This window comes from Nicotiana sylvestris, chromosome 2 (assembly GCF_000393655.2).
Source record: "Nicotiana sylvestris chromosome 2, ASM39365v2, whole genome shotgun sequence".
Lineage (NCBI taxonomy): Eukaryota > Viridiplantae > Streptophyta > Magnoliopsida > Solanales > Solanaceae > Nicotiana > Nicotiana sylvestris.
Genome location: NC_091058.1, coordinates 169,541,723 through 169,613,811, shown reverse-complemented (window position 1 = coordinate 169,613,811; position 72,089 = coordinate 169,541,723). Strand labels below are relative to the sequence as shown.

The 72,089-nt window shown below is 36.6% G+C and overlaps 2 protein-coding genes across 6 annotated transcripts; one reads left to right on the top strand and one right to left on the bottom strand.

Annotated features, from left to right (window-relative positions):
* The first annotated feature begins 17,739 nt into the window (after positions 1–17,739).
* LOC104216923 (potassium transporter 11-like) lies at positions 17,740–24,771 on the top strand. Its single transcript, XM_009767059.2, has 9 exons — positions 17,740–18,251; positions 18,373–18,508; positions 19,250–19,475; positions 19,756–20,001; positions 20,132–20,182; positions 20,302–20,562; positions 20,691–20,858; positions 23,080–23,334; positions 23,702–24,771. Exons 2-9 carry the CDS (start codon positions 18,374–18,376, stop codon positions 24,727–24,729), a joined length of 2,370 nt encoding a protein of 789 aa, XP_009765361.1. The 5' UTR covers positions 17,740–18,251; position 18,373; the 3' UTR covers positions 24,730–24,771.
* Positions 24,772–27,284: 2,513 nt separating this feature from the next.
* Positions 27,285–38,239, bottom strand: LOC104216935 (uncharacterized). 5 transcript variants are annotated; one of them, XM_009767067.2, is made up of 9 exons: positions 38,033–38,234; positions 33,528–36,832; positions 33,342–33,422; positions 30,938–31,090; positions 30,299–30,462; positions 30,051–30,198; positions 29,139–29,261; positions 28,662–28,749; positions 27,285–27,743 (listed from the first exon to the last, which is right to left on the bottom strand). In XM_009767067.2, the coding sequence occupies exons 2-9, from the start codon at positions 36,498–36,500 to the stop codon at positions 27,541–27,543; spliced, it is 3,933 nt and encodes a 1,310-aa protein (XP_009765369.1). In that variant the 5' UTR covers positions 36,501–36,832; positions 38,033–38,234; the 3' UTR covers positions 27,285–27,540. The 5 variants fall into 5 exon arrangements, with proteins under 5 accessions (XP_009765369.1, XP_009765377.1, XP_009765387.1 ...); XM_009767075.2 differs by having other exon boundaries at positions 38,041–38,234; XM_009767085.2 differs by having other exon boundaries at positions 38,047–38,234.
* Positions 38,240–72,089: the final 33,850 nt, after the last annotated feature.

The window sequence follows — 72,089 nt, the reverse complement described above, 5'->3', positions numbered from 1 at the left end:
TAAGTTCTTATGATGTTGTGGGATATTTTGGTATGTTTGGTTGAGGTCCCTAGGGCCTCGGGTTGATTTCAGGTGATTAACGTAACAAGTTTGGAATTTGGAAGGCTGGTAAAGTTGAACTCAACTGTCATAAATGCACCTGCAGATGTCTCATCGCAGGTGCGAGCCCGCAGAAATGGGGATATGGCCGCAGAAGCAAAAGGAAGAATGACTGGCTGAGTTCGTAGGTACAAGAGGTTTGCCGCACCTGTGATGGTCGCAGAAGCGGGATGTGGGCGCATGTGCGTGTGTTGGTCCGTAGATGCAGTGTTAATTCCGCACCTGCGATGAGTGCTGATGCGGTTCCTTGATCACAGGAGTGGGGGCTAGGTTTAAGTGATTCTCTGCAGAAGTGGAGCTTGGTCCGCAAATGCAGCATTGTAGAAGCGACTAAGTGACCGCATATGCAGTTTTGTTGGACAGAAGGTATAAATAGGACACTTCAGGATTTTTCCCCATTTTCACATATTTGAGCTCAAATTTTGGGGATGTTTTAGAGGGATTTCAAAGCAATTACTGAGGTGAGTTCCTTATGCTTATGTATTTTGGGGATGTGTTGATACTGTTGGGTCCCTCAGAGGCCGCATTACATGTTGAATTTCCTGCTAAATGCTATTTGTACTGAGTCGCAGTTTTACTTGCATATCATATCTTAGTATCTGTTATTCTATTTGATGCATCATGCTATTGCTATTGGGCTGATTTTCCTGATTTCTGAGAGCCCGAGAGATTGGAGAGATTGATGACTAAGCGAGGCCAAGGGCCTAATTGTAAGGATATTTATGGATCGGGTTGCACGCCGCAACATGTTTCATTGATTTTTTCCATGATTTGGCTTGATATAGCGCTTGGGCTGAAGGAGCCCCTCCAGAGTCTGTACACACCCTCAGTGAGCGCAGGTACTTATTGAGTGCGAGTTCAGAGTGCCGAGCTATTGTGAGGAATGAGTGACTGAGAGGAATGAGTGATTGTGAGGTTAGAGTGATTAGGAGGACTGAGAGATGACTGCCTGAGAGGCAGTATATGATTTCATTATTGATGCACACAGTTGCCTTACATCCACATTTTAAAAATTGTTGAAAGATATTCTTATCTGGTTTATCTTGAACTTGACCTAATCAAACTGATTTGACTTAAACTTCTGGATTTAAAGCATGCTTATTCCTTACTGAATTCTTTGAGATGAACTGTAATTATTTAGCCCGTCACTTCTTCTCAGTTCCTTATTTATTTCTGTTACTTACTAAGTTGGTATACTCACGTTACTTCCCACGTCTTGCATACAGATCCAGGAGTGGTTGGTCACAGAGGGTGCTGATAGTCCTCGTAGCTGATTATTGGAGATAGCAAAGTAGTTGCCTGGCGTTCGCAACCTTGCTTTCTTCTTCCCTATCTTTCCGTTAGTTGTATTTGGATTTCAGACTTTGTTAGTCGTGTTATGTTCGGATCAGTTAAGTTTGGACGCTCATGACTTAGTGACACCCCGATGTCGGGCTATCTTTTCCGCATTTTTTATTCTAAGTTTAACTCTTTATTAGATTTCTATTATGAAAACGACTTTTGGTTTATCTTTTTATAAAATATCGAAATATTTTTAAAAGTTGGTTGGCCTAGTACCATTGATAAGTGCTATCACAACAGGTTGGTGTTTTGGGTCGTGACAGGTTCTAACATAAAACCACACGCCCTAAAGCCCATAACCGGTGTATTCTCTCTTAAGCACCCCCAAAAGTGCCACAATCGAGATACCCATTTTGAAGAAACCTCTGTGAGTTTACAGTCGTTTCCTTCACCTTCCTAATACCGAAATGTAAAATCCATAATGACCCAGAAATACCGCGAGTCTCAACACCACCCAATGTAAATCTCAAGTTTTAGCTATATACATATCCGAAAAGACTCTAAATTACTGCATATAAATCTTGAACCCGTTAGAACCTTCTCGAGAGCCTCCCACTCTATTCAAATCTCAATTACACCGACCAAACTGACCGAACGATCTATGCCCCATTACCACACCAACACCCAAGGAAGTAACCCCACCTTAATGCAACCATACAAATTCCTACTCCTTGCATACTACATTCTTTACGAATATCCACTCAATCATTTCATGATTTCCATATACCCATAGAGTGTAATACAACCCGTATCTAGAAAATTCCTTTACTCAAGTCATCCTCAATGTCAACCTCTACAAGTCATAACTAATTCATAAGTATACCTCAAACCAAAACCAATACAACACATAACCGTGCAATCAATTCGTCGATAGCAGACTCCCCCATTTGGCTCAAAGACAAGGAATAAAGCATCTGATAACTTACAATAACCACACCCAATACTGCCATAATACCGCAGTGAGATTCAACTAAATCCTTCATAAGCTCATGTAACACAAACCATCTAATACCTCAAATCATCTACAAATCTTGCATTCGCCCTAGCAATGGTCAAGCCAACTCCCATAAGCGATAACTTAAATTGCAACATATATAATTCACTGGTAAAAGAGAATTCCCTACAAAACAACATAGGGATCATGCAACTTCAGGCCCCCGCAGGAGATAACCAACTTGCTTTGTCTCAAACTGACATCTCTCTATACCCTTCCATAGTTGCAACTACAATGCAATCACTTAGCTAGAGTTTAGCCATAGATTCCCAAATTTATTTTGAAAAATCTGATTTGGATGAAGTTTGGTTTGAAGATGAAAATGTGTTTGAACATACGTTTTCAAAACATATTTCCCAATTTTATATTGGAAAACATGTATATAATTCCCAAGTTTTGGGATTTTGGCCCAAGATCCGCAATTGGGATGATTTTGGGATTTGGGGTTTGGGATTTTGCCAAAATGTGGGCAAAATTTATGGCCAAACTTGAGTTTGCCAAATAAATCCCAAATTTATTTAGGCAAAACTCATGGCCAAACGGTCCTTAATCTTCCTGATTCTAAACTCATCAACAATACATGAGAATCTAATTTGTTCCACAATTGAACAACATGAAAGATCCTCCAATACACTCATAACTCGAGACTATACGTCACATCAAGACAGAAATCAGGCACCCCATATTCCTTTTTGCATCACAAGAAAACTCTTCTTATCAAATTCAATCTATCTGAACACATCCCGCAGTCACATCATACTCATCATATAGCCATGCAACCACTCATCTAGTCATAGATTCCTCTCATAGGGGCGCTACCGGACATATAAGTCCAAAAACACATGTTCACACAACCGAAAGTGCTCAAGCTACAGTCAAAACCTGGCCTCAAGTCTTCCAGAATGGCCCATCATCAGCACATAGAAATCACATCTCACACACCATCCATTGAGTCACAAGTCGTCGATGCACAACGAATATCGAGCGCTCATGTGCGCATACGAATGTGTGGAAGGAATTCAAAGAGTTACGCTTCAAGCTGAATCAATGTCACACGATAAGGAATAAAGATGGGAAGTATATCCTAAATATCCTATAGCCTCTCGAAGATGGGTATGGACATCATCATACCGATCTGCAAGACTCTACTAGACACTTGCTCATGACTTGTAGAACCTATGAACCTAGAGCTCTGATACCAATCTATCACAATCCAAATTCCAACTAGTCGTGAAGACACATAACCCAACCCGCTAAGTAAGCCAAATAACAACTATCCAATCCCAATGAAATTAATAAAATAATTAAATATAAAAGTTAACTGAATCTTATACTTTTTTCAAGAACTGGTAGTACAAATCATGAGCTTCTAAGAGTAGAGTTTACAAAGCTGAGTTGAAGCAAATACATCATCTGTTTGAAAATTACATAAATAGGGTTGTATGAATCTAATTGTACCATGAAAAAGAGGCATCTAGAACCAAAATGTAGGTACGTCTTCAAATCCAGCTCTCGTCGAACTCAGCAACATCAGCAGTCAACATTTACACGCAAGGTAAATAAGTGTAGTATGAGTACAAGCGACCCTATGTAATCAATAAGTAACAAACCTAATCTTAGGATGAAAGTAGTGACGAGTTGGAATAAAGGTCGGGTCCAACACCAATAGCCAACAACAGTTCATAACAATGTAAAGCAAGTAAATAAAGAAGTATCTCGAAATTTAAAATGCTCAGCTTATTCACAATTCCCCAAAATAGTTCTGTTTTTCAAGTATATCAGTGAAAACCCAAATCCTTTACCGAAATCGTCGAAAAATATGAAATAGTTTTATAACTGTAATTTTTCCCAAAAACCTTTTCAACAGGTAAATATTTCCTTTTCAGATAGCATAAGGAAAGTACATCTCTATGCCTATATGTCAATATACAGGTAAAAATATCAATGTCACCAAACTGGGTAGTAGAAGGAAATTCATCTCTATACATGTATCTTAAGTACGCATGTCAAATGCAATGTCTCTTAATGATGAACTCATGTACTCACACTCTCAGAGTACTTAATCATATTGTCTCGCACTTCTCTCTTACCGTGCTCAATTCTTAGCACACTCAATCACTTAGCACTGTACAATACTCGTTGCAACGTGCAACCCGATCCACATATATATAGCCATAAGGTTCGTTGCGGCATGCAACCCGATCCATATACATATAGCCATAAGGCTCGTTGCGGCGTGCAACACAACCCATATATACATACATATACATACACACACACACATACACATAATCAACTAAGCTCATTGGGGGTGTGTAGACTCTGGAGGGACACCTAAGCCCAAGCGCTATAATCCGCACGGACAACTGACGTGCTGTACAGACAACTCACGTTCTAATATATCAATATCTGGATCTGCACGGACAACTGACGTGCTGTACAGACAACTCACGTTCTAATATATCAATATCTGGATCTGCACGGACAACTCATGTGCTATAGTAGCAATATCCTCACAATCAGGCCTTCGGCCTCACCCAGTCATCAATCTCTCCAGTCTCTCTCTCTCACGATCTCACAATGTCATGAAACTAGCCCAAAAATGATGATATGATGCATCAATAAATAATAATAATAGAGACTTAGATATGATATGTAATGAATGAATATGACTGAGTACGAAATTTCAATGAAATCAATAAGTCAATAGCAAGAAACGACCACTATGGGTCCCAACAGTACCAGCATATAGCCTAAACATGATCTCTAGCATGATTGGCAGCTCAATTACTTTAGTACGTAGAGATTTCATGGTTACAGATAAGATTAGGTAACTACACAATACCACAGGAATAACAGAGTCACAACTTACACAGTGCACGCTCACACGCCCCTCACCTAGCATGTACGTCACCTCAATACTAATCAGATAACACGTAATTTGGGGTTTCATACCCTCAGAACTAAGTTTAGAAGTGTTACTTACCTCGAACAAGCCAATTCCAATAACGAGAAAACTAAGCGATGCTCCAAAAATGCCATATCGCGTGTGCCGACCTCCGAACGGGTCAAAACTAGCCAAGAGCAAATCAAATACATCAAATAATGCCAAAGGGAACAAACCCAATCAATAAATGTTGAATCTTTAATCAAAACCTAAAAATCGACCAAAAAGTCCAACATGGGCCCATACCTCGGAACCCGACCAAACAAAAAAATCCGACAACACGTTCAATTACGAGTCCAACCATACTAGTTTTACTCAAATTTGACTTCGAATCGATGTTCAAAACTCAAAAATTTACATTATGAAACTTTCGCCTAAAACCCCCAATTTCTCTTTAAAATTCATCAACAAATTGCCAAAAATGAAGATAGATTCATGGAATAAGATCAAAACCAAGTGTAGAATACTTATCCCAATCCTTGTGATGAAAATTGCTCCAAAAATTGCCTCAATCCGAGTCTCACATCTCAAAATATGAAGAAATAACAAAAACCCTCGATTTATAGCTTCTGCCAGTATTTTCGCACCTGCGGCACATTAGCCGCTTCTGTGACATAACCTCCAATTCTGCGGAATCAGCTGAGAACCCGACCCTCGTACTTACGGACAAAATATATGCTTATGCGGCATCGCAGGTGCGAGCCACCATCCGCACTTGCAAAATGCCTCACTCCTACGCTCTATCACTCCGCACCTACGCATCTGCATATGCGCCCAAATATTCGCTTTTGCGGTCTTCCTCACCCAGCACTCACCTCGCTTATGTGACTCCTTCGTTGCTTATGTGGCCATTGCACCTACATAAAACCATCCCCAAGTGCGATCACACCAGAACCAGCAGCCTTTAGCAATGCACTATGAAATGAAAGTGATCCAAACCTCGTCCAAAACTCTCTCGGGCCACTCGGGACCCTGTCCAAATATCCCAACAAGTCCAATAACATAACACAGACCTACTCGAGGCCTCAAACCACACATAACAACATCGAAAATGACGAATCGCACATTAAATCAAACTTAAATGAATTTTGAACTTTGAACTTCCATAACTCGTGCCGAAACATAGCAAATCAACCCGGAATGAACCCAAAATTTACACACAAGTCCAAATGACATAATGAAGCTATTCCAATTCCCGGAACCATAATACGAATCTGATATAAAAAGTCCACTCCCGATCAAACTTTTCAAAAATCCAACTTTTTGCCATTTCAAGAAAAATTCAACTAGGGCTGCATATCGGGCGGATCGGGCGGTTATTTACGCTTAACGGTTCGGCTTATCCGTTATCAGCTTTTAAATGTATTAATTCGCTAGCCACCCGATAAGATATCGGGCGGATTGGTATCGATTTAGTTATTATCGGGCGGTTTATCGGCCTATGTAATCTCTATTACAGAGGCCTATTTTGGCAACACACTGATAGAGTGATAGGGTGATACCATAGCTGCACAACAGGATATATTAAACTTTTTCAACATACTGATAGTATCATAAGACACAACTAATAATGGACAAACATACTTGAACCTTCACACATTGAGGAGCAAGGCAGTAGGCTCCTCAAAATTAGCTAAAATGCAGCCAAGCTTATGGCTCTACAGTTTGTACATTCTTTAGCTAACATAGCACTTCCTAACGTGGCAATTACATTCGTCAAAATGAGTCCAAACTTGGATTGCCTCTCACCTTTATATAAGCAAATGATTTCTTCTCCAATCATACACATAATACACACCACAAAATTTATTCTTAAACTTCTATCAAAGAGATAAACACAAAAACATTCAATATCTTATCCAATATCAGTAGGAGCAAGCTCAGGCTATGGCCGTATAGAGGAAACGAGGAGGTGACTTGATTCTTAGAGACAACAATGGGAGGCGAGAGCGGCTGGGTTGTTGTGTTTCCTCAACCTTCAGAGAATAGAGAGTAGAGAGTGAGCGGCGACACGAGAGGGTTGTGTTTTGAGATCTGAGTTCACTTCTAACTAGTGACTACTGGTGAGGGAAATTAGAAACTAAATTTTAGGGTTTCTAATAGTGGATAAATGGAAGGGATATTTAATATACGTATAATATAAAAATATATAAATATAAAAATTCTTAACTGGTTAACGATTTATCCGATAAGAAAATTGATTAATCCACCCCCAAACCGATAAGCAGTTACTAATAAAATTAGAAATTAGATTTTAGGGTTTCTAATAGTGGATAAATGGAAGGATATTAAATATACATATAAGATAAAAATATATAAATATAAAAATTCTTAATGGGTTAACGGTTTATCCGATAAAAAATTGATTAATCCGCCCCCAAACCGATAAGCCGTTACAAATAAAATTTTAATCCGTTCTCTACCTGTTAATCCGATAACCCAATATCAATAAGCCATTAAGCTACTTTTACGGTTCGGTTTTCGGTTCGGTTTTGAACACCCCTAAATTCAAGTACGGATCTCCAAATCACAATCCGGACGCGCTCCTAAGTCCAAAATCACCCAACGGAGCTAATGGAACCATCAAAATTCCAATCCAAGGTCAAATACTAAAAGTCAAACTTGGTCAACTCTTCCAATTTAAAGCTTCTTAGTTGAGAATCTTTCTTTCAAATCAATTCCGAATAACCTGAAAACCAAAACCGACGATTCACATAAGTCAAAATACATCATACGGAGCTACACATGCCCGTAAAATACCGAGAAAAGTGCAAATTCTCAAAATGACCGGTCGGGTCGTTACACAGCCATACAATTTACATCCAATCCTGACCTCAAATCGACCTTCAAATCCACCCAAAAATGGTCTCAAACACACCCAAACCCCTCAGAACTCCGTCTGAATATGCCAACAAGTCCAAAAACATAACACAAACTTACTCGAGGTCTCAAATACACCAAACAATGCCAAAACTACGAATCATACCTAAATTCAAGCCTAATGAACTATGAACTTCCAAAACTCATGCCGAATCACATCAAATCAACTCGGAAAGACCTCAAATTTTTCATGCAAGTCCCAAATGACACAACAGACTTTTACCAACTCCCGAAACCACAATCTGAACTCAATATCAACAAAGTCAACTCTCGGTCAAGCCTATCAACCTTCCAAACCTTCAATTATCCAACTTTTGCCAATTAAAGCCAAAACAACCTATAAGTCTCCAAATCCACATCCAGATATAGCCTAAGTCCAAAATCACATCCGGACCTAACTGAATCATCAAAACTAAATGATCAAAACAACGAGTTGAGTTGTTACAGATAACAAAAAAAATACATAACATGTAATAACAAAGATCTAGAGATAAGAAATACAATAATAATGCTAATAGTACTGGTAAGTGGTAAGAATGATACAATGTATAATAAAAAGAATCTAGGAGCAAGAAAATATAAGAATATTACTAATACTACTGGTAAGACTAGGAGAAATCCTAGACTACTTATCAACCTCCGACCCTAATTCTTGACATCCACACCTTCCTATCGAGGGTCATGTATGTGGTGTGTTAAAGCAACGTTATGTCCTGCCTATCACCTCTTCCCAGTACTTCGGTGGCCTACCTTTACCCTTCCTCGGACCTGCCATGGTCAACCTCTCATACCTCATAACCGGAGCGTCTATGTCTCTTCTTATCACGTGCTCGAACCATCACAGCCTCAATTCCCGCAGTTTGTTTTCACACGAGTCATTCCTACCTTGTCCCTAATAACTTCATTCCTAATCTTATCTTTCCTGGTATGCCCACACATCCATCTCAACATCCTCATTTCTGCTACTTTCATCTTCAGGACATGGGATTTCTTGACTGGCTAATACTCAATACCGTACAATATAGTCCGGCTAACTACCACTCTTGCCCTTTAAGTCTTGGTGGCATATTCTTATCACACAAAACACCAGATGCGAGCCTCCATTTTATCAACCTCACTCCAGTATGATGTATAGTATCCTCGTCAATCTCCCTATTGCCTTGAATGACAGACCCAAGATATTTGAAACTATCACTTTTGGGGATGACTTGTGTAACAAGCTTTATGTCCACTGTTTCATGTGTTCCACCACTGAACCTGCAATCCAAGTATTTTGTTTTCGTTCTATTCAACTTAAAAATTTTAGACTTTAGAGTCTGTCACCAAACCTCCAGCATAGCGTTGACCCCGTTATGCGTCTCATGAATCAACATTATTTCATCTGTAAATAACATACACCATGATACCTCCCTTTGATAAGTTGCATTAGCATATTTATGGGCGGAGCAAATAAAAATGAGCTAGATCTGTGATGTAACCCTATCATCATTGAAAATGTTCTGCGTCCCCCCCCCCCCCCCGGTCCTCACCTACCTGAATTTTAGCACCAACATATGTAACCACATTATAACACATCTCTTCAATCATTAAAACTTTTTGCAGTGATAAATGAATGATTTCTCGTTGAAGGTGTAATGTAAGAGCAAACCTGTGGAATGGATGATATCACCCGCTGACAATGTTGGGTTACACGTACATCCGTTAATTGTCAATTAATGTTTCCCTTTTTCCACATGTACACCTCACCTGACAAGTTCTTACACCACACGATGGCTGCAAATATCTAATCTCCAGCGTTTTGACTTAAAAGAAAATTTTTATTTTGTGTTACAGCCGTACGAGGTAACTTTTTTGTCTTATAATTTTATGGACTCAGATTTCTGTGGATCCAATAGTGTAAGATTGGGGTCCACAAATTTGTAAGACAAAAAGAAATCTCATACAACTAGTGTCAATTGTATGAGATACAAAATAAAACTTCTCGCTATATAATCTATTTTTTATTTATAAGTGAAGTATAACTCCACTAGTTGTTTATGTTATTTGGGTTCATCTTGGACTTTGGTGGATTAGTACGACTGTATTTTAATTTCTGCACTATATAATTTATTGTACTTCACTTTTATCCAGCACATATATGACTTCTTTTTCTTTTTTAAGTATTGAAGTTGACATTTTTCCCCACGTAGGGTATAAAAGGAAATTATTATGGGATATGAAGGGCCAATTGAAATAATGTGCCTCCACCAGATGAAGACAATAAGACATGAATTAATAATATTGTGCTCTGCTAGATGACATGAATTCTGTAATATGGTGGGCTATCTAGATTAAACACTCAAAAATAATTAATGGTCCCACATTTTTTTGCTAAAGACAACAAACAAATTGTTACGATAAATATCACATTATGGTGGATGTCTACTCTTTTTCCATGATCTTAATCTCAAATGCTTAAACATATTTAATGACATATTTTGTATGTTCAATGACATATTCCATGACATATTTTCTTCACTTTTTATGCCTATATAAAGGCCTTGTAATAGATAGGAAAATACACACAATTGAAGAAGAAAATCTCTTCCTTCTCTCTATCTCTATTTCTTGTTCATGTTTTACTAAATTGCTTTTATTTCTTGTTCATGTTTTACTAAATTGTTTTTATCTCATAACACGTTATCAGCACGAGTCTCTAACCAATTGTATATATATCTACAAAATATTTCCTACATCCGGAAAGATTGCAATTAGAAATCATACATATCATCTCATGGTTAGATGTAAAGAGAAACTACATATGGTAAGTAATGGAACGTAAGAAGGTATAATTATGTTATACTTGTCATCCTTTAATATCTCATATGCACACAACTTCGTACCATACATGTATTGCATAAGCACATATTAATATTACATCATTCATATCACATGAATGGAATAATATTTTCAAAGTTCTATATGTGAAAATTATAGTAACAGTTAATTGTTGATATGAGGCATGTCATGGTAACCAAGGATATGTTATATAAGTTGTCTTATGCATATTTGTGTGTTAACTATCTTAAATCTGTCCTACCGCTTTTAACATTTTCTTTTACTTGGATGAATATTTTTTCCTTTTGGATTTTTGCACTTGCATATAGTAAAAAAAAAGGGAGAATAAAAAAAATTGTCATACTGATTAGAAGAATAAACATCGTGAAGAAAACAAGAAATACTTCACATCTTTATCTAGGTTGATTAATTACTTTTTTGAAATTTGGAAAACAAATCAGCTACTGACAAAGTATACTTCATAATTTATGGTTGTATCATTTAAAAGCAAACAGTGATTAGTATGACTAGTAGAAGAGGTATTTTCGAGTATCCATGACCTACTTGATGTTTGCTACTGACTTACCATTTTCAAGTATTTTATATGAATGATGCACAAGCTACAACTGGTAAGTTGTTACCTATAATGTCACTTTTCAGGTAATATAAATGCTGAATTTATGTATTAGTACTATATATGTGTTGTTACCTATATGATATACTTTTGATAAATTTATTCACTAATTGCTTGGTTGAATTGAGTGAAGGAAAGTCATGGCGTTAAATCAAATCCAATAGGTAGGGTATACCCCGAAAACAACAATATTTTTGAGAGAGACTCAATAAATATTATGACAATGATTTTATGATCCTTTTAAACTCTAATAGAATTTAGAAGAAATATTCTGACTACAAAAGGTTGTATTTCATATAGATGCTACAAATAATTAATAAAGCTTTACACTAATTTGAGATTTGTACATTTATTTAAGAAAACAAATTTGATTTGCTAAGTTGCAAATTAGTTGTGTATAACTTTCTTGGCATGTGTTTGAAATTAAGGCTTGAGAATTAATCTCAATATTGTTTAGCCTATTATGCTATTGATTGAGGGTAAGACATTGGGATGCTCCATAATGATAAGAGTTGGGTTCTAGTCCCAATTTATTATGGTCTAACATGTCTTTATATTGGTAAGACATTGGGTTTGAGTCCCACTATACCATATTGATGATATAATGATGACTAAAGAAAAATAATATATTTTTCATTAAAGGCATGAAGATTGTCCCACTTGATTTGCTCCATTCTTGAAGTGAATGTGGTAGCAGTGCATAATAAGTTTAAATAAAGACAAGTGGTTGAACAACGAACGTGGGCATTCCAAAGATCAAAATAATAATAAGCATCGCTATGATTATAAAAGTAGAACAATAAGGGTTCTCAAAATAGTCCTTCAAAATATGAAGGCAATGTTTACCATCAAATTGGTATGAAAATAATAAAGCACGTTCCTGATTATGATCCATTCCTTGAAAAGAATGTGACTTGTGATAAGCATTGAGAATGCAAACCCATTCCTAAAGTTGAATGTGACAATATATGATAAAAGTAATGAATAAAGACATGCAATTCATGATTATATGAATACCACACAACTCACCTCTAAGGGAGGTTTGAGTGAAATAAAGAGAATAAATATTATTGTGTGGTTACATGAATATGTCATTGGTCGCGTACATGTGATACGCCAAATATTATTTTGTCATGCCTTATAAAAGTTATTAAAGGCAAAATTAAAGCAAGAAATGATTTTGCTTATGATGATTTTGACCATGACAATTTATTATGATATAAGTTTCTCCGTGAAGGAGACATTTACCATATGAATGGTATGATAAAAGATCTTGTAGTACAAAAGTTGTTAAGAGCTCCGGAAAAACTAATTTGTTACTATCCGGATGAATAAAATTATTCATGACATTGATATTGTAAAGTCTCAAAAGAAACTTTTTGAATTTCGAATGTATAAGTCAAAGTGATTGGCATATTGAGACTATAAATGAAAGGAAGATTGAATATCTTCATATTTCTATAATCATACCGGGTAAATATGAAAGATTACCCGATTTTCTTTCTATTTGTACTACACAAATATAAGCATGATGCTGGAATCATATGCCACAAGTAAACTAGAGGTTTACTAAAATAAATACTAGTTGGCATGACCGGTTGACCATCCCGGTTTAATTATGATGCGAAAAATTAATTAAGAATTATATTGACATATATTGAAGAATAGAAGATTCTTCAAGAATTCTCTTGTGCTGCTTATTCTCATGATATACTAGTTAAGGTTGGGATTGAATCCCTTGATTTCTGGAATGAATAAAAGGTGATAAATATATGGGCCCAGTCACCTGCCATGTGGACCGTTTACTAATATATGATTTTTAATAGATGCATCTATTTTATGGTCACATGTGCATTTGTTATTAACTTGCAGTTTGGCTTTTGCAAGATTGCTTGCTCAAATTATTAGAGCACAGTTCCAGAATATAAATTATGATGATTTATCTTGATAATACTGGTTTAAATCCAAGTTGGTTTAGCAGAAATTGTATGCCTCCAATTATAGCTAAATCATTGGTTATGAGAACAAAACTCCCAAAAAAACGAATTTTGGTATGAGATGTATTATTTAATATACAGCAGCACTTGTACGCATCTAGCCAAGTTATGAAAATTTCTCCCTATCACAATCGGTTCAGGGTCAGGAACCAAATAATTTCTATATAGAAATATGGATGTGCTATATGATTTAATTATGCCACCATAATGCAAAGAGATGGATTCCCAAAGAAGGTTGGGAAATGTGTTGGTGATCCCAATATTAGGGGAGAAAATGGGCAGCTGAGAAAGTGATACGTGAAATGAATTATTATGAATACATATAAATCCTCGTACAAGAAAATATGAACTTGAAGTTCAAGTGATAATTCATTTATAAATTATTGCCAGACGCATTTGCTGACCCTAAGCTAAATGTCATATTTCAACTGCTAATGCTCCAAATAGAATAAAGTCCATGAGATACAGAGCCTATGGCACGCATGAAGCGTAACAGACCAATCGGTTCCAAAGATAAAACTCCTTGAAGAAGGAGAGGGGCAAATGTTCAAGATGGCCATAATAAGGAGGCAAGTGCTCTAGAAGAGCACCACGACATAACACTTCGTAAGACCTCATGTGAGAGGTTAAGGTACCTGAAAATAATGAGATAAAGAGATCTCACTAAGTTATGTCTTTATTAGGTAATAATGGAACCAACGTAAAATGATCATCGATGATATTGTTAACATAATGTTGCGCTCAATATTATTAACATTGACGAGGATCTTGAGCTCAAATCTGTCATGAAATTTGGACCGATAAATGATTGGCCAAATGAAAAATACACAATGAAAATTGACTTCACTTGAAAAAATGTGAAGTTGGGCGGATAGTCCCAACACCTGAAAGTATAAACCCAATGGAGGTATAAATGTGTTCTTGTGCAAAAAGTTCAAGTCGATAGACATAAAGACGACTTGTGACACAAGAAAATTAGTAAATATCCTCACATTGATTATATGGAGACATGTGTCTCTTATGGTGGATGTAATCATTTCAGGTTTTAATTTGGCAATACATGAAAACTTGATATGCGTATAATGGAAATCATTGAAGGATTAAAATTGTTCTGAAGTATGTTAATGTTTCCAAGAAATTTATTAAATAAAGCTTCAAAAATCCTTATACGGATTGAAACAATTAGGGTGCATGTGGTGTAAACGCCTGTGTGAGTACCTATTGAAAGAAGGGTACAAGAATGATTCATTTTGTCCTTGTATCTTTATAAAAAGATCTGGATTTGAATTTGTTATATTCTCTCTGTATGTTGATGATTCAAATATCATTACAACTGTCAGACAGCTTCCTAAAGCAGTAGACTGTTTAAAGAAAGAATTTGAAACAAAAGATCTTGGAAAGACTTTTTGTCTTGGTCTACAAATTGAGTATATGAAAGATAAAAATTTTATTAATCAATCAGCATACACTAAAAAGATTTTAAAAAGCTTCTATGTGGATAAAGCACATCCATTAAGTACCCCGATGGTTGTAAGATTACTCGATATAAATAAAGATCCACTCCGACCTCATGAAAATAATGAAGAGATTGTTGGTCCTAAAGTATCATATCTTAATGCAATTGGTGCGCTAATATATCTTGCTAACACTACAAGGCCTGACATAACTTTTTCAGTTAATGTCTTAGCAAGATATAGCTCCGCTCAAGGAAACATTGGAATGAAATCAAGCACATACTGCGTTATCTAAGGGGGATTACCGATGTGGACTTATTTTATGGAAATGATTGCAATACCGATCTTGTTGGTTATGCCGATGTGGGGTATTTATCTGACACACACACAAGGCTTGATCTCAAACATGCTATGTGTTTACATGTGGAGGCACTGTCATATCTTGGCGATCGACTAAGCAATCAATCATGGCTACTTCTTCTAATCATGCTGAGATAATTGCTATTCATGAAGCAAGTCGAGAATGTATTTGGTTGAGGTCTATAACATTTCACCAAAGTTATTTTTCACACATGATCTTCAAAAGAATGGTGATATCAATGTGCAAAAGATTCGTTCAAGTGATAATATGGTTGATTTGTTCACCAAATCTCTACCGACGTCAACCTTCAAGAAACTAGTGTACAAGATTGGGATGTGAATGATCAAGGATGTGAATTGATGCTCTTATCAGGGGGAGTTAATACGCGTTGTACTCTTTTTCCCTTACAAGGTTTTGTCCCACTAGATTTTTTCTTGCAAGGTTTTTAACGAGGCAACCAAAAGGCTATTTCTAAACATATGTACTCTTTTTCCTTCACTAGGATTTTTTTCTAGTAAGGTTTTAACGAGGCACATTATCTATGGACATCCAAGGGAGAGTGTTATGATAAATATCACATTATGGTGGATGTCTACTCTTCTTCCATGATCTTGATCTCAAATGCTTAATGATATATTCAATGACATATTTTGTATGTTCAATGACATATTCCATGACATATTTTCTTCACTTTTTATGCCTATATAAAGGCCTTGTAATAGATAGGAAAATACACATAATTGAAGAAGAAAATCTCTTCCTTCTCTCTATCTCTATTTCTTGTTCATGTTTTACTAAATTGCTTTGATTTCATAATACAAATAATGATTTTAACATTATGTTAAACCTTCCCCGTATAATGTCATTAATAAGTAATGCTCTCAAAACCTAGTAACTATTTTACTGATAATTTATCCTTTAAATACCATTATTTTCTCTTGGCATGGTTAGAGTAATATATTTATAATTATTGTTCAATCAAGAATCGACTTTTCCCCCTTTGTACCTGCCAATGTCTAGATCCTATCACCCAATAAAAAAATATCACAATAAATACAGCATTATGTAATCAGAGGCAGATGCAATCTTGTAGCAGATTTATTTGAATTCAATAAATAAATTATGTTTGACTAAATAGATTTTTGGTTATTAATTGTAATTCAAATTTATTTCCTTATGGTTTATATCGGTATACAACATTAGTCTTCCTTCACATACATATGAAAAGAAAGTCATTGTATGATTCATCAACTTGTTTAACGTACAGTACTCACAATATATTTATGAACAATTAACTCAAATAGTCGCACACTCTACTGCTTAAATTAAAAATAGCTAATAAATATATAATATATACATAATTTATGTATTATGTGTGTATAATTATGTATAATCAATATATAATTTATGTATAACTAGAAAAAGTAAATAATTAATATGAGTGACTATTTGTGTAAAAACCGCTATATTTATGCAACCGTTTCACTTGATCAAGAGCTAGGAATTTGCTAATTCAATTTTATATATTAGTAAAACTAAGAAAAATGTTAAAAGAATAATTAAAATGTTAATTTGATAGATAAAATATATACCATTATAAAAATTATATAGAATAGTATTCTCTTTGTCTCAATTTATATGAAATGGTTCAGATTACAAGGATCAAAACACCTACAGTAATTTTGTATGTGAATTCAGGCATAAATTTTTAAAACTATTAATTTAAAAATTACATAAAAATACTAGTGTATGTTAACATGGTTATTTATTCAAAATATTTTAAAAGAAGAGAGAAATTGTAGTCAAAGAAAAAATTATTTTTCTATAACAGTATTTTCACACTTTTTCATTCCTCTTAGTATCGGATTTTATCTACTAGTTATTGTTTTGCTTTTCGTTTATATTTGTGTGATGGTATTATTTCTTTCTAAGGTTTATTGATGGTACTTATATACTGTCTCTTTTCGTCTTATTCAGCCGTCTATCAGAAATAATCTATCTATCCCTCGGGCTAGGAGTAAGGTCTCCATACACAGTACCCGAATTTTACCGGGTTGTTGTTGTAATAGTATTTTCAGATAAATTAAGACTGAGGGAATATTATTAGTGAAATCAAACATAATGCTATCTATAAATTAAAAAAACTGGTGGATCATCAAGCAATATTTGGTCAGTAGAATCTACATTCTTTATAAGATTAATACTTACTAATCTAACCATTGTAGTAACATCTTAACTAACTTACTTCCAAAACTGCCGGCTTTGCATGAAATAGTACTCATCAAATCTCTCTCTCTCTCTATATATCTGACACACACACACACACAGAGCAGTGTAGCAAGAGATGAAAAGTGATTTTGAGTTTTTTGTTTTGTTTGCTCTGTAAATGCTTCTTCAGGAAAGAGAAACAGTGAAGGAAAAAAGTTAGTTTTTCTGAAGCAGCAATGACTGCAAAAATACAAAAAAAGCCACAACAGACTCTTCTTTTTGCAGCCACAATTTCTCCCCCTCTCTCTCTCTCTTTCCTTTTCAAGAATTGGGTTTTAGTCACTTTTTTCAAATATTGAATTCTCTTGAGCTCTTTTACTGAAGAGAAGTAAAAAAAGAGAATCTTTCTTTAAATTCAGCATATTCAGTATATAACTAATGGTGGTTTTCTACTGAAAGGGGTTGAAGTTACCAAATTGGTTTGCTGTTTCCTGTGGCTGATATTGATTGGGGGTAGTGGTATGAGCTGACCCCACTTGAGAATTCTTGCACTAGCTTTTGTATATTTAAGAATAAATATTACTCCATCTTGTTTTTGGATATATACAGTGTTCTTGAACTGTTTCATTTCCAATTTTAGGATGACTTCAGGAATGGAAATTGATGAAGAGAATAATAATAATGAAAGTAAAGGAGGGATGTGGGATTTAGAGCAAAAGCTTGATCAGCCTATGGATGAGGAAGCTGGAAGGCTAAGGAATATGTATAGAGAAAAGGTATAATTAGATGTACCTTTTTTTTTATTGATTCCTCAGAAATAGGTTAATGTCAAAGATACCTTTCTTTTTCTTTTTCTTTTTTTGGGACCTTTTGCTTTCTGCTTGCTTTACTGGTCTAGTGTTTCTTTTCTTTCTTTCTTTCTTTTGTATGTGGCCAAAGTTTAATAGGTTAGCAGTTATTCAGCTTGAAGATGCTTGGATTGTTTCTTACCTACTTGATCTTAATGCATGAGTAATTTGCAGTCTCATAAAATAGATATTGTAAAGAATTAGATGGATCTTGTAAGACTTGAATTAATGTATCTGCCCCTGGATGATTGGTTAGATATTCAATTAAACTTAGAGGATGATTTTAGGTTGTGTGAGTGTGTGTGCGCGTGTACATACATATGTAGTTTGCAGTGGCGAAGCTAGTAATTTCCCAAGAGTGTTCAAATTTAAAAGAAGTGGAAAACATTTCCGACAAAGGGTGTTCAATATGTGTTATATACTTCTAAAACATAATATTTTACCTGTGTACACAGTGCAATTTTTCGACTTCGCCACTGGTAGTTTGTCCTGTGTGCACTTGTTTACTTCATCTTTATGAACACTATGTTCAAAGCAGATGATTGAAATTGTACATCCTCCGCAGATTTGTGTCTGATTTCGTAGATCACAAAATGAATGAACCAATGGACCATTTTAGTACTGGTCATTGTTTTAGCCAGTTGCCTGATTGACTTTCTCTTAATTCAGAAATTCTCGACATTGTTGTTATTGCGGCTTGCTTATCAGAGTCTTGGAGTGGTGTATGGGGACCTTGGGACATCTCCCTTGTATGTCTACAACAATACATTTCCCCATGGAATTGATGATCCAGAGGATGTCATTGGAGCACTTTCATTAATTATATACTCTCTTACACTTATCCCTCTCCTCAAGTATGTTTTCATTGTATGTAGAGCAAACGACAATGGCCAAGGTAAGCTGATTTTGCAGTAATTGGTTAATTTAGTCATGCCTCGTACCTGTATATATATGCATGTCCTGTGATTAGTAAGTGTTCCATCGCTGAATTCCTCAAAATTGAATATGTAACTATAGTGAAACAAGAGAAACATTTTCTAATTATTACTTGGTACCTCATCATTTTAATCTAATTGAAAGGGCCCTCTGCAGTAGCATCAACTGCATTTCCCAATGCAAGAGCATATGTACTTTATGATGCACTACAATGGCATAACTGAATTTTCCATTTTCAGGTGGGACTTTTGCTCTTTATTCGTTACTCTGTCGACATGCTAAGATAAACACAATTCCAAACCAACACCGAACTGATGAGGAGTTGACAACTTACAGCCGTAGCACATTCCATGAGCATTCATTTGCTGCAAAAACAAAAAGATGGTTGGAGGCATATCCGTTCAGGAAGAATGCACTTCTTATTCTTGTAGTTGTTGGCACTTGCATGGTAATCGGCGATGGAATTCTGACTCCTGCCATTTCAGGTATGCTAGTTTGAAGTTCATCTTATACTTATCAGCTACTTAATGACTAAGTTGAAGTTCATTAATTATTATCAAAGAAAGGTATACTTTTAGTTTGAAATAATGTACTTATGCAGAATATTTTTCTCAGTTCTTTCAGCTTCTGGTGGGATCAAGGTGGACCATCCGAAGATGAGTAACGGTACTACACTACTTTCCAAATATTTTTCTTTATTAATCACATCTTGTTTGCTTGCATCTCTTTAAGTTATTTATGATAAACTCACAAAGAAATTCATGTTTGTGCTCCTCTTTCTGCAGACGTAGTTGTGGTAGTTGCTGTCATTATATTAGTTGGTTTGTTTAGCTTACAACATTATGGCACAGACAGAGTGGGTTGGTTGTTTGCTCCAGTTGTGCTGCTTTGGTTTCTCTTAGTAGGAGGTATTGGCATCTATAATATCTGGAAATATGATAGCTCTGTTTTGCGGGCTTTTTCTCCGGTTTACATTTATCGGTATTTTAGAAGGGGAAAAAGAGAGGGTTGGACATCACTGGGAGGGATCATGCTCAGCATTACAGGTCTTTTCTTCTTGCCCTTTCCACTCTTTTCAAACATCTCTTCTGTGTGTTATTAGACAAGAGTTTATTAGCGCGAAAAAGAAGTGTGTGTGCGCTCCTACTTATAATTGTTTGGCTGTCTATTTCAGGAACAGAGGCACTTTTTGCTGATCTTGCTCATTTTCCACTGTCAGCAATACAGCTTGCTTTCACTGTCGTTTGTTTCCCTTGCCTTCTTCTAGCTTATTCTGGACAAGCAGCATACCTCATGCAAAATACAGATCATGTTGTTGATGCATTCTATCGATCTATTCCAGGTATTTCTTGCTCTCTAACTGTGATACGTTAGAGGTATTTGTTTTCCTCCTCAATCGTGATAAAACAGATTAACAGTACGTAGACCTAAGAAGTCATAATATCAATAGAGCTCTGGGTGCAGACCGGAGTATCTTTTGCATAGTGCACTTTCAGTACACAGCAAAATAGCATGTTCCCAGTATCAAATCTTTGAAATTAGAGAACATATTCAGTTGAGAGGAGATATAAGTATGCACGGTAACAAGTGAGACGCCTAAGGAGGACTTGTCACAAGGAAGGTGAGGCAGAAGAGCGGTGATAGAAAGGAGAATCTGAGACTTTCTTTTTCCTACAGTGTCATCTCCAATTCTGTTTAACTGATCTTTTACGAATGCAGAATTCTTAAATCATGCACCAACAACCTATAGAAGCTAAAGGCTGAATATCTCTTTTTTGATAAAGTACAACAACAACAACAACATACTCAGTATAATCCCACATAGTGGGGTCCGGGGAGGGTAGTGTGTACGCAGACCTTGCCCCTACCTTGTGGAGGTAGAAAAGTTGTTTCCAATAGACCCTCGGCTCAAGAAAGCATAAGCACCACATTAAAAAAAAAAAAGACGGGACAGTACCGAGAAGCCATGTAAAAGCAACATAAATAATAACAAGATAGTAAGATGATCAAAGTGCAAGAAACGATAGGTAGTCAAAGAAACCTAATACCAACAGAATGCGAGAGTACGTACTAATACTACCGGTATGAATAATCTAGACTACCTAACTTACTACCCTAATACTCGACCTCCACACCTTCCTATCAAGGGTCATGTCCTCGGTCAGCTATAACTGCACGCACTAAGCTCCCGCTATGCCCGGGGTCCAGGGAAAGGCCAGACTACAAGGGTCTATTATACGTAGTCTTACCCTGCATTTTTACAAGAGGTTGTTTCCACGGCTCGAACTCGTGACCTCCTGGTCACATGGCAGCAACTTTACCAGTTACGCCAAGGCTCCCCTTCTTTTTTGATAAGGTCATAATTTTATTAAGTGGAAAATACCCATATACAAGAATTATACCAAAAAGTAGAAAAACCTACACCAAAATAATTTGCTTTACAAAATTCACCCACTCATCTATACAAACAAGGACCTCATGGGTGCACCAAAAAGAAACTAGAGAAAAGAGGCAACTCCTCACATGTGCAAAATCACTCTCGACCCCTTCAAACGCTCTCCGATTCCTCTCCCTCCACACAACCCACACAAGAGCTAGTTGGCAACATCCCATGCCTTGGGTCTTCTCTTTCTGCTTTTGAAATTTCAGCTATGCAAGGCCTCCTTTACTGAACTTGGCATAAACCACTTGTATTCTAAACCAATTCAGAACTTCCCACAACAGGTGTATAGCAACTGGACAATGTAATAAGAGATGATCCACATCTTCTCCCCAACATCTACACATAGCACCAGTTGACTTATATGATCCTTCTCTTCCTCAGATTCTCCGCTGTCAGTGTCACTTACCTAGATGCCAAACGCACAAAGAAGCACACTTTTCTAGACTGAACCTTATCTCTTATAATGGAAAATTAAGAGAGGCAGTCTTGAGCTGTGCCTTAGGCCCCAGAATTTATGGCTTATTGAAGGAACTATGTTAAAGAGATTCCTCAGTGTGCCTTGCTCCTTCAGAGTTTGCTTTTGATGATTGGTAGTTGAGTTAGTTAATAACCCTTATTGGTATGATGATGGAGCATATGGATTTCAACATCCTCATTTTTTCTTTCTAGTTATGTATCAGACTTAGATGCTTCTTTTTTCGATGTAACAAGACTTGAATACTACCGCTGGTTTCGCATATCCTGTTTATATTAACATTTAACACGCTTTCTAAGGAATAATATTCATGGCCTTGGGTAGGCCAGAATCTTTATATATGGGGCGGAGGTTGTGGCTTGGAATTATGTGCATAAATTCTTAAATATTATGAGCATATATCTGTGATACTGTTTGATAACTTACTCTGTTAATAGTACAAAGCGAAACATCTTCTAATTCACACATATGAGAAAATTAATAATTGGATTATATATCAAGTGATAGTGTACAATCTTTCTGATGAATTACCATTTCCAGTCCTCCTTTGAAGAAACAAAGAAGAAAATAGAATGGAGGATATGTTAGTAATAAAGGTGACATCAATTACAAGTTATAATGTAGCTGACATTTTTCATAATGCAGAAAGCATATACTGGCCAGTTTTTGTGATTGCAACTCTAGCTGCTATTGTTGCAAGTCAAGCTACCATATCTGCAACGTTTTCCATAATCAAGCAAGCTCTAGCACTTGGCTGTTTTCCGAGAGTCAAGGTTGTACATACATCAAAGAAGTTCTTAGGGCAGATATATATTCCTGATATAAATTGGATCCTTATGGTTCTTTGCATTGCCGTTACTGCTGGATTTAAAAATCAAAGCCAAATAGGCAATGCTTACGGTGAGTTTGTGTCTTGCTGCTAATAATATATCTTGATTCCGTTTGGCCTTTTACATATGCAATGACAGATATAAGTCTTAAAGGATTAAATTTCCCTTTCTGTTTGTCGTCTTCCTTTAATGTCCTTACTAGTTGTTTATGCTCTATTTTGTCTTTTGCATTTTCATTGGAGATTGATCAATAAAAGAAAAGTGGCGCATTAGTTTAAAGTTGTCACAACAAAGTCAACCATTTTCCATCATTTCATGTTTAGCCATGCTTTGAATTTTCTTCCTTGCCTTTGGTTTTTGTATTTATTTACTGTTGACACCATACAAGAGCCTCATCTTGAAACTCACTTGTTGACATGGTATTTCTTGATCAACAGGAACAGCAGTCGTGATAGTCATGCTGGTGACGACACTCCTCATGACTTTGATAATGTTACTAGTTTGGCACTGCCATTGGGCTGTTGTTCTTATCTTCACTGTCTTATCTCTGGTGGTTGAATGTACCTACTTCTCTGCAGTATTGTTTAAGCTTGACCAGGGTGGTTGGGTTCCTCTTGTGATTGCTGCAGCTTTTCTTCTCATCATGTATGTATGGCATTATGGAACGGTGAAACGTTACGAATTTGAGATGCACAGCAAGGTATCAATGGCATGGATTCTTGGACTTGGCCCCAGTTTAGGATTGGTACGTGTGCCAGGAATCGGACTTGTGTACACCGAACTAGCTAGTGGAGTGCCACACATCTTTTCTCACTTCATTACCAACCTACCTGCTATACACTCAGTTATGGTATTTGTCTGTGTAAAGTATCTTCCTGTTTACACAGTTCCAGAAGATGAGAGATTCCTTGTGAAACGGATAGGACCAAAGAATTTTCACATGTTTCGCTGTGTTGCAAGATATGGTTACAAAGACCTCCATAAGAAGGATGACGACTTTGAGAAAAAGCTCTTCGATAACCTCTTTATGTTTGTCCGACTGGAATCCATGATGGATGGCTGCTCCGACTCTGATGAATACAGCTTATACGGACAGCAAACACAACATTCTAGAGATAACGGGAGCTCTTCTACTGCAAATATTGAGCTCAGTTATTCATCAATGGACTCAATAGCCCCTGTCAAATCTCATCCTCACAGAAACAACACAATCACATCCTCCGGACATGAGAGCGGACAGACAGAAGTTGATGAAATGGAATTCTTAAATAGTTGTAGAGATACGGGGGTTGTACACATACTTGGGAATACTGTAATAAGAGCAAGAAGGGAATCCAGGTTTTATAAGAAACTAGCTATAGACTATATATATGCATTTCTTAGGAAAATATGCAGGGAAAATAGTGTCATCTTCAATATACCTCATGAGAGCCTCTTGAATGTTGGACAGATCTTTTATGTGTAAATTTATTAGACGATCAATTCGAAAAATTATGGATTTTGTTCAGAGTCGGGGCTTCTGATCTCACACATCAAAGGATTATCAAATATGTATATAACTTTTTTCATGATATCTTCTTATAGTTATCAAATACGTTCAGGTGGGGTAGATTGTAACTCAACAGTGAAAGTTTGCTTCAAGTGATTAAAGATTTTATTGTGTTTGAATAAGTGGAAAAAGAGAAATATTACCCACTATTTTACTGCAACACAGAAAAGCTCAAAGTAGCACTTGGTTGTTGTGTGAGATTGTTTTGGTGATGTATTGCGATGGATATAAAGTTGGATATTGATGTAATATGTTTATTGATATTTTGGACATGTTGGTCTTGTTGTTTGATTTGAGAAAAGGAAAAAAATAAGGGGAGGTGTCGTCCAAATACTCGTAGACGAGCTAATCGCTTATTTGTGTTGAATTTTAGCTTCCGTAAGTTAACAATGCTCCCATATCATTTGTTGTAGATTGAAGTACTAACGGGTTGAACCAACGCCGTGAGGTTAAGCAAACGACAAAAGTATGTTAAGGCTAATCCTTCCTATTTTGGTGCAACACGGAAAGTTCCAGCATTATATGTTGGAGATTGATGCACCTGTGCATGAACTTCCAGCATAATATGCTGGAACTCCAACACACAGAAAGTTCCATATGCTGGAAGTTCATACACAGGTGCTCCAGTCTCCAGTATATTATGCTGGAACTTTCCGTGTTGCAGCAAAATAGGAAGGATTAGTATATTATACTGGAACTCCAATATATTATGCTAGAAATCCAGTATATTATACTGGAACTCCAATATATTATGCTGGAATATTTTCCGGATTTTGAACAACATTTTCGTTCAAATTATATTTACATGAAAAGTGGCTAAATTTCGATTATTTTTAAAACTGTGGCTATTTTTCAATTACCACTTGTAAATCTTATTATTTTTTAATTTCACCCATAATAGTAACTGTTTTGTTAAGAGAAACTAGCAGCTATGTCCATTTATAAGTAGCTCATTACAAAAATTGACCAATTCATAAAATATTACTAATATTTGCCAATTAGCTATTTTTAGCAAAAAAATATCTAATTATTGCTTTCTTTTGAGTGGGTGTTATTAGAATAGATTGGGTACATCTTAAGGAGCTTGAATCTCAGTTTTGGGATGATTTGGTAAGTTTTGAGGTAGTTTGAATTGAAAATTCGAAATAAAACTGAACATGAAAAAAATGATATGTGTATCACACTATGCATCATTTATGTATCACATATGTATCACATTTGTATCAATTGTGTATCACATGTATATCCATGTGTACCTGTCAGAGGAGGATCCAGGATTTAAACTCTATGGGTTCAACTTTTAAGATTTTTAACATTGAACCCATTATATGTTTAAAGTTATGGGTTCAAATATATTATTTTTGCAATTTTAATGAATTTTTACACATAAATTTCTACTCCGCGTCGAAAGTTATGGGTTCAATTGAACCCATAACTAACACACTACATCCGCCTCTGGTACCTGTGTGTGAAATACATGCGTGAAACATGTTTGATATATGCGTCGCAGAAGAATTTTTTGAGCTCGATTTAATTACGAATTTTGATATAAAACCAGTCCAAATCACCTCCAATCTTCCTCAAAATTTGTATATTGACTTATCTATATGTTTTCAATGAATTTCAACTATACCCATTGAAAAAGTTCCTTTTTTGCTTAGATTTTTGGAATATTATATTTTTATTTATTTTTTTGTATTTCATCACCTTATTTGCTACCTCATCCATAAAATTTTCTTTCCGTCTTGCATCAAATGTTTCTAATCACATTAAAAAATATAAAATGTGATTTTTGCATGTGATTCTTTGAGAGAAAGAACCTTATTTATTTGGTTTTTCAATTTTTATATGTGTTTGATTAGTTTTGGTAAGTTTATGCTTAATGGCTAGAGGTTGGTAAGTTGAGACTTATTTGGAACATTTGTGCAAGTTTTCCTTTTGTTAATGCTTCTCCAAAGATGGGTGCCACAAACATATATACGTTCAACTGGTTGCATTAAACGTACAAGTTGAAAAAACAACATACGTCTTCAAAAAGTTCTAGACTAAATTTTAACATTGCTGACTTTGAAAATACTGAAATATAATTGCCTCGATGGGAAAATAAAGACAGCCAGTTTCCTAATTCAAATAATCTCCTGTAGACATTCCACTTGCATTGTGAACTAGCGAATATAGCCTTCTCCTAATTTGCTTATACAAGATGATAAGCAATGAATATACTTTATTACCGAAAAGAATTTAAATAGTTTTCCTTGTAATTTTTCAGAATAATGGAGGAAAAGTTAGGAGGAGATCTATTTGCTCTTTTCCTTTTTCTGATTTTCTTTTGCATTTTGTACAACAGAAGAAAAAAAAAAGGAATAATTTTTTTCTTACCTCCTATCCACTCCCCTTCTCTAGTTGCCAAACGAAGCAAACTCCAAATAGAGGCAAAATAAAATCACTTAAACTTGTAATATCACCAAACATTTCCGAGGCCAAAGCTACATTTCCATTTATCATAGATACAAATGATGCTTTACAAATTGCAATATGTAACAAGATTTTCATGTTTTTAACGGGAATATATATAATCTATTGTTCATTAGTTTTTTCACAATGTTGTTTCACACCCTGAAGGAGACCACTCTCATCACTCTAATGTTACAGAATAAACAGACTATACTTAGAAACTACTCATAAGAAACTTCCGCCACAGATACCAGGAAAGAAGACGCCATACCATCACTTGGGTTGCTTGTTTTGGGTTGGATGAGCTTGTGGTCTTGTTGGACAGGCAGCAGCCATGGCACGTAAGCGTCTAGCAATTTCACTGAAAGATGGGCGGATGGCAGGATCCGGAGCCCAACATTGTTCCATAAGCATTCTCCACTCACTGTCACAGAAGCTTGGCACAGGCGGTCTCAATGTGTTGCTTACAATACCACCTGCATACAGTACAAACGATACAAGTCTGCTTATAACAAGGATACAAGACTGCATTAATTTCCAAATTGCATCTTTGGTTTGTATAGCTTTCAGATTTTACGTAAGATCGATCACACCATTTCTTTATATTTCTATGCAGCTTAGAACTAGTAGAAACTACAGGGAAGGACACCGCCAAGGGATTCTGCTTGAGAATGAGTGGAACACAACAGAAAAAAAAACAGAGAGAATTAAAAGGAATGAAGATTAAGTAGGGTTGACGGGAGTGGTGCTCTATTCTAGATGTCAATCAATCAATCAACTTCACTTCGATCCTAAACATAGTTGGGGTCAGCTATAAGAATCCTCTATATAATCTTCGCTCTATTCGAGCCCATTTCACTTCAATACTATATAATTTGTCTTTTTGGTGCATTTCAATTCTCAGTTCCACATACCAAGTATTTTCTTGTATGTTCAAGTTGCACCTGACATTCTAAGTGGCTTCCTAAGTAAGAGATTAGAGGGAATAGGAACAAGCATTAAACTAGTTGACAATATCTTTTTTAATATTGCCACTTATGGAATGCCCTTGCAGATATAGTTTTAAGATTTAAAAAAATCTTATTAACTTGAGAAGACCAAAGTTTTGATCACAAAGTTCTAGATATTGATTTTTTTTTTAAAGTGTAGCGGACTTCAGAAATTAGAGGATAAAAATTGGAAGCGCCTGAATTGACTAAATATGTCTATAAATGTTGTGCTATTACTTTCCACTGAAGAAAAAACCTTCTGTTGCTTACTTTTAGACTGGACTCTTAACACTCCTGCCTTTATCCTTCATTAAGGTGTCACTTAGCAGGAAATATAGGATATAACGAGTAATTTTATTGTCAGATGCAGGCAGAAAATGGAAGCACAAAGTGCAATAAGCAAACCTATAATTGCTCCATAGTGCATATTAGCATAAGGTTCCTCGCCAGTAAGGATTTCCCACAGCACAATCCCAAAGGAGAAGACATCGACCTGCAAAATTTTGATTTGTCACTACGAATGGCAACTAGTGTGTATAGGATTGCATATTTTTCATGGGTCTTTCTATGTAAAAAGAGAAATTCCTGCTGATAAAATTTTGGTCAAACAACATCTCAAAGGAAAAATTAGAAGGAACTGTTGCAAGAAAACAGAGGCTCTTGGCAGAAGTTTAAGCGCAAAACTAATGAAACAAAGAGACCACACAATCCATCAGATTCTTGAAGTTGGCAAAAAATTAATAACAGCAGGTTGAGTTGATAAGCATTAAGTATGCCCCTTCGCTATACCCCACACGAAGTGAAAAATGATGTCTGAAATAGACTAAGTTTCACATTCACATGTGAAGAGGTTAATATAAAAAATAGGAATTGAAAGCTTACCTTCTCAGAAACCTTGTTACTGCCACCATTCAACAGTTCTGGAGCCATCCAAGGAAGCGTTCCCCTGACACCACCAGTAACCAAGGTATTTCTCTTTATTTTTGACAGTCCAAAATCAGCCACCTATACAGAACACGATTTTCATTAGCTTTGGGTTGTTCCCCACATAACATCTTTGTTGTCCTTTACTTGACGAAGAATTAATTGTCACATTAAACTTGTAACTTATGGTAAGTTGGTCTGATGGTAAGCAACCCCCACTTCCAACCAAGAGGTTGTGAGTTCGAGTCACCCCAAGAGCAAGGTGGGCAGTTCTTGGTGGAAAGGATGCCGAGGATCTATTTGGAAACAGCCTCTCTACCCATGGTAGGGGTAAGGTCTGCGTACACACTACCCTCCCCAGACCCCACTAGTGGGATTATACTGGGTTGTTGTTGTTGTATTAAACTTGTAACTTAGTATAATAAGTGGTTATCAAAGTGAGTGAAGAAGTTGTTTACAGTTTGCGATAGGAAACCATGTTTATGCATTATCATTTTAAGCTAGTAATCCGGAAAATACAACCTTATATCTAGAAAATATGTAACGATTACGAAAATCACACTTTTATAGGTACAAGTCCTCTTGAGGTATTCCACCTATAGCTTGTTATTGGTCTAAAGATGGTTGTATCAAGAATTTTCGCAATAATAGCTTGGATCATGGCGGGATTAACCACATTATTTATGTTTTAGATCTATTTCCTCTCAAAGGGCATTACTAATATGTTGGCTAATAAGCTGATTATGATTGTGAGACTTGTATGGTATAGAAAGACAAAGCACATTGTCGCATTTCAGATCAAAACCAGCAAATTCTTGCAAATACAGCACCCATCGAAAAAATTCAAAAGCAGCACATTCTTGAAGTCACCTTACAAATGGGTCGAGAAGGATCCTTTAAGTTGACAAGCAAATTGTCACATTTCAGATCAAAATGCACAATATTCTTTGAGTGCAAATATTCCATTCCAAATGCAGCATCCATTGCAATTATGAGCCTCTTGCGACGATCAAGGTGTCTGGACAGTTCGAGTAGGGAGGAGAACATAATAAGGTTTCTAGAGAAAAAGGAAAACAAAACAAATAGTTAAAGAAGTGTACTATCCAGTATTACCGCACCTGTCCTTGCAAAGTAAAACATGTCTAAGAGAACCATTCACCATGAATTCTGCTACTGTGGCAAGAGTCCCCCCTGGCCCATCTTGCACAACACCATAAAATGCCACCACATTGGGATGATGTAGTTTTGAAAGAATTTCAGCTTCACGCCAAAACTCCACAGTCTGGAAATAGTTCCCAAGTTCTATCATGAAATAGCTAGTGCAAAGAAAGCAGAAGCATGACCAATTTATGTTCTTAAATGCTTCTACGAGTTCTAAATTTTATAAAATTCTAGACTACAATGGAACTCACTCCCTGTCTCTGTACTGCGATAAAAGCCATTTCAAGTACGTATAAAGTAACTTGTAATGATACAAATTATCAATTGGGTGTACAATTTACGCTAGATCTCATAAACCAAGATCCAAGAAGAAAACACTTCACAGCTTCTACATTGATATAGAGATATAGACAGCACAAACAATAACATGGATTTCCTTCTCAAAAAAACAATAACATGGTTGTATAACTTTTTTAGCTACTGTTAGTTTAATATTTACATATTTTGCAGTTCAAGAAGACCATCCAATGGAAACTGCCCATTTGTTACTCATATTGCAGCAGAAATAAAACACTCTATTACTTTAAGACACTCACCAATCTCTCCTGCTCTGATGAGCGACCTGTGAAACAGCTTTTTTTTATTCTCTTGATGGCAACGTCAGTCCCTCTCCATTTTCCATGATATACGGTCCCAAATGTTCCAGAACCCAATTCCTTTAACTCTTCAAGATCTTCATTAGTGATAATCTATAATGCAATAAAACAAGTTAACAACAAAGATTGACAGAAAGAAGAGTTGCAAATACCCATTAAAACCCTAAGTGGAAGGGATGTACAATTGACTATAATCGATGTATGAGAAAAGATTAATAGAAAGTAGGAAACACTCTCAATATGCAAGCCAGATGCAGAACGAAAAGCCAACAATATTGTACCTATATTGGTTAAAAATACAGTACATTAGGAGCTAACGATGGAAAGAAATAAAGGAATCCTAAGGATATGCTACCTATATATGGTTATGTACAATACAAGGAAAGAAGTCTATATACATTCTGTAACAAATATGAACGAAAAGCCCTCTCCTCACCGATCCCCCCCCCCCAATTTTTCCCCGGGTGCACACAAGAAAAAAGAGAAAAAAACATAACTTAAAGCAATAATGACTACACTAAAATGAAGCTTGATTAAAGCTACCTTTATTGCTTAAGAAAATGAAAGCAAGGAAAAAAATCATACTACCTTTTCTCTTGAAATTTGGGAAAAGGCTGCTTTTACACTAAAATAAGGCTCGACTAGAACTACCTTTATTGCTTAAGAAAATGAAAGCACGGATAAGAAACCTACTACATCATATGTCACTGGCGACTTATCCTTCCTCCGGCCCCAGCTGCCCCCACCCTCCGTCCCCCAACCAAGCACCACCATCAACACCAGAAGAAGAAAAGCGAAAGGAAAAAGCGATGTCAGAGCCTCGCCCAGGTATAGCCGTACAGGGGCTAGTACTTGGCAATATCAACAAGACAGAAACAGACTGATGCGTATATGGCGTGGATGGCCTAAGAAAAATCTGTACAAAAGTCCAGAACATCAAGAAGAATTACAAAACCTTTCTCTATTTAAAAGGGCCAAATATACCCCTCTACTTTGGTATATTGTCTATATTTAACCTCCGTTATACTGTCCGGCCAAATTTACCCCTACCATCAGCAAACTTTAAAAATTACCCCTCAGTCCGTCAAGTGATCCATAATTCATTATTTTCGAAATAATAACACTTACCTGCTTTCTTAATTAGGAAAAAATAAGAGAAAGAAATAGTAAAATAATACAATGATTAGTAAACAAAGTATAGCAAATTAAAGAATCTAAATTAGGTAGCTTGTCTAATTCCAAAAGTATTTACAACACAACGACTTTAATGAATTCGTTGCACCAAAGGTATGAAAGACTTTGCAAGTATTAGTGATAAAAGTTGAAGTTCCTTTGAGACTTTACATTGTCAAATTCAACTTTGCTTTAATCAAATGCCTACACATTGTGCACTCTTAAGTTAGTCGATCGAACTCTATACTAACCGGCAATAACAAAATATATTCGCATATACATGTACATAAATAATGATCAACTGCATATAATACACAATAAATAGACACGTACATACATGATGATCAACTGCATATAATACACAATAAATAGACTCACTGAATTCTACATTGTGTATATGGTTGAAAAATAAATAAAATTTTAACTCAATCCCAAAATCGTTATCACAAGAAGAGAAGTGGATGCATTGGTAATTAAAAATACCCATGAATAATTTGTATAATCTAATACCTTTAGCATTCACATCAATAGTAATTTCTGAACATAATGGAGCAAAAGGAAAAAGTGATTTAAATAAAAGGAAATTGGGAGATTTTGAATTACTTAATAGATCAGGGGTAATTTTTAAAAGTTTGTTGATGGTAGGGATATATTTGACTGGATAGTATAATGGCAGGGCTAAATTTGGCCGGATAGTATAAAGGAGGTTAAATGTAGACAATATCCAAAAGGAGAGGGCTAAATTTGGCCGGATAGTATAACGGAGGTTAAATGTAGACAATATCCAAAAGGAGAGGGGTATATTTGGCCCTTTCCCTTAATATATTTAGATTTAGAAAATGGAACAATTCAGAAAAATTATAAGTTGTCCCATGAAACTTGTGCAGATATATTCAGCACCTTGAAGTAGAAACTCAAAGCTTTTCTATATCTCGACTTCATAAAGAAAATTCATAGACTCGACATAGACTTTGTAAGTATAGAATCTTTTATTTAAAAGGAACTTTGTTAGTATAGGATGTAAGGAATGTAGAGAGTATGAAAGGAAAAGAAATGTCTCCTTTCACTTCCTTCCAAGTACTTCCATCCAAAAGTAGTCTTAGTGCTTTTTTGTGATTCTCAGGCATCTTTTAAACTCATACCCAACCACCAATAGAATAGTTCACAGTACCTGCAAGGAGCTAGGATCAAAGTCTCCAAGCGAGAGACTGGTAAGGGGAAAGCCAGCATTCTGAGCTCCTTGGTTCTCATCCTTCATGTTACATAAAAGAATTTTACTTCATCATATGCTAAAAAAACAATAATTTCAAATTGAAGCAACATAATGCTGCTAGAAATCTCAACTACTAAAAAGTACCTGATAACCCGATTCAGGTATTTTTGAACTCAATTCACCATCATACTGCATACTTTGAACGTAAGTGGTTTGAGAAGGTTTGTACTCTGAAGGTAAATCCATGGTGTCTGGTCCAACAATTTCAGGTGATGGTTGCTGGAACTCAGCTTCAATATTGAGCTGAGAGTCCATATGATCTATCATTGCTCCATCACGCTGGAAAGGATGATAACCAGAATCCATAGACACCCCATCATCAACATTTGCACAGGTAGAAGACATACTAAGATGATCCTGGTCCATCAAAGAGACATCTCTTCTACCAAAATCACCTTGAGCTATCTTTTGAAAAAAGGACCAGTGCTTTGGTTCATGGTTCTCCATATTCAAGCTCAAACCAGTTCCATCAGTGTGTAGTGGAACAGGCACTGGTGAAGCATCCATAAGTTTGGCTTTCGAAAATATATCAGCGAGAAAATCACGGGGAAAGCGGTCATTAATGTCAAAAAGAATGCTCCCATGCTCAATTGTGCCAACAGTAACAGAGGGCCTCTCTGTGGAAGCTGCTCCAACCTGACACTCTTTCACAGCCAAAGGCTGTATTTGCTCTGCTGCTTTATTTCCCTCGGCTCTGTTTGCAGCTGCATCACCCCTATGAAGCTCTGTCTGCCCAGAAGCAGACTCAGCCTGGACATTGCTGCTTGTGATATGATCACCTAGTCCAGATTTCACTTTATCTGCATATGTTGCAGCTTTCAGCTCAGGCTTATTGAGATTTGCTTCAGAAACTTCTCCAGCACCCTTGGTATAAATTTCTGTGGCACTGACACTGAACTCTAGAGATTCCTGAAATTTTACACCTTTCTCTGCAGTAGCACGTTGATTAGCAGACAAAGATCTTCCAGAAGATATAACATGCTCTGTCTGGGGAGCCACATTACCATCGTGCAACTTATCTACTGATTCTATGGTCTGCTGTGTGCCTCCAGAGTGTGCATGGGTCATTATGAACTGCGAAGCAGATGAATCATCAGATCTAGATAAACGATTAAGGCCGGGCTGTTCCCTGGGTATCCATTCAGAACGAAAAGGCCGTGAAGGAATTGATGATTGTTCGTAGCTAAAGTCAAGTGGATGTGTCTCCGAGTCACCATAGCCAGCATTTGAAGTTCTACCAGATCCGGAGAAGCCATCTTCAGTAAACCTATAAAGTTTTTCTTCCTGAACAGCTTCAGGAGACGCTGAACTCTGCACTTGTTCCTGACTCTTGTCATTGATTTTAGATTGTGTACCAGAATTTGCAGCAACTGCCACAGCAGTGAAGGTCGACACTTCAACTCTAGGAATGTGACATGAGGTGGAATCGTCCAGTGGGTTTGAGGAAACAACTCTTTCGCATTCCAAAGGACACATTTTTTCAGGCTCATTTATTTTCTGCAAAGAGCTTTCTAGCTTTATCTTTCCCTCCTCAAGCACTTCCTTCTCTCGAGATTGATCTTTACTAAGTTCGAACATCTTCCGAGAAGAGTTGTCTCTTTTCAGATTTACTACTGTAGCAGGTGTCTCATAGTTATTCATATGTGAGCTCTGATAAGACTGCTCGGGAGCCACGTCTCCTTTCAAATTCATATAACCGTGGCCCGAACTTACAGGAAAGTTATCTGTGACTTGTGAAGAGTTGGGTGGATGATAACCATGGTTGTACTGCACTTGCATATTGGGTGGATTATAACCATGGTTATACCGCACTTGCATAGATGGAAGAACCAGGCTTTCGCCATCTACACCTCGGAAGCTGTCAACTGGTATGGAGGAAGGTAAAGGTTGCCATTCATTGCCACCATGATATACAGTTTGACCCAAGTATCCTGGTTGATTGGAGTTGAAGGTATGTGATGAAATTGACACCCCTACCCCTACATGAGCAGATTGATTTGTTAGAGGCATGCCAATGACTGGATCAGAAGTATCAGCCTCCGCTAGATCCCTAGCAACTTGACCATTCACCCCAGCAATTGTTGCACTCAGAAACTCATCCAGGTTATTTTCTGAAGTGCTGGCCAGGGCAACAGAGTTTCTTCTCGAACCAAAGTCCATGCCATTGACAGCAATAACGTACTGCATCTCTGAATCTCCTTCAATATTTTCCAGACCAACAAGAGAATCTTCCAAGTCACTGTTAGAAAAGAGAAATATCCGGAATTTTTGTGATCCGTCACCTTCTAATACATTACATTCCTCTATCATATTCTGCAAGTCTTCATCACAAGAAACTGACACTAATGCATCTAGATCCTCACCAGGAAGCTGATATTTTACTGTGTGACAATTGTTAAATATTGTCAACATCTTTTGCCTGAGTTCCTCCCAAGAAATATCCTTGCTTACACGGACGAGGTGCGTATCACCTCCAACATATCTAAGTTTCCCATCACTTGGACGAGGGATAATTCTACCACCAAAACTGCATAGAAACTTCAACTTTGTTGATGTACTAGATCTAGAAGACATATGGCTTTGAATCCCATGGACGTTGTTATTTCTTGATGAGGCTCTAGTTCCAGTTTGCACAGCTTGGTGGTTGCTTATCCCTTCATTTATAGAAGTACTAGACCTCTGGTGATGTTGAACTCGAGATTTTTCAACTGAGGCAATCATGGAAATATCTGATCCACTTTCAGAACCTGTATGAGAAATTCCAGTAGTACCCCCAGAACCATGAGGAATGAGGTTCTGCTTTGGGTTAACTCTTTCCCGCATAAATTCCAAAGCAAACTCTTCGCCAGTCTGAATGGAATAGTTTACAGGTCTAGCTCCAACTGGTACAATGAAATCAGGTGGTCTTATGTCTGTACTGATAGAACTGCATGAATCCTGGAAAAATCTCTGGTTTGAAGAGCCAATGACCTCAGTTCTAGTCTCTATAGAGCTATAACGAGCTTGTTCAAAGTTATTTTGCTCTCCCATCATCCCTTTTCCAAAATCCCTATCCATTTTTAATCACTTAACTTAACATTCACTCAGGAAGGAGACTTATTAACCATGGAACAGCAGCCAAGTATGAGTTTCCAATCTCAACAGCAAGCTTTATTTTCAGATTCTTTAAGAAAAAATGAGTAATAGCTGATTTTATTTAGCTATTCTCTTTTAGGATTTTTAGAGGTGAACATTGATCGAGCACTTAGGTAACAGAAGAACCTTGTAAATAGATAGACGAGTTATAACCATTCTCTTATTTAGTTACCCCTCACAGAAAACTTCTAATACGCTATACCTTGATCTTGCAATTTTTTAGGTAAAAGCTGACCCTTGTGAAGAGCTACAACCTGCACAAAAGCATTTAGTCTATTATCAGAACATGATTAACAAGATAAAATCAAGGTTGACATGTTACATGTCCTATGCAAGGTAAACACATATTAAGATATCATTCCGACAATGTCTACTTTCCTAAAACCAAACCTCAAGGTGAAAATTATATTGTTTGCCATAAAAATGTCAAAACAAAAAGGTGAAGACACAGTGTTCGATGAGTGCTTGTACTAACTCTAAGAGGTGCATCAATTACTCCCTCCGGTTCACAATAAATGACCAGTTTACTTTTTCATTTTGGTTCAAAATAAGTGTCCAGTTAGGTAATCAAGAAAAAATTCAATTTGTTTTTACTCTTTTACCCTTATGTGCATATCCCTAAAAAGTTTTTTCATTCCTCACTATAACTATGTGACCAATATTTAATAAGGGCAGTTTAGTCATACTAGGTATTTTTGTATAGAATTTAGCATTTTCTTAATGGGCGTGCTAAAAGAAAACTGGTCACTTATTGTGAACTGGAGGAAGTACTACACAGGGTAAGAATACATATAATTAATTAATTATATTTGTAATTAGCGATTAGAAAGAGTCAAGATGCACAGTCGCACATGTCATTCATTTACGATTGTTGCAAACATCTGGTGATGGTATGTTTTTTCCAGCCAGAAATTTCCACTCTTCCCAATCTTTACATCAAGGAATGAGGTCCTTAAACTTCATTTTTTTTTTTTGATTACTAAAGTTTGAACCTATAATCTTTGGAGAAAGTAAAAACAAGTCTTATAAGTGGGTTTTCTTACACTGAGCTGTAAAATTTTAGCAGAACCTCTACTTCTATCAACATTTTCAGAGCTGCCGCAATACACACAAGCTGACCCAAGCCTAAACCTTAGCCAGCTCAGTTCAAGTCAAATGTTTAGGACCCAGCATCAAGCTCGGCCTCAATAAAACAAATTGTTAGCATTAAAATAAAAGGAGCCCGAGTATTAGATTCATGAAAACAATCACAACTAGCTTTAATATTTAGACATAGTTGATTGAATGATGAAGCTCGCCCTTATGGGAATAATGCAACCAAAAATTAACCAAACCCAAGTTTTAAGCTAAATCAAACCAAAAACAAATTAAAATCCAAACTTTTTATTATCAAGAGAAAAAATAAAACAATTCTCAACCAAAAGAAATTGCGGTTCCATGATCAAACAGTTTACCGTAATACATTTACATGGCTAGCGCCGGAGCAGAAGGGAGCAGCCGCGGAAGCAAATCGGGTTACGAACTGATAGATATTTGGAGATCTCTAGTGAAAAGAGTCAAATGTAGACTTGCCCCGAAAATACGCTTAAAAGATGGTACTTTTGCCCTATAGATCTGGTACTTTTTGGACAAACTTCTTTTTCTACTCAAAAGACTTCATGGTTGACAACTTCAACGTGCAAATATGTCCTCTTTATGCTTTCGGTCATTATATTTCACTTCACTTGCACTTTTGACCTTGTACTTCTTTTTTTACTATTCGAGTTTTAAGTGTTGATATTATGTTTGGAGCATCATGGAAAAAAAAGAAGAGGAACACTCATAAAATATTATAGTTTAGAGCCTAATTATTATATGTAATTATAGTTTGCCTAATTATTGTCCGTAGCTAGTATTTTATTTAGTCAATTTTATTGTATGCGTTCTCTCGTTTTGATGTACAACACATAGAGTCGCACTGGATACAGTGACGATAGATTGTATGCGTTCGATTAATTTCGTAGTATCAACACATTCGGTTGCGCTATATACAGTCATAATATGTTGTATGTATTCGCTCAATTTTGATGTATCAACGCATATAATCACATTAGGTTGTATGTGTTCGCTCAACATACTGTATTTTCTATTTCATACAACAAAATACAATATAGAAACATATAAAGAAGAAGAAGAAGAAGACATAGATTTTATTGTATCAACGCATACAGTCACGATAGGTTGTATGTGCTTGCCCAACAGACTGTATTTTCTCTCTCATCCAATGAAATACAGTGTAGATTCATACGATGAAGAAGAAGACATAAAACATACAATCGTCTGCATAAAAAATACATACAACATATAAAATTCGCTCTCTCTCTCTCTCTCTCTGTCACGACCCAAACTGTTGGGCCGCGACGGGCACCCGGTACCTTACTCAACCGAGTACCAATGTAATGTATCTTTCTTATTACATCATCATATACACGTGACATACGTGCCTAATATGCCAACATGATCATTTATAAACTTAAAACATAGGCCGACAAGGCCGTACAATCTTTCACGTACATGACATATGTCTACAAGCCTCTAAGAGTACATAAATGTCATAAAGGTCGGGATAGGGTCCTGCCATACTAATCAGTACATGTCCTAATCATACTGACAACATAAGCAACTCCGGAGCAAATGGAGCGCACCAACACCTTCCGCTGAGTTGATAGCCTACTTGGAGGACTCTCGGCCTGTCTTTCAGGACTTGCGGGCATGAAACGCAGCGTCCCCAGGCAAAAGGGACGTCAGTACGAATAATGTACCGAGTATGTAAGGCACATACATAAGTACATAACAGACATGGAAGAAATATAGAGTAACTGACTCAACCTGTAAGTCTAGATAGCTCTGTAAATCATGAAATAATTATAGTGTCATGCATATGCGTATGAATGTCAGGTAGTGCATAGGTACATGTCACATAACATCATCAGGCCTCTGAGGGCATCCCATCATATCATCTCGGCCATTGTGGGCAAAATCATCAACGTATACCAACTGATCAGGTAGTGTTGTGTATATAATGGCATAACCTTTTCCCATATCCTATACAAATATAATATACATATTTATGCGTAAATAACGCCGTCTGTTCATGGGTCAAAGTGCATATGTAAATGCATGAAATGCCCGTGAAAATAAGTTGATAAAACCTCTCGGTACGTCATAAGACCATTTTGCCTCTGATTAATATCATGAAATAAACTTTACCAACTTACGTATTTTTGAGACCCATGAACAGATGATAGAATAATATGACACATGGGAGAAACAAGAATATACACATCTCTAGAATTTCTACGAATAGAGTAATTTATGGAAGTTGTGCATTTGCTCGTTTCGTTCGTTCGTATAGATCATGCCAAAAAGAAAGAAGGGGTAGCCTTAACATACTTGGAATAGGGAAAAATCCGTATAATATTCTTTGTAGGAGAATTTGATTGCAAGGAACCTCGTTGTTAATATCTTGTAAAAGCTTGAATCATAAACATTCTAATGTTCTGATTGTGACTTGGTTTTCAAAACATGAGAAATGAAGCTTTGTTGAAAGCTTTCAAAATAGCTAATGTTTTGGATGTGAGACGTTTGGTTGAAATTCATTCTTTAAATGACTAATATTGGGTTTGGTTGCAAGAAACTTTGTGTCACGCCCCGAACCTAGGGGGCAAGACCGGTACCCAGTGCCTTACCTATCCTTGTGCACTAACTTGCAACTAAGGGACTCTGAACATATGATGTCATACTTTGGTCATGGGCCACATTACAAGATAACTGCAAATGCTGACTAAATATCAATATAAAGCTAGGGCGACAAGGCCGTTATAATTATTGCAGCTAACAGACCATCCAAATATACATATAAGGCCTACAAGCCCAACATATTACACTAGCTGACAAGATATGTCTACAAGCCTCTACTGGTGGATATACTGTGATCGGAACAGCTCCCCGACCTACTCATAACATATATACATATTACACAAGATATACATAAAGCTCTAGACACGGTGACTCCGAAAGGCATGGAGCTTACCGATCAAGATGAACTCGGGCAACACTTAAGGAGGAGGCCGTCTGTCTATCTGAACCTGCATACATGAAATGCAGTGCCCCCAGAAAAGAGACATCAGTATGAAATAATGTACCGAGTATGTAAGGTAATATACTGAAAGCTGAAACTGAACTGATAATATAATAACTGCAAGTAGATGGAAGTCAAAGATAATCTGAAGATATGCTTACCTGCTGATACTAACTCAACTCTCTCAATATAGTAAGTAAAATAGTTGTCCGGCCCTATAAGGCTCGGTATATATATATATATATAACTGCTCTACCGTAGTAGGCTCTCTCATAGGCGCTCGGCCATACTAGGCTCTGTATCTTGACCAACTGGGCTCGCTCATAGGCGTTCGGCCATAGTAGGCTCGGTATATAACTTACCATCTGATTAGAGGTTGTCCAATAGGGGCATGCCTATCGATTATAGCTCGATGGTAATGAAAATACTTTAATACTATATATATATAAACTCTCTGCTCTCTTGGCTGGAAGAAGGAAATACTCAATTGAATACGAAGTCACGATAAGGAGAATATTATCACTTACAAGACTAGGAAAAGATACGTAAATTTCGGAATATGAATTTTTCTTTATGCCTCGTTATCAAACTCGTGTAATTACGAGATCATGCAAAATGAAGGAAGAACTTAGTCTTAACATACCTGAATCGATTCTCTTTGCGAAAGATTGTACCGGGCCTTCTTTGAATTAGCATTTCACGTTGAACCGTGTAGTATTTCATAGGAATCTCACGTTATCATTGCAAAATTTTGAGCTAGTAACATTAATTTGCAATGGTGATGTCTAAGACAATGACTAACATCATTGATCTCATTCTTAAAAATGAATGAGAGAAGTAATGTTATTGAATCTTATCCTTAACATTATTGATTAGGAAATGCAGTAAAGCAGTGTCAGCTTTAAACGAGCGATTTGGATCCTGTAGGCACGCTTTCTAAACCATATTAATAAAAAGAGTAGGTTGTTTAAACTGATTCAGAATAATACGAGTCAAACTGGTTTTAATTAAACTGGTTTTAGATCCTATAGACATGGTATCTAAGTATCAAAGACTGATTTTGGTTCTATAGGCATGGTATCTAATTGAACGTGAAATGAAGCAGGCAGGATTTACAGTGAAATTCCTATAGGCATGATTTCTATAAAAACACTGATTTTAATTTTATAGACATGACATCCAATTTCAAAGTTGATTTTAACCTTGCAGATATAACGACTGATTATAACCATTTAGATCCTATAGGCATGGTGTCTTAGTGTGATAATAGAACATGCAGAGTTCATTAAACAAATCCTATAGGCATGTTCTCTATCTGCATAAAAGTGGAGCATGCAGAACTTGAATTAAAACAGAACAGATCTTATAGGCATGTTCTCTACCCTTTTAATAGCTAAACATGCATAATTACCCATCCCTTTTACTAACCAGCCCCCAATGTTTGTTAAATTATTACAGATCAAGTACTGAATTACAACAGAAAAGTGTAAAATAAGAAGTTTCAACCATAGGAAGCCTGATTCTTGACTTCCTCTCTGAGTTATGGAATAAACCACCTCAAGAGCCACTTGTTTCAAAGCCTTTCTCAGACCTGGGTGTGTCAAAGTTCCCTAAGGATTTCAAGGGAACCCGGGCAGTGTTTACACCCAGGTTTGCATAACTAGAGATGAGTGTAGTGTGGAAGGGCCAGCTATTATGTGTCCAAGTTCAGAGGAAGCTCAAGGGTCCCAAGGCAAGGCTCACACAAGAAGGGCAGAAACTAGGTTCTAAGAATATAGTGGAAGTGCAGAATACAGAGATTTATTTAAAACTGTGTGAGAATAGTAAGGGACAAGGGTGATTTGAAAACAGTAGTAGTAAAACTTGAACTACACAGAATCAGTAATTGCACAATGGGGCCAGGGGTTTTAGGAATACATAACATGAAGCATATGACCCTAGGAAGGGTCAAGTTTGGACATGCACATCAATAGATGATGCCGACATGCCCACAAACTAGCTAGAGAGCACAAACACATAGGGGGATATGGGAGTTTGGGATTCATGAGTCAGCAAATCACATAACAAGTGACTGACAGAGTACATACATAAGGGAAAACATTAATTTAGAAGAGGAGGGAGCAGATTGCAGCATGTTTAGTAACGTAACTTGATTGCATAAACATAAGCAGAAGCATGCAAGAGTGAAGGAAACTGAAACAGCTAAAGAAACATGTTGTTGTTGATGCTTGAAGATTAACTAGGACATACCAGTAAGAAGCAAAGTGCAGAAAGGAAAAGTAAGCAAATTTCCACAACCTAGCCTTGGCTTTCAGCTGGCTAGACAAAGCAGTAGCACAAGTAATAGTAGAGAAAAAAAAGAGTTTTGAGTGAAGTGTGTGTTCTGAACTCAGATGGTTCGTGTCTTTGAAAGAAAAGAGGGTGGGTATTTATAGTTTTGAAAACAGGTGAAGAGTAAGGTAATAAGTAAAGTCTTAACACAAACATGGAAACAATCACAAATCAGAATCAATTAACCCAAGGGGTAGTAAAAGCATGAAGTAAACAATTAAGTCTAAGTACAAAGACATGCTTATTTTGAAAAAGATTCAGTAAGGTAAAACATCATAGTAAAGGAAAGGGATCAATTAACTTTAAATATATGAGTGAAATTAGGGCTCATAAAAGAAAAGCTTTTGCAATCAGTCACAAGACCAAGATCAATCAAGGAAGAAACATGATTCTGCACTTCAGTATATAAATAGAGTGAACAGAAGCATCAGACATGCGAGGCCAAGCATATTGGCAAAAGAAACAACATACAATAGTAGCAGAAATAAGCATAGGATTCAGTAGTGAACAAAGTTAGATAGTCATGGCTCACACGTATAGCCAAAGTGAAGAAGAGAGTCAAAACAAGTAAAGGTCTCACAGTAACAAGTGAGGAAAACCTTTTAAGAAATTAGGGTTTCAACAATAGTCGAGTTAAAAAGATAGTGAAACTTAGAATCAGATAGGTCGCATAAAAGAAAAGAGAGTCTGAAACAAGGAACCTTTAATCGAGTCAAGTATACTTTCAAACAAGCAGTCTCAGACCAAAAGACCTAGGGGTTTCCACAATAATCGAGTTTAAAAGATGGTAAAACTCAGAATCAAATAAGTTAAACAAGAACGAAGAACTTAATCGTGCAAATATACATTCAAACATGCAGTTTCACAACTCGGATGAGACAAAAAGGAACTAGGGTTTTAACATGCTGACTCAAGTAGAAGAAAAACATAACAAGCAGTTTGAACATAGTAAAACCATAAAACAACATCAAGAATCAGAGAAGAGATTTTTTTAAAAGAGAGGTTAAGAGAAGCCCTAATCGGAGAAAATGAAGGTCGTTTTGAAAGAAAAGTTGAAGAACTTTCGAGAAAACAATTAAAACATTCATAAAAAGTACAGATCTAAGGTAGATCTGAAAGAAAAATCAAAAGATCTTAAAGATTAGGGTTTCGAAAAACCCTGAAAAGGTGAGAAAGACCTTGAAAGTTTCCGATCTAACCAAGAGAGTCAATGATCTGACTCGAACGACTATGGCTGGCCGGAGAAAGGTCATGGATGACCGGAGAAAGGCCATGAACAGAAGTCGAGCAAGGACTGGACCAGATTACCTCGAGGCCTGACCATGAAACTATAGAAACAAACACCTAGGAGCCATAGGAGGCCACTACACATCTCCAATGGCCATGGGAGGCCATGGATTAGGCAGTGTTTAGGGTGGATTAGGGTGGGATTAGATGGCGGCGGTTAGGGTTCTTAAGAGTTTTCAGAAAGAGTTGAGAGAGAAAGAGGATTCAAAGGCGGTGGGTGTAGAGAAATGATTTAGGTTTAGGGGTCGTTCAGGGTTTAAAAAGGAAAGGGATGACGGTGGCCGTTGATCTAAATGATCAACGGCTAGGATTAAAGGGGGTAGGTGGGGAATCCGGGTTGGGTCGTTTAAATTGGGTTAGGGGTCGGGTTTGAGTTGCAATTGGGCTGGGAAATCGGGTCTGATTTGGGGCTCAATTTAGGCTGAAATTGAAAGCCAATCTAGCTAGATTTTAAATAGCCATTTTTCCCATTCATTTTATAAAAAATAGTAAATTAATTTTTAAAAACAAATTAAAAGCACTAAAATAATTTATAACATATAATTAATAATTTAAAAATATAGGACTTGACTTTATGAATATAAACACAATTAAATCTTAAAAGAGGCTAACATTACAATTACGTGAAATTTAGCTTAAAAATACTAAATAAATTTGTAAAAATATGCAAAAATTAACTTAGCTATATTTTAGTATAAATATGAAATACCAATGAATGATTTACCAAAATAATAATTTTGGAAATAATTATGCCTTGATTGGGTGTGAGTTCTTCTTGACTAATGCTCTATTTTATTATTATGACTACGTGGCGCGATTATTCATGCTAGAGATTATTATTTAATTTATGACATATTATTTGAGCCCAATGGATTATTCTTGAGACTTGTTGATATACTTGATTTGGTCGTAGTCACACATTATATTATGAACACACATTTGTACTTCTTATTCTTGTGATATGCCTTAAATTGTTGTATGACTACTTGAGTTTTCTTATTATATTAGAGATTGTGTTTAGGCTTTTGATGCTTAATTGGACATACTGATTATTTGGAGGATGTATTACATTGTAGAGTTATCGTAATATATTACATATGTATGTATTTCATGCATATAATTAATCTCTTATTCATATACATACATACATCCATGTATATGGTTTCCTGATATGGACCAAGGTTTTGGAAAGTGAGTTATTTGTGCAGCTGAGATGATTATGACATGAGGTTCCCGCCAACGCGTATTGTGATATCAATATTGATATGACATGACGTTTATGTCGTACAGTTATTGTGATATTTATATTATTATGGCATGAGGTTTTAGTTGTGCAGTGCACGAGGTTTCTGTCGTACAACGTGTGAATATGGATCTTCCCCTAGGGTTGCTCTTTTATGTTTCTCTCTTGATAACGTACACGCATGTTGTGAGAAACTAAGGGGTTTATGGTCTATTGTGATGTAGGATCCGATGTGATGAGTTTTGGGCATAAAGGTGGAAGCTTTGATCCTTCCAGCGAATACTCTCTACATATTCATGAATTTTACATACTTCATTCATGTATATCTTCTACATATTCTAGTTGATGTATTATATATACGCATGGGACTTTCTAGTGAGTGTTAGACACCCGGAGAGTGACAGATTGATATAAAAGGGTGATTTTTATCACACAATGCCATGTTGAACTCATGTAGAAGCATTCACAAAAATGTTATTTTGAAATTGCTGAGAAGATAATCTTTATTATGCACCCATTGTGATCATGTAAAAAAGTATATGAGTTTGAGCTACTTAGTGCAAATTTTATTTATATATGATTTTGGTGCAATTGTACATGCTTGATTTGGTTATTTGAAAAGCATGCTTACTTCCTTCTTCTTAACTTGTACACTTTATTTTTGATATTTGATATTGTATGACTGTTCCTTGGATATTTCTCTGTTATTGTACATTATTGAGCTGCACATGTTACAAATAAAGTGGGTATCTTTTGACTAAACCTTGCCACTATTTCGTTGAGGTTAGTCTTGATACTTACCGAGTACATAGAGTCGGTTGTACCCACACTATACTTCTGCACCTTGCGTGCACATGCTAGAGCTGAGCTGTTGTGGATGACAAAGGCTAGCATTAAAGATGTACCAGCTTTCTAGATACAAGCTATTACCTTGTTCATGATAATTTAGGAATTGTAATTCTGCTTATGTATATTCTAAATAGATGATGTAACCCTTCTTCATATCAGTATTGCATTCCTATTCTTAGTTGCTCGTGATTTGGACTACCAATTCTTGGGGTAATTGTATTGGTTTCTGCAATTTTATTTATTATTTATAAGATGATTCTTTATTGAGTTGAATTATATGTTGCTTGCCTTACTTAGCAGGTTTGGTTAGGTGCCATCACAACTTGGTGGGATTTGGGTTGTGACAAGTTGGTATCACAGCTCTAGGTTCATAAGTTTCACGAGTTATGAGCAGATGTTTACTAAAGTCATGTGGATCAGTATGATGACATCCTCACATCTATACAAATAGAAGCAAGTCGACGAGCAATGGCACGAAATGCACATCGTGGTGGAAAAATATGAGTACGTATATTTCCAAACAAATCAGTTACACTAAGACCCACATAAATACGTATGGATTCAGAAAATAATTTATCTTTGAGAGGCTACAGGATATGTAGAAAACTTCTCTCTTTTTTTCATCCTTATCATGCGACTTTGTTTCAGCTTAAAGAATAAATCTTCAGTTTCTTTCTCTTTGATTCCTATGTGACATTAAGTACTCGATATTAGTAGTGCACCAATGACTTGTGGTGTTGTAGATGATGTGTGAAATGTTTTTTTTGTGAGTTGTGAGGGCATGGCAGTCTAAAAATCTTGTGGCCAAGTTTAGATCACAGCTTTGGCTCGACAGATTTAGTTATGTGAGTATGTGATTTTGGACTCTTATGTTCAGTAATGTCCTTACAAGTGGACTTGATGTCTCAATGTGTTACATGGTAGCCTTATGTGAGTATTATGTGGGTAAGGGCTAAGCTTAGAGAGTCTGGATGGCGAGAAGGATTTTCTTGAGATGCGGAGGAGATATGGGTGCTTGATTATAATCTTATTATGTAATACAACCTTGAGTTTTGGATGTGTTTATGGCCTTTTCAGTTGTTCCTCAAAAGAATGAAACATATTTTTATGGCTTGTGGATGAATATAGACTCAGAAAGATTAATTGATTATATAGTGGTTGTAACTATGGTAAGATAATAGGAGATGTTGAATTGAGGCTAACTGTGAGTTATCTCCTATGAGAAGGCTTGAGATTGATTGATCTCTTATGAGGGTTCTATGAAGAATTTTCTTCTACCCAGTGGGTTGAATGTACTATGAGAGAGTTTGGATCGCTTGAGAAAGATGGCATGACTGTCACAAGGATGATTATACATATGTCTAATAATTTGGAATAATTTATGATTAGTGCTACATAAGCTTATGAGAAATTCAATTGAGTAACAACACAGGATCATGGTGGTTAATGAGGGAAATTTTTTATGGGTTATCATTGATATGATTATGGCTTTAAGTCAAGAGGGGAGTCTACTATCGATAATTGGATCACATGGGCATGTGATGTTATAGTTTCTGGAATGAGGTACGCTTGAGGATTAGTTCAGACTTGAGAAGAGGACATCGAGGATGATTTGGGCAAGAAATTTGCTGGAAGTGTGATATACTACACTTTATTGATACATGGAGTCTGTGGAGTGAGTTATGGTTGATATTCTTTTTGGATATAGTGGGCGAGGAAAGGATTCACTCGGTTGCTTAAGGATAAGGTTGATTCTTTTTGGGTATTCATATGCTAATGGAGCACTAGTCGTCCAACGTGTTTGGCTATGCATTGGGAACTAGAACAAAGTGGGTGACTCTCAACAATGGTTCTATTGGTTCATATCCGAGATGTGGTACCTAAGAATTTACCGAATTCATTGTGTGGCTAAAGATTTGCGATTTGCATTGAATTGTGAAAGAGACATGGAGTATTTATGTATAATTATTAATTTTATGATGTAGTTTTGGGGAGATGAAAGGAATAACTCTAGATTCATTGAAAGCCTTTTTAGATCAAACATTTCGGTTGAAGATACTTTTAGGTTGCTTTGCAAGGTCTGGGTTGCTTTGTGAGGTTTGGGTTGCTTTGCGAGGTTGTGGTTTATCTTCAAGCAAAAGGTCTGGGATCAAAGATAGCACAGATGATTTGAGTTTCTTAAGAAGCATATTTGTACGAATAATAATATCACCAAGAAGGAGAATGTATTGTAGAGGATACTTATAGATGGGAGTGAATGGATAATTCAGCTAAGTGTTACGGTCTGATAGTCAGTCATTATGGTTCAAATTTTAATTGCTTTACATGGAAGAATTGATGGAAACACATATTTCAAGATGCTTGCAGGTGTGACTTCAAAATTGTGTTTGAGTGGGCATGTTCACTAGGATAAGGAGTCTTGCACTTTTGATGCATAGAGATTAGATTTTGAGAGGTGAGACTATCTCTTGGAGTTGTGAACAGTAGGAATGTGTCAATAGTTAGATAGTTGATTGTATGTGTCTTCGGTGGATGACTTGAGAAGATTTGCGCTTGTTGGAGCTCGTGGATTATGGTGTTTGGTGCATAGTGATCTGCTTAGGTGTATTGATGTATCCTTCTTGGAGGTCTTGGTTTGAGGAGTATGTTTCAAGAGGTCATTGGTATTATTTTTGTATTTTGGGATGATTAACAAGTTAAGTAAGGACTTTAGATGCTCAAGGTCTCGTATATCATATGTATTGGGTTTCAGGAGGTTGTAGTTGATCACGAGTAGTATAGTTTGTAACTGGATTGACAACGAGTTATATGTATATATTCGCAGTTGAGACTAGTGGTTCAGAGTTTCTTGTGTTTCTATGAGTGGAAGCTAAGATGGGTCCTTATTAGCTTGTGGAAGGCTTAATTCTACTACAGTAGGAAGTGGAATCAATTTAGGTGTCTACGGTATACAGTTGAGATGTATGCTTCACGGCGGGCCAGAATTACTTATATAGTGCAAGGTTTCATATGTGTGTCATTCAAAAGAGATACTTACAAGATATACTTTCTATCATTCGATTTGTTCAAGTGGCATCCCACTCCGAAATGGTCACAATTATGACAGGTGTTTCAGTCTGAGTTTTGTTGAATTTGCTTAATTGTGGTATAATGGACAGGTAGAATAAGTCGTAGCTGCTCATATACTTATTGAGATAAAACACCAGACTCGAGGAGTCATTGTGTAACGACCCGACTGGTCATTTTTGTAATCTGCACTTCGCTCAGTATCTTGAGGGCTCGAGTATCTCCGCATGATGTATTATGACTTGTGTAAGCACGTGATTTTTGCCCAATATGATAATTACTCCCAAAAATTCAAAAATAAAATAATTTTCCTTGGTGTGGAATTTCTGTGATATTTTGTGATATTTTGAATAATTATTTGTATTTGTCTGTGCGTGTTTATTTGCTAAATTAATAAAAAATACAAAAATATGTCGCATTTTGCATGTAGGATTTAATTCTACAATTGTTAGTAATTAAATTTGTTTTACAAAAATTAAAAATTACAAAAATAGGCATCGTTTGCATTTTTAGCATTTAATGTCCAAATATACAATTTTATGCTTAATTATTACTTAATTGTGCGTTAATTGTTATTGGGAGTTAATTTGTGCTTTTATAACTTAATTTAATTCTTAATAATAGTTTAAGTATTTTTATAATTTAGTTTTAGAGAAATAAAAGAAGAAAAGAGAGCAAAAATATAAAGAAAGTCGGAATTGGGCCTCTTCTTCGATTTCAAGCCACAGGCCCAAAAAATGGCCCAATCTTCCCTACGACCCAGTCCATTTCGAACTGGGTCGACCCAGTCCATAACCCAACACCCTATTATCTTACAAACAACACAAAATAAAAAGAAAAAATGAAGAAAACCCTAAAAAATGCTAACACATCCGCCACCCCCCACTTTTGCTTCTTCTTCTCCAAGTTTCTCCAAAGGTCATCCATGGCTGCCCCCCCCACAAACCCCAGCCTGCAACGTCGACCACCCTCCCCACGAACACCCCCTCACCCCGTCACACTCACGCACACACGAACCAACAACTCCATAGCTTCCCTCCTCCATCAAGCTTCGTCATCGTCGAGTTTGAGCTCATCCATGGCTTCCCCTACCGCGTTCAATGCTTCTCCTTCTTGTTGCGTTCAGCTGCTACTTCTTCTTCGTGTTTTCGTCGTCATCCATGTCGCTGCTGCTTTTGTTTCAACCAAACGACCTCCGAACGCGACCGAACTGCTGCTGCTCGCGCAGCTGCGTTCAGCAACCTCACGTCCAAACACGCCTATCGCCGTTGCTTCTTCGTCATTACTGTCCCTTCCAGCTCGAACTGGTTTCAGCTGGGTTGATGTTGCCGCGTCCAGCTCCCGGCACGTTCACTGTTTTGCTTCATCTTCCTCGTCTGTTGTCGCGACTGCGTCTTCTCTTCGTCGTCGCGGCTGTCGCCACTACTTCCTACGTCGTGTTGCTGCTGCTCGTCGCAGCAGGTGTTGGACGGACTGCTGCTGCTGCTCGCCGCGGCAGTAGCTGCGGACTGCTTCTACTTCTTCTTCGTCTTCGTCGTCCTTCGTTCGAGCTTTGGTCGAGGCTTGGACAGATTTGTTTACAATCGAAGTTCTTCGTTGATTCATCTCCGGTTAGTTATTTTTGAGTTTTATTTTGTCCATATTTCGTTTTTATATTTCTCGAAGTTAAAATCGTTAAATATTTGATTCTTGTTTTGTTCGTTGTTCATCGTTGAAATAATTTTCTAGTTTGTTCATGTGTTTTGTTGATTTTAATTTTCAGATTCAAATGGTAAATTAATTAAGTTATTTTTCATGTTTATTTCATGTTTGTATTGTTGTTAGAATAAATATTTGTTAGTTTGATGTTTGTTAGATTCAAATTGAAATTTAATTGATTATTTCTTCAATTTGTTTCATGTGTTTATGTATTTTTAGAAATTGTTAATATTGTTAAGTTCAAGTTTAAGTTCATAATTGTTTCTAACAACAAATCTTGTTATTTGTCTAAAAAAAATTTAGTTGTGTTGAAGGAAATATATTGATTTAATCGTTTGAATCCGTCATGCTTGTTGTTTAATATAGATTTAATTCATGTTCATACTTTGTTTGATTGTTCTTGAATCCGAAATTTGTATAGCTTGATTTCTTGTTTACCATTTGTGATTATTTCTTGAATTTGTCTCATAAAGTTTAATATAGGAATTGTTGGTTGTAATGTTGTTAGAATTGATTTTAAGTTCAATATGATTGAATTTAGAAATCTAAATATACTTGTTTGTTGTTGTTGAATCCGAAAATAGGATTGTTTGTTGCTAAAATATTGTTCAATCAAATTTTAGTTGTTCTTTGTTGTTCAATTTGTATTCATGTGATTTGTTGTTGAAATGTTGAAGAAATCATGTTCATGTGATTTGTTGTTTAAACATTGTTAGAAATTGATCATATTGTCTATATTTTGGTTAAGTTTGATTAATTGATTGTTATAGCTGATGGGGTAGTTTGGTAATTTATAGTACTTTCGGGGGTAAAATAGTAATTTGCAATAGGGTCGGAGGGGTAGTTTAGGAATTGTACATTTTGTAATTGTTTATATGAAGCATGGGGGACAAAATGAAATGGGGTGGGTTGTGATATAGTTGTTTAATATAAAGGGGGGACAAGACAAAATTTAGTGGGGGGAATCTTGTATTATTTTATGTTAGGCATGGGGGACAAAATATAATGGGGTGGTGTGATATGTTTATTTAATGTAATGGGGATGAGTGGGAAGATAATGGGTTGGGTAGAGAAAAAGTATTGATTTTAATTAATTGAAAGATTTATGGGATGAGTTATAAGAAGTCTTGAAATCAGAATAGACAAGGGAGAGAATACAGATAGAGAAAAAAAATCTGACAGAAAGGGAATAAGAGAGAGAAAAAAGGGCTGAACATTTAAGAGAGAGAAAATTCCGAAAAAATATTTAAACTTTCAAATAAAAAAAAACTAAAAAATATTCTACTTTCTATCATTGTTTGAAATTAACATTAATTGTTGTTGTGTCATAAAAGCTTGAAGTTTTTGTTTTGGGATTAATACTCCACCGGTTTGCAAACTCTGTTCCTGGGTTGTTACTGTTGCTGGATTGTTGCTGCTGTGCTGTATTGTTATTACTGCTGCTGATTCTCATCTTCATTTTCTTTTGCTTCCAATATCAGGTACACAACTGATATAGTGGAACATTCGACGATAGCTTAACAAATGAACTATCTACATCTATTGCCTAAAAATAAATAAATGGTGTAGTAATTCCGTCGAGTCAAAAATCAAACGAATAGGCCATCTAGTAGGAAGTTGGTAGAAATATTGTTTAGTTAAATAATATTGGTTAATTTCAGCATGTAAATGGTCTAGGATTAAAATTAGAATTGCTATGTTTTTTTTTAATTTGACAAACTGAGAACATGCCTAGTATAATGTAACTAGGTAATAACATGTAAATAAATTAAGATATTTCTCCTTTATTTTGTAGAGACAAATTTCAATAAAAAATGTAGGCATTTTAGGACTGTCCTTTTAAAAATAAAATGAGATGAGCCTCGCCCAATAAAATGCACTAATTGCGGGGCCCTCAATAAATATTTAATTGAGTATTTAGAATTCGGGATGGACTGTTTAGTGAATTCCACAGTCTTACCCATAAATAATAATACGCTAATCGCTTTAGGCACGATTTAATAATAATACATTCTTAAACACGGGTGCGCATTTATGCGACCCAAATCCAAATCCTAAAACATTGAATAAAAATACGTTCCGGATCGCGGGTGCATTTTATGTGACGCAATCCAAAGACATGTTTTTAAACGATGTTCACATTCTTGTAAAAATAATAATAACAATTATGAAAGCGGTAAAAAGATAAAATTTGCACATAAGTTCATATTTGTATAAAATCAGATAATCAAGCCGAATATAACAGTTGAGCGACCGTGCTAGAACCACGGAACTCGGGAATGCCTAACACCTTCTCCCGGGTTAACAGAATTCCTTATCCGGATTTCTTGTTCGCAGACTGTAATACAGAGTCATTCTTTTCCTCGATTCGGTATTAAATTGGTGACTTGGGACACCCTAAATCTCCCAAGTGGCGACTCTGAAATAAATAAATAAATCTCGTTTCGATTGTCCTTTAATTGGAAAAAACTCCCTTGCACCCCCCGCGGGGGCGGAAAAAGGAGATGTGACAGCTCTGGCGACTCTGCTGGGGAATTTTCTCCAGAACCACTGGTTCAGGGTTAGAATTCGAGCTTAGATAAATTGTTATATTTGGTTTTATCTGATTTTTACATATTTGAGCCTAATGTGCTAAATGATGCTTTTACCGCTTTGATATTATCTGAACTGTATATAAACTGTGCCGAAACCTTTCTCTTCTTACCTCCGGGGAAAAGCTCGTTGGTCGAGGCTCCCTATTCTGTTAGTGTCAATACCTGAAATAAGAAAGAGGACGGATAAGTTACAAAGCCGGATGACCTTTTGGTTCCCGGTAAGTTGCCCCCTCCTCGACTCGAGTTGTCCGCTCGGGTACACAGTCTAGAACATATACCCAGGTTATAAACCTAGTATAACGAAACCTCATGCCGGATCCCTAGTAGGAACACTTATTTGCATCACGTTGCATTTGACTTAGGGGACTCAACACAGGGGTTGGGTCCGTCTAGGACTAGCAACCTGAAATGAAAAGACCATTCTGATGCATCCTACTTGCTCTGTACATATATTTGTTTCGAACTTGCATGTTGACCGGTTTCTGAATCTCGGGAATGTTGGGAAAATTAAAAGAAAAAAAAAAGAAAAAAAGGGGAAAAAGAATATATCAGTTAGGGAGTTAATTGATTATTTTAGAAAAAATCAATGACCAATTACTGGCGAAACTCTGCCGAAATTTTGAAAAAAAAGAGGAAAATATTTTATTTTGTTTTACTAAAAAATATAGAAAAAAAGAGTCTTTTATTTTTGGAAAAATAGATTGTTTTATTGAAAATGAAAAAAAATTCGTTATTTTGTCTTTTTCAAAAATAGAAAAGGAAAATAGATTGTCTTGCCAGGAAAAAATAAAAATGAAAAAGAGTCATGTTTTAAAATAGTTCGGTTAATTTGCCCGAACTACGCGGGGTTTGATTCTCACCGGATGTGAGATACGTAGGCAACCCTCATCGGGTCCAACCCCCTTTTTTGCTAAAATAGCCAAAAACCAATAAATAAATAAAAAACGTGTCAAAATTTTAATTTTTGTCATAAATAAGTCGGGCGGTATCCAACCTCCCCTTTTGCTAAAAAATAGCCAAAAAAATATGTCAAATTTTATTTTTGTCATAAAGAAGTCGGGTGACGCTGTTTTATCAAGACATAGCCGAATGTTCCCGAAAGGGACGCCGGAAGGCTGACTTTGCATAAACAGCCACCTTTGGGTCATTTTTTTAGGGATTTTGGTCCAGTTGACCCACACAGCCTTAAAAATCTTCGTCCCCGAGGCGCTGAAGGGCCGTGTTTGCAACACCAAGTTTTTATTGTAATTTGAAAAAAAAAACAAAGAGTCAGCGGTCAGGTGAATACCGTTTGGGCTTTTGGTCAAAGTAAGTCGAGCCAGCTTCGGCAGTGTCTTGAACCGTTCTTGCCGAAATAGCCTTAGAGTATCTCTCAATTGTCGAAAGGTTATTTTCGTAAAAGAATGGACAAGTTTGTAAAGTGTCATAAAATAATCCTCCCCGGCCTCAAAATTCATGTGAAATTTGGAAGGGGACACGTTTGCAAAAATAATCGTTCAGTTGCATTTGTCAAACGGAGAAAGGAAGCTGACCATTTGTTTTTGGAGTTTGTAAATCTTTTATTAGAATATGTGAGTTGTTCGATTTCAAGTTTGTAGGTCATCTTTAAACCTTAGAAACTCAGTTTGTTTTAATATGAAAATTAAAAAAATGTTTATTATTGTTTATCTTTATTGGTCCGAACTACGCAAGGTCTGATTCATGCGGGGTCATGATACGTAGGCAATCTCCATAAGATTCGACCACAACAAAAAAATGAGAAAAAAAAATGAAAACAAAATCGAAAAAAAAGAAAGAAAAAAAATCGAAAAAAAAGAAAAAAAATGAAAAATGAAAAAAAAAGAAGAGGAAAAATTGTTATTAATAATGGGGACCGACAGAGTCCATTCTAACCTGTTTCGCTTTGAATCACAAAGAAAGTTAAGGTGGTTGTTTTGTGGTAAGCCGGAAATACAAGACCCAGAAGCACACTTTGCGGGGATCAGGCCTGATAACAGAAGCACTCGAATCCTATTGGGACTTGTTGACTAAAGTTGATGATATTAAAGTTGGCAATGGTCTGGGCAATACTGATGCGAAGCTCAGTGGCTGAGATGCCAGTTTTGATAAAATGGGAGGACGCTCCGTTCCTTGGTTAGCAGGAGAGAAGTTTTTGGTGGCTTATTTTGTTGTCATTTCTGTTGTCCGGATTATTCTTAGGGTTGTAATCCGAATATTGTCTTGTGTCAAACCTTCTTATCTTTCCAGTTTGTCATATCAGTTTGTTTAAGTTTTGTCAAGGCTGTGTTAGGATTTTATTATGGTTGTTTTGTTTGTTTTATTATTCAAACCATTTCGCCGGTAGTCTAATACAAAAGCCGGTCTTTTATTGTTTCTAGTCATCTTTTTGTTTAGTCCTTTTATCATTTTTGTTCAGCGTCGATTCTCGTGACATGATATGCGCACACAGTTTGGGCCTAATCTTAAAAGTTAATCATAAAACCCTCGGAAGGTGATCAAAGCATTTAAAGGAAATAAGAACGGTTTGAGATTATTTGAAGCCCGAGTCATGTGGAACTGGGGCAAGTAAAACATAAAGAAAACCGTTAAATGCAAGATTCGCCAAATTGGCATGAGGGTCGTTCATGAGAGTGAGAGTGTCGCCTAGCAGTGCTTTAGAAATGACAAATGAACAAGCAAGTGTTTAACATAATTGTCAAGTCCAGCACCATCGGGAGAAGCTACAAATCTATGTTCAATTGTGTTGTTTGCACTTGGCATGTTTTGAAGACTGGAATGACGAAGGCATTTTGTTCTGCTACCTAAACACTTTATCCTTCGTTACCCCTTTTGAGCCTTATTTACTTCCTTCATACCCCTCGTTCGGAATCAATAACAATGACTAGGAATTACGAGCCTGGAAGGTAAAGAAAAAAAAAATCAACAAAAAAACAAAAAAAAAAGACGAAAAAAGAAGAAGAGGAAAAATGCTAACAAAAAAAAAGTCAAATGAAAAAAGAGGAATTGGGAACTACGTTTGACCTGATTCCTCAAAGAGGATACGTAGGCGCCTCACGGCTCGGTCACAGTGTACATGGTGTAATAAAAAAAATTTAAAAAAAAAATATAATAATAAATAATCCCCAAGCAAGAAACTGGGGCAAGAGTTGCGCTTGTTGTAAACAAATATGATTTCGAAGGTTGTAATTTTGAACCCCAAATTTATTTTGTTTTTTGAGCCTTTAATACCCTTTTTTTTCTAGCCTGTCCAAAAACCCACATTACGGTCCAAAAAAAGACCTTCTGACCAGTCTGCAAAAGATGTCAAGTCAGACAAATGAGAGTCTTACCGGCGAACATAACATTCTGTTCCACAGCAGAAAGGACTCTAATCTCCAGCAGAGAGAGTCATACCGGCAACACTCCAAATCCCCAGCTGGAAAGTGATACAAATGAGAGAGTCTTATCGGTGAAAATCTTCGCGGACACCATAAGGCGATGAAAGCTGAGAGAAAAACCAAAATGAGAGAGACTTGATAGTGAAAACCCTTCGGGCATTACAAGTCGAATAAGATTGAGAATCAGATGGGGAATTGCCAATTGAAGGTCTTGAAAGACGATTAACGACGGAGGATAGGCCACATATGCATGTCATGACCATTAGAGTCGGTGTCTGCGTTTGATAGGTTTTTATTTATAGTTTCTTTTGTTACAGAGTCATCTTTTTCATTTGTCTTTTATTCTGTTCCCTTTTATCTTTTCCTTTCACAGAAAATTCCCCAGTAGAGTCTGTTTGGTTAGAACCAGCGGGAAATGATTTCAAAATAGGCCATCATCTATCCAATCATGCAAGATGAGATCTGACTAGTACATCCAAGTGGTATAGTCAGCAAGGAACAAGCGCGAGGCCAGTGTCAAAAAAGATATCCCCAGCAAAAGGGAATTGACAAAAGGATTGACGAGTGTCAAGAGGGATATCCTTGCCAAAACCAAGGTTATAAACCTCAAGGACAAGGCCCATGAACAAAGCAAGGAAAGCAGTGAGCATGATTTGGGGAAATTCATACTAGACTAAAAGGTCGGGGAAAGGCTAGTTTCCAAACTATGCCACAAAAGAAGAGGGATATCCTCAGCAGAAAGGGATTATCCCCAGCAAATAATATCATCCTCAACAAGTTGTGGAACACACAGTAAGGAAGGAGAAAGGGAAAACCATCCCAGTAGGAGTATCACAACCAACCACCACGTTTTAAAACTAACAAAGTTTGTTTGATTTGAAACAGGTAAAGGAAATGGCATTGATGCCAGAAATGCATGCCACAAGGGATATCATCAAACTGTGGCAGAAAATTTTCCTTCCATTTAGAAAATTTTCTGGAAGTCAGGTACCCATTTGGGGAAGAATGAAGATAACACCAGTTTCGAAGGAAGTGGTCTTTGAACCAGTGTTGCCCCCAACACAATAAGTTTCAATGGAGGAAGTTGTTCCCCAGCAGATAGAACAAAGGGATGAAACTTGTGTTCACAAGAAACAAAAGGCCAGTATCATTCCCAATAGCCTTCCGAAGAGTGAAGCACTAGTTCTGAAGGAATCAGAATCCCCCAGCAGTGTTATCCTCGACAGCGTTATCCCCGACTGATAACATTTTATCCCCAACAGGTAAGTAAATAATTCCCCAACAGTGTTATCCCCAGCAGTTTCGAGGAGTCCAACACAAGTTTGGTGAAAATCGGTACCCTCAGCGGTTCCTTTCGGGGAAAAGCAAAACGAGACTTAAGGGAGGTAGTCTTCGAAGGAAGAAACTAAAAAAGAAAAGAAAAAAAAGGGGCAAGTAGTTTGCAGAGGAATGAAACATCCAACTCAAAAGGAAGTAATTCTGGAAGGAGTAAGATAATATATTTACTTAGCAGAGTTATCCTCAGCAGTGTTATCCCCAGCGGATCATCGAGATGTAGAAGCATCCTCGACAGAGTTTCGACCAAGTTTCAAGAGGGTCGGACAACCCAGAGTGGGTAAGGAAGAAAAGGAAAATTCATCCCCAACAAAATAATCCCCAGCAGTTTCGAGGGAAGACAACACATGTAAGTAAATAATTCAGGAAGAAGGAAATGGTTCACGCATAGGAGATGCATTTCCTCCTAAGTTTAGTTTACCCATAGGAGAGGCATTTCCTCCTAAGTTTTTTTTACCCATAGGAGATGCATTTCCTCCTAAGTTTGTTTTTACCAATAGGAGATTTCCTCCTAAGTTTGTTTTACCCATAGGAGATGCATTTCCTCCTAAGTTTGTTTTTTTTACCCATAGGAGATGCATTTCCTCCTAAGTTTAGTTTTACACATAGGAGAGGCATTTCCTCCTAAGTTTTGTTTTACCCATAGGAGATGCATTTCCTCCTAAGTTTTGTTTTACCCATAGGAGATGCATTTCCTCCTAAGTTTGTTTTTACCCATAGGAGAGGCATTTCCTTCTAAGTTTAGTTCCACCCATAGGAGAGGCATTTCCTCCTAAGTTTAGTTTCACCCATAGGAGAGGCATTTCCTCCTAAGTTTAGTTTTGCCCATAGGAGACGTATTTCCTCCTAAGTTTGTTTTAGTTTCACCCATAGGAGATGCATTTCCTCCTAAGTTTAGTTTCACCCATAGGAGATGCATTTCCTCCTAAGTTTGTTTCACCCATAGGAGAGGCATTTCCTCCTAAGTTTGTTTTTTTACCCATAGGAGATGCATTTCCTCCTAAGTTTATTTTACCCATAGGAGAGGCATTTCCTCCTAAGTTGTTGTTGAAATCAGGAGTCCGCCTGGAGAATAGAGACATTCAATTTTCAATTTAGCAATCAGGAGTCCGCCTGGAGAACAGAGACATACTTTTCAAGTTTGACGTCAGGAGTCCGCCTGAAGAACAAAGACACACAGTTTAAATTTTAAAAGTCAGGAGTCTGCCTGGAGAATAGAGACATTCCATTTCAAAGTTAGCAATCAGGAGCCCACCTGGAGAATAAGGGAATACAATTCAAATTCTAAGTAGTCAGGAGCCCCCTGAAGAATAGAATGGCGATTTATTGGTTGAAATCTCGCCAACCTAAAAAAAGGAGTGGCATTTTTAAATTTGTTGTTGAAGTTGGGAGCCCGCCCAGATAACAGAGGCATACATTTCAGTCTTTATATTTCAAGCGTTGAAGTTAGGAGCCCGCCCAGATAACAGAGGCATATATTTCAGTCTTTATATTTCAAGCATTGAAGTTGGGAGCCCGCCCAGATAACAGAGGCATACATTTCAGTCTTTATATTTCAAGCATTGAAGTTGGGAGCCCTCCCAGATAACAGAGGCATACATTTCAGTCTTTATATTTCAAGCGTTGAAGTTGGGAGCCCACCCAGATAACAGAGGCATACATTTAAGTCTTTATATTTCAAGCGTTGAAGTTGGGAGCCCGCCCAGATAACAGAGGCATACATTTCAGTCTTTATATTTCAAGCGTTGAAGTTAGGAGCCCGCCCAGATAACAGAGGCATACATTTCAGTCTTTACATTTCAAGAGTTGAAGTTGGGAGCCCACCCAGATAACAGAGGAATACATTTCAGTCTTTTCATTTCAAGCATTGAAGTTGGGAGACCGCCCAGATAACAGAGACATACATTTCAGTCTTTTTATTTCAAGCATTGAAGTTGGGAGCCCGCCCAAATAACAGAGGAATACATTTCAGTCTTTTCATTTCAAGTGTTGAAGTTGGGAGCCCGCCCAGATAACAGAGGCATACATTCAGTCTTTACATTTCAAGAGTTGAAGTTGGGAGCCCGCCCAGATAACAGAGGAATACATTTCAGTCTTTTCATTTCAAGCATTGAAGTTGAGAACCCACCCAGATAACAGAGGCATACATTTCAGTCTTTTCATTTCAAGTGTTGAAGTTGGGAGCCCGCCCAGATAACAGAGGAATACATTTCAGTCTTTTCATTTCAAGCATTGAAGTTGGGAGCCCGCCCAGATAACAGAGGCATACATTTTAGTCTTTTCATTTCAAGTGTTGAAGTTGGGAGCCCGCCCAGATAACAGAGGAATACATTTCAGTCTTTTCATTTCAAGCATTGAAGTTGGGAGCCCGCCCAGATAACAGAGGCATACATTTCAGTCTTTTCATTTCAAGTGTTGAAGTTGGGAGCCCGCCCAGATAACAGAGGCATACATTTCAGTCTTTATATTTCAAGCATTGAAGTTGGGAGCCCGCCCAGATAACAGAGGCATACATTTCAGTCTTTATATTTCAAGCGTTGAAGTTGGGAGCCCGCCCAGATAACAGAGGCATACATTTCAGTCTTTAATTTTCAAGTGTTGAAGTTGGGAGCCCGCCCATATAACAAAGGAATACATTCAGTCTTTAATTTCAAGTATTGAAGTTGGGAGCCCGCCCATAGAACAGAGGCATACATTTCAAGATCAAGTCAGAGGACAATAAAACAGAGGGTTACAATAGGAATCCCCAGCAGGAAACAACAAAATTTCCCGGCACCGGGAGACAGAAGGTTGCAACAAGAGGTCACAGTACAAACTCAAGTACATGTGTCAAAAGAAGAAAAGCACCGGAAGAAATGCAAGCAGACAAGGAAGCAAGACAACAAAAACAAATTGTACTCTAGCCTAGCTTCTTGTTTCTTTTAAGCATGGTGTAACAAGGAGATCGGTAAGCAGTGGTAATAGCATGCAACAACAGTAACATTGCAGTCCGACGGTAGTCCCAGCTACCAAAACTTCCCGAACTACATTTACCTGATTCCTGTTTAGCCCAGGATATGTAGGAAACCTTTGAAGCAAAGGTCCGTTCAAATCTTTTTCAAAAAAAAAAATAAAAAAAAATGCTTCACACGGAGTACTCGGATGGGCAAAAATCGCTCGCTTTATCTTTGCACGAAAACCCTTCGTGTCTTCGGGCAAAGAGGGGCAGCTGTAAGCACGTGATTTTTGCCCAATATGATAATTACTCCCAAAAATTCAAAAATAAAATAATTTTCCTTGGTGTGGAATTTCTGTGATATTTTGTGATATTTTGAATAATTATTTGTATTTGTCTGTGCGTGTTTATTTGCTAAATTAATAAAAAATACAAAAATATGTCGCATTTTGCATGTAGGATTTAATTCTACAATTGTTAGTAATTAAATTTGTTTTACAAAAATTAAAAATTACAAAAATAGGCATCGTTTGCATTTTTAGCATTTAATGTCCAAATATACAATTTTATGCTTAATTATTACTTAATTGTGCGTTAATTGTTATTGGGAGTTAATTTGCGCTTTTATAACTTAATTTAATTCTTAATAATAGTTTAAGTATTTTTATAATTTAGTTTTAGAGAAATAAAAGAAGAAAAGAGAGCGAAAATATAAAGAAAGTCGGAATTGGGCCTCTTCTTCGATTTCAAGCCACAGGCCCAAAAAATGGCCCAATCTTCCCTACGACCCAGTCCATTTCGAACTGGGTCGACCCAGTCCATAACCCAACACCCCTATTATCTTACAAACAACACAAAACAAAAAGAAAAAATGAAGAAAACCCTAATGCTAACCCATCCGCCACCCCCCACTTTTGCTTCTTCTTCTCCAAGTTTCTCCAAAGGTCATCCATGGCTGCCCCCCCACAAACCCCAGCCTGCAATGTCGACCACCCTCCCCACGAACACCCCCTCACCCCGTCACACTCACGCACACACGCACCAACAACTCCATAGCTGCCCTCCTCCATCAAGCTTCGTCATCGTCGAGTTTGAGCTCATCCATGGCTTCCCCTACTGCGTTCAGCTGCTTCTCCTTCTTGCTGCGTTCAGCTGCTACTTCTTCTTCGTGTTTTGGTCGTCATCCATGTCGCTGCTGCTTCTGTTTCAACCAAACGACCTCCGAACGCGACCGAACTGCTGTTGCTCGCGCAGCTGCGTTCAGCAACCTCACGTCCAAACACGCCTATCGCCGTTGCTTCTTCGTCATTACTGTCCCTTCCAGCTCGAACTGGTTTCAGCTGGGTTGATGTTGCCGCGTCCAGCTCCCCGCACGTTCACTGTTTTGCTTCGTCTTCCTCGTCTGCTGTCGCGACTGCGTCTTCTCTTCGTCGCCGCGGCTGTCGCCGCTACTTCCTACGTCGTGTTGCTGCTGTTTGTCGCAGCAGGTGTTGGACGGACTGCTGCTGCTGCTCGTCGCGACAGTAGCTGCGGACTGCTTCTACTTCTTCTTCGTCTTCGTCGTCCTTCGTTCGAGCTTTGGTCGAGGCTTGGACAGATTTGTTTACAATCGAAGTTCTTCGTTGATTCATCTCCGGTTAGTTGTTTTTGAGTTTTATTTTGTCCATATTTCATTTTTATATTTCTCGAAGTTAAAATCGTTAAATATTTGATTCTTGTTTTGTTCGTTGTTCATCGTTGAAATAATTTTCTAGTTTGTTCATGTGTTTTGTTGATTTTAATTTTCAGATTCAAATGGTAAATTAATTAAGTTATTTTTCATGTTTATTTCATGTTTGTATTGTTGTTAGAATAAATATTTGTTAGTTTGATGTTTGTTAGATTCAAATTGAAATTTAATTGATTATTTCTTCAATTTGTTTCATGTGTTTATGTATTTTTAGAAATTGTTAATATTGTTAAGTTCAAGTTTAAGTTCATAATTGTTTCTAACAACAAATCTTGTTATTTGTCTAAAAAAAATTTAGTTGTGTTGAAGGAAATATATTGATTTAATCGTTTGAATCCGTCATGCTTGTTGTTTAATATAGATTTAATTCATGTTCATACTTTGTTTGATTGTTCTTGAATCCGAAATTTGTATAGCTTGATTTCTTGTTTACCATTTGTGATTATTTCTTGAATTTGTCTCATAAAGTTTAATATAGGAATTGTTGGTTGTAATGTTGTTAGAATTGATTTTAAGTTCAATATGATTGAATTTAGAAATCTAAATATACTTGTTTGTTGTTGTTGAATCCGAAAATAGGATTGTTTGTTGCTAAAATATTGTTCAATCAAATTTTAGTTGTTCTTTGTTGTTCAATTTGTGTTCATGTGATTTGTTGTTGAAATGTTGAAGAAATCATGTTCATGTGATTTGTTGTTTAAACATTGTTAGAAATTGATCATATTGTCTATATTTTGGTTAAGTTTGATTAATTGATTGTTATAGCTGATGGGGTAGTTTGGTAATTTATAGTACTTTCGGGGGTAAAATAGTAATTTGTAATAGGGTCGGAGGGGTAGTTTAGGAATTGTACATTTTGTAATTGTTTATATGAAGCATGGGGGACAAAATGAATTGGGGTGGGTTGTGATATAGTTGTTTAATATAAAGGGGGGACAAGACAAAATTTAGTGGGGGGAATCTTGTATTATTTTATGTTAGGCATGGGGGACAAAATATAATGGGGTGGTGTGATATGTTTATTTAATGTAATGGGGATGAGTGGGAAGATAATGGGTTGGGTAGAGAAAAAGTATTGATTTTAATTAATTGAAAGATTTATGGGATGAGTTATAAGAAGTCTTGAAATCAGAATAGACAAGGGAGAGAATACAGATAGAGAAAAAAAATCTGACAGAAAGGGAATAAGAGAGAGAAAAAAGGGCTGAACATTTAAGAGAGAGAAAATTCCGAAAAAATATTTAAACTTTCAAATAAAAAAAAACTAAAAAATATTCTGCTTTCTATCATTGTTTGAAATTAACATTAATTGTTGTTGTGTCATAAAAGCTTGAAGTTTTTGTTTTGGGATTAATACTCCACCGGTTTGCAAACTCTGTTCCTGGGTTGTTACTGTTGCTGGATTGTTGCTGCTGTGCTGTATTGTTATTACTGCTGCTGTATTGTTATTACTGCTGCTGATTCTCATCTTCATTTTCTTTTGCTTCCAATATCAGGTACACAACTGACACGCTGGTTATTGTAATCCGAAATATGAAGCATGAATACGAAAAAATGAAGAGTTGAAATTCTGAATTATATTTAATTATATTCTGAATTTTATTTGTATGTATAAATTATTTAGCTTGCAAAAAATCAGAATCATGTAGATATTTAATACATATAGTGGAACATTCGACGATAGCTTAACAAATGAACTATCTACATCTATTGCCTAAAAATAAATAAATGGTGTAGTAATTCCGTCGAGTCAAAAATCAAACGAATAGGCCATCTAGTAGGAAGTTGGTAGAAATATTGTTTAGTTAAATAATATTGGTTAATTTCAGCATGTAAATGGTCTAGGATTAAAATTAGAATTGCTATGTTTTTTTTTAATTTGACAAACTGAGAACATGCCTAGTATAATGTAACTAGGTAATAACATGTAAATAAATTAAGATATTTCTCCTTTATTTTGTAGAGACAAATTTCAATAAAAAATGTAGGCATTTTAGGACTGTCCTTTTAAAAATAAAATGAGATGAGCCTCGCCCAATAAAATGCACTAATTGCGGGGCCCTCAATAAATATTTAATTGAGTATTTAGAATTCGGGATGGACTGTTTAGTGAATTCCACAGTCTTACCCATAAATAATAATACGCTAATCGCTTTAGGCACGATTTAATAATAATACATTCTTAAACACGGGTGCGCATTTATGCAACCCAAATCCAAATCCCAAAACATTGAATAAAAATACGTTCCGGATTGCGGGTGCATTTTATGTGACGCAATCCAAAGACATGTTTTTAAACAATGTTCACATTCTTGTAAAAATAATTAAAAAATAATAAAAGCGGTAAAAATATAAAATTTGCACATAAGTTCATATTTTGTATAAAATCAGATAATCAAGCCGAATATAACAGTTGAGCGACCGTGCTAGAACCACGGAATTCGGGAATGCCTAATACCTTCTCCCGGGTTAACAGAATTCCTTATCCGGATTTCTTGTTCGCAGACTGTAATACAGAGTCATTCTTTTCCTCGATTCGGGATTAAATTGGTGACTTGGGACACCCTAAATCTCCCAAGTGGCGACTCTAAAATAAATAAATAAATCTCGTTTCGATTGTCCTTTAATTGGAAAAAACTCCCTTGTACCCCCCGCGGGGGCGGAAAAAGGAGGTGTGACAACTTGCGTAAATCATCGGTGTTGGTTTTCAAGTTATCCGAGATCGATTTAGAAGAATGAACTTCAAGATTTGAGTTCTAAGTCGGAAGAGTTGACGAGTTTGACTTTTTAGCATTTGACCTCGGAATTAATTTCGTCAATTTCGTTAGCTCCGTTGGGTGACTTTGGGACGTAGGAGCGCATCTAGATTGTAATTTGGAGGTCCGTAGTTGAATTAGTCTTGAAATGGCGAAAGTTAGATTTTTTGAGAAGTTTGACCGGGAGTGGACTTTTTAATATCGGGGTCGGATTCCGATTTCGGAACTTGGAATAGGTCCACAATGTCAAATGTGACTTGTGTGCAAAATTTGAGGTCAATCGGACGTGATTTGATAGGTTTCGACATCGGTTATGGAAGTTTGAGGTTTCAAGCCCATTAAGCTGGAATTGATGTGCGATTCATGTTTTTGTATTGTTTGATGTGGTTTGACAGCTCGATTGAGTTTGTATGGTGTTTTAGAACTTGATGGTACCTTTGGTTGAGGTCGCGGGGGCCTCGGTTGTATTTTGGGTGAGTTTTGAGCGAGTTCGAGCATTTAGGCACTCTAACGTTGTTCCGGATCATGGTGGGCATGGACCACACATTTTTGAGCACCGTAGCACTTGAAAAATTGTGGACCGCGGCAGAATTTCGCGGATAGCACAAGTTAGTCTGCGGCCGCGCTCCTGAAGAATTCGCAGGTTCGTTGGTCCGACTTCGGAAGCCTATATCTTTTGATATATATAAGGAAATTTGAGATGATTCAAAAATGAAAGTTGTAGTCCTTCGTATCTAGTTTCCAGAAAGATAAAAAAATTATCATTTGGGCATTGTACAGAAAGTTATGACCAAAATACTAAGTCCTGTCAGTGCAGCCACCAAAAGTGTGTCCGCACCACTTTTTCGCGACCGCGGGGGCTTGAATTTTGCCGACACGCCTGGATTTTCGCAGACCGTATATTGGAGAGTAGAGGGTGCACTATATATACGGGATTTAGGGTATTATTTCACATCTTGGACCTAGGGAGCTCGGTTTGTGGCAAGTTTTTGAGGGGTTTTCAAGAAATTCACCGGGGTAAGTGATTCTAACTCGGATTTGGTTAATATACATGAATATATCCCTGATTTTATCATTTGATTATTACTTTGAGGTGAACATTTGGAAAAAATTGTAGAAACTTCATAAAATGAACTTTTGGGATTTGAAAGTCGATTCGAAATCGGAATTGAGTGAAATTAGTATGGTTAGTCTCGTAATTAAATGGGTTGTCGGATTTTGTGAGTTTTGTCGAGTTTCGAGGCATGGTACTGGGTGTGATTTTGGTTGGATTTGGGATTTGATGTAGAATTAAATCTTTGTCAATTGTCGTTACCTCCTTGGGTTTATTTGATGTATTTGAGTTGCTTTTGGCTAGTTTTGAGCCGTTCGAAGGTCACTAAGCGCGGAATGGCATTTTTGGAGCATTGCTTGGCTTGTTCAAGGTAAGTGTTTTGCCTAACTTTGTTGACGAAATTTTTCCTCCTATTTGTCATTGTTTGCTACATGCGGGGGTGATACATATATGAGGTGATGAACATATATGTATGTGCCGAGGTTAATCATGCTCGGGGGTAGATTGTGCTATAATTGTGTCTTGTAGGATTACATAACTTCCTTGCTTCATGCTTCACTTGATTTACCGATGTTAAGAATGTAGTATTAAATGTTGGTAATCAAGAATTAGCTCAATATAACTTGATCGAATTTGGTAGAATTTTGAGAATACATTGATGTGTCTAATTCGGTCATCTCTATGCGAGATCATTATTACATTACTACGGCCCATATTCATGAAATACTAGACTTTATGCTTGCGTTGTGGATCATTGCGAGAATTGTGGAAGTATTTGAATAATATGGTTCTCGAGGGTTGTTGAATCATTATTGATTTGGAAGGATGGGATTGGAATTTATTTGAAATATTTGTTAAAACACTCTCCTTGATATTATTTGTGATTCCTACCTTATTTGTCATTGATACTCATATGCTTGGTAAGGAAGAGTGTAAAGCACGAAGGGTGATGTCGTGCCAATGTTTATACATTATCATGTGAGGGAGAGTGTAAAGCACGAAGGGTGATGTCGTTCCATACATTGAGAGTAAAAGCACGAAGGGTGATGCCGTGACATATTATTGAGAGTAAAAGCACAAAGGGTGATGCCGTGCCACATTATTGAGAGTAAAAGCATGAAGGGTGATGTCGTGCCATATCATTTGAGAGTTAAAGCATGAAGGGTGATGCCGTGCCATTCATTTATGTCGTTATTCTTGTATGTTATCGTGAGGTCATGTAACGATGGGTGTTTTCGTGCAGACGAGGATGAGGAATATGCATTATGTTTGATATCAGTCTTCTGTGTATATGTTCTTGTCTTTACCTTGAACTGTTATGTCATAATTATGGATTTGAAGTGATTTATTGCCATTGTTCTGTCATGATCTCCATCTCAATTGTTGTTGTGTTGCTCATACCTTCTACTTGCTTAACTTGAAAATACCATGCCTATTTCCTGCTTTTATAATTATACTCATGTTGTATCTATTTTTTTGCACCTTAGTGTAAGCCTTCCACTATGCTAGTCATTCATGTCTTTACTTGTTAACTTGTAAAGATCTTGTGTTTCAATCTTGTTTGCTATATTTATACTTAGGCCTCCACTGTACTAGTTAATTGAAGCTGATACTCTTTGTTTTCCTATTGGTTGTTATTACTCACGTGCTTTCCGCCTAATCTTTTACTGTTGCCCACATGTATATCCTCGTCCATTGTTATTACTTGCGTATTTCCTAATTTGTAATTCCTATTATCGTGTTTTTGTCATCTGGTTGGTTCTGATATACGTATATTTGGGAAGGATGAGTTGAACGCATGAAGGGTGTTGCCGTGCTAATTTATTTGTCATATAAATTTATTTATATATGGTGAGGATGAGATAGAAGCACGAAGGGTGTTACCGTGCCATTTGAATTACTATCTTGGATACATTTCTCATATTAGGAAGGATTGTAAATCTTGTACTGTGATTCATGCCAGTAATTGTTGACTGTCTCGCAGAGTTGTATACGGTACTTTTATCTGTTATATTTTGAACTGCCTATATTGTTAGTCTAAGGTACATGTTATAACAATAAACATCTTTTAACTAAAGCCTCGTCATTACCTCAACGAGGTTAGACAAAATTCTTGCAGTACATGGGGCCGGTTGTACTGATACTGCACTTCTGCACATTTCGTGCAGATTTTGGAGCGGCGCTGCTAGTAACGTCGGGCAGTGATTCGAAAGATGTTTGTGCATTTGGTTATAGCTGCCACTTGTCCTTGGTAGTTTAGATTATTGCTAATATGTTTATGAAACCTTCAAATAGAACGTGTATTTATTTGTATCAGTTTTGAAATTCCAAATCTTATAAGCTCGTGATTCGTACTACCAGGTCTTGGTAATTTCATAAATGCTCAGTTATCTATTCTCTTTTCTCTTATAACCTCATTTGGGTTGTGTCTTACCTAGCAGGTTGAGTTAGGTGCCATCATGACTTTTGATTTTTATGTCATGACACATTGGTTTATGAGTTACTTTTTCATAGTATTATAATATTTGGGTTGTTGCTTATATGGTGAAAACCATATCGATTGAGGTTCTATGTTGCATTTGACGTGACTTGTTAGTTGAGCAGCTTTTACTATATGATCCAAAGTTTATAACCCTGGAATTAGCGTGATCGGATTTGGATCAGGAATATGTGGAAGAGAAAGCTTTTAGGCAGTCTAAAAGAAGCAATGCTTCTTATCGGACAAATGGAATATATGATTTGTTGATATGGTGATTGCTTGTGAGTTTCTATAGGGTTCTTTGAGCATTATCAATGTTACAAAGGTTTGAAATAAGGATTTATCTGAGATGAGGTATTTTATCAGGTACATGGTTTGATAATGAGCAGTTATTGCGATAGAAAAATATTTTCATGGTATATGAGTTATGAGATACATCATGGGGTTACATCTTGGAAGTAAATTTATAACTCGATATAGGTTAATGAATTGATATAGTGAATATATACAAGAATCGAATCTTGAAGGCTTATGAACCAAGGTTAAAGGCGGAATCTTCATTAAAGATGTGTTAATGAATTTATATGGATGGAGGTGACATGGCATCACCCATGAGAATGAGTCGGATGAGTTTATATAGGTATTTGATAGCTTTGAAATGACTCTTGACATGTTTGAGGATGAACAAATATTTAAGTGGGAAAAAATATAACGACCTAACCGGTTGTTTTGAGTTGTAGCAACTCCTTCTGTGATTTAAGCCTTCCCGTAGGGCCATTTAATATTTTATGACTTATGATTATAAGTGATTTTGGTCCAAAGAGGTTTGGAAGTGATTTAGAATACTTAGTTTCTAAATGTAAGCTTTAAATTGGAAGAGTATACCAAAATTTAGTTTTAGGTGAACAGACTCGGAATGAAGTTAATAGTTCCATAGATTTGTATGATAATTTTGGAATTAGTTACGTTCGGATTTGGTGTTGGAGGTTCCAAGTCATATGGGAATGAGTATGGGTAGAATTAGTTATTTTAGAATCAAGACAGAGAGTGAGGTACTTAAAATTTGATTGAATGGACTAAGTTTTTGGGAGATACATCTTATAGCCTTAGACAATGCAAGGCCATGAAAACTCACAAGCTTAGACAATGCAAGGCATTGTCCATGGCAATAACCTTAGCACCTCTGACAGTGCAAGGCCGTGTAGTTTTGGCGCCTCTAATGATGGCCCACCAACAATTTTTATCTGAGCTACTTTTATTTCCTCCTCAATTTTTGGGACATGATCACTTCTTTAAATCCTACCTCGTTCTCTGCAACCCCAAACGTGAAAATTTGCTCTAGAAATGGAAGTTCTCAAGAACCCTACTTCTTCAAATATCCCTCCATCATCCAAGGTAAGTTCTAACAATGGTTCTAAGTTAATTTCAATTCTCCAACACCTTATTAACATGGGAAAATCCTTCAAATCATTACATATTCTATCGAGATACCATTGTTTAGAAACGAAACCATATAACCCGAATTCAAGAGGATTGAACTTCAAAAAGGTAATGCTTCTACTCCCTAATCATTTATAACTATGAATTGCTGAGTTTTTGGGAGAATAGTAGATGTGTTTGATAAACAGAATCAAATAAACTATGCTAGGGTTTTGAGTTGTAGACTTAAGATTGTTATAATCATTTGAGTGATGAGAAATGGTATTAATTACATCTATTTCGAATTGTAGAACCATCTAGAAGTAGTGGAATATGAATTGGGTGAAGAAAAGACTATTAATGAGGGCTATGGGGCTTTACACCATAAGGTATTTGATAAAATGCCTAAGTGACTAAAACATGAGCATTAGTGTTGATATTGGTTCCTCTTGATATATATTGTGATAGATTATTGTTGAAAGAGGCGAAGAACATTGTAATACGCTTAAAAAGGGCCAGACTCAAGGTATGTGAGGCTAACTCTATATGTTTGGGAATGTTAATGATTATTTCTACATTATGTTTCTTTTACAACATTACTAATTGTCTCATAAATATAGTTAATCTTAGTTCCTTGAATAGTTGCAGGACTTCTATTCTCTAGCTTCGTAATTCGTTCATAACTTTGATTCCGAACGTTGTGAGATCATATAATCAATATAGACTTCTGTTTTATACTCATAATTCTCAGTCTAGATTACTCAGCATGTCATAAACAATTGAAAATTCATGTTTCATAATCAATACATGTCCCAATCTAGTCCTATTCCAGTATCATGTTACTTAGTATTTCAGCATCATGTATTGAATATGATTCTCAGTTCCTGATTTTAAATTCCTGAATGTTGAACACCTATATTTAGGCTTGAGGCTGTAGTTTATTTTTTATGCATATTTGGGTCTCAGTCTATAGTTTATGCTTTATATATCTTTTGGCTTAAGGTCTTAGTTATGTATACGTATATTTTGGGCCCGAGGCCGTAACTTGTGCACATATATATTGGGACTGAGGCTGTAGTTTATTCAGATAAACATGTGATTTATCATTCAAAATAGGGAGTATTCATATCCTTACTTCCTTTGTTTCAGCTATCAGTTATCAGTTATCATTTCAGTTTCAGTAGTTATCATTTCAGTTATCGGTTATTATTTGAGTTATCAGTTATTAGTTATCATTTC

Bases quoted from the DNA above. Each gene is read 5' to 3' on its own strand.
- LOC104216935 (XM_009767067.2), bottom strand. From the start codon at position 36,500: ATGGATAGGGATTTTGGAAAAGGGATGATGGGAGAGCAAAATAACTTT. The intron at 31,091-33,341 runs GTACTGTGAACT...ATTGCATTATAG, and splicing joins TTGATCCTAGCTCCTTGCAG to ATTATCACTAATGAAGATCT. The intron at 28,750-29,138 runs GTAAGCTTTCAA...AAAATTTTGCAG, and splicing joins GTAACAAGGTTTCTGAGAAG to GTCGATGTCTTCTCCTTTGG.
- LOC104216923 (XM_009767059.2), top strand. From the start codon at position 18,374: ATGACTTCAGGAATGGAAATTGATGAAGAGAATAATAATAATGAAAGT. The intron at 19,476-19,755 runs GTAAGCTGATTT...TTCCATTTTCAG, and splicing joins AGCAAACGACAATGGCCAAG to GTGGGACTTTTGCTCTTTAT. The intron at 23,335-23,701 runs GTGAGTTTGTGT...CTTGATCAACAG, and splicing joins CCAAATAGGCAATGCTTACG to GAACAGCAGTCGTGATAGTC.